This window comes from Colias philodice, chromosome 7, assembly GCF_061535455.1.
Source record: "Colias philodice isolate Cphi_HAF_F1 chromosome 7, ilColPhil1 Martin Lab GWU primary, whole genome shotgun sequence".
NCBI classification, from domain to species: domain Eukaryota; kingdom Metazoa; phylum Arthropoda; class Insecta; order Lepidoptera; family Pieridae; genus Colias; species Colias philodice.
Window position 1 is genome coordinate 7,661,103 of NC_143092.1, and position 72,089 is coordinate 7,733,191.

At 32.3% G+C, this 72,089-nt stretch overlaps 4 protein-coding genes and 2 long non-coding RNA genes across 7 annotated transcripts; 2 read left to right on the forward strand and 4 right to left on the reverse strand.

Annotated features, from left to right (window-relative positions):
• Positions 1-14,746: 14,746 nt before the first annotated feature.
• Positions 14,747-18,562, forward strand: LOC149487200 (upstream stimulatory factor 1-like). Its single transcript, XM_089697490.1, has 7 exons — positions 14,747-14,894; positions 15,082-15,125; positions 15,278-15,373; positions 15,575-15,652; positions 16,417-16,538; positions 16,865-17,049; positions 17,610-18,562. The coding sequence occupies exons 1-7, from the start codon at positions 14,836-14,838 to the stop codon at positions 17,773-17,775; spliced, it is 750 nt and encodes a 249-aa protein (XP_089553616.1). The 5' UTR covers positions 14,747-14,835; the 3' UTR covers positions 17,776-18,562.
• Positions 18,563-22,239: 3,677 nt separating this feature from the next.
• Positions 22,240-23,952, reverse strand: LOC149487201 (uncharacterized). Of its 2 annotated transcripts, none has more exons than XR_016315885.1 (5): positions 23,496-23,952; positions 22,969-23,203; positions 22,770-22,841; positions 22,572-22,651; positions 22,240-22,467 (listed from the first exon to the last, which is right to left on the reverse strand). It is a non-coding gene; the product is annotated as an uncharacterized LOC149487201 (long non-coding RNA). The 2 variants fall into 2 exon arrangements; XR_016315886.1 differs by lacking the exon at positions 23,496-23,952 and adding an exon at positions 23,292-23,474.
• Positions 23,953-25,088: 1,136 nt separating this feature from the next.
• Positions 25,089-26,433, reverse strand: LOC149487202 (uncharacterized). Its single transcript, XR_016315887.1, has 2 exons — positions 25,621-26,433; positions 25,089-25,370 (listed from the first exon to the last, which is right to left on the reverse strand). It is a non-coding gene; the product is annotated as an uncharacterized LOC149487202 (long non-coding RNA).
• Positions 26,434-26,886: 453 nt separating this feature from the next.
• LOC149487203 (uncharacterized) lies at positions 26,887-27,783 on the reverse strand. The gene has a single exon (XM_089697363.1). It carries the CDS (start codon positions 27,781-27,783, stop codon positions 26,887-26,889), a length of 897 nt encoding a protein of 298 aa, XP_089553489.1.
• Positions 27,784-30,163: 2,380 nt separating this feature from the next.
• LOC149487204 (uncharacterized) lies at positions 30,164-35,532 on the reverse strand. Its single transcript, XM_089697470.1, has 10 exons — positions 35,234-35,532; positions 34,924-35,117; positions 34,418-34,479; positions 34,030-34,216; positions 33,188-33,483; positions 32,226-32,812; positions 31,535-31,648; positions 31,084-31,232; positions 30,656-30,750; positions 30,164-30,365 (listed from the first exon to the last, which is right to left on the reverse strand). The coding sequence occupies exons 1-10, from the start codon at positions 35,336-35,338 to the stop codon at positions 30,226-30,228; spliced, it is 1,929 nt and encodes a 642-aa protein (XP_089553596.1). The 5' UTR covers positions 35,339-35,532; the 3' UTR covers positions 30,164-30,225.
• A 3,100-nt stretch (positions 35,533-38,632) lies between these two features.
• Positions 38,633-40,320, forward strand: LOC149487205 (protein FAM177A). The gene is made up of 2 exons (XM_089697471.1): positions 38,633-38,891; positions 39,339-40,320. Exons 1-2 carry the CDS (start codon positions 38,748-38,750, stop codon positions 39,612-39,614), a joined length of 420 nt encoding a protein of 139 aa, XP_089553597.1. The 5' UTR covers positions 38,633-38,747; the 3' UTR covers positions 39,615-40,320.
• The last annotated feature ends 31,769 nt before the right edge of the window (positions 40,321-72,089 follow it).

Consider the following 72,089-nt stretch of genomic DNA (forward strand, 5'->3'; position numbering starts at 1 on the left):
AAAAATGAAAAAAAAATACTAACATATTATATAACTGCAGTTCCGTTTTAATTACAACCTTATCTGGTGTAAAGAATTAATATAAGTACATTAGAAACTAGGTTACAAGTCAAGATTAATTTGCGATAGAAGTATCACACTTCGTAGCACTTAACTATAGCGTGACTGTTTCATGGTAAGAAATTATTAAGTTATATTAATGAAAAAAAAATTAATATTTTTTTGAACTTTTAATAATAAAAAAGTCACATGAAAAGCTTTATTTATCGTATATTTCAGATTTTTATTAGCAGTGGCGCGTCGTAGGCTCACGCGTCGTCGTCGTAGCAAATTCCGTAGCACTCAATAGATGGCTGGTTCAAATTTTATTTTGTTGAATTGTCTGAAATAAAGTAAGCAAAATTTATATTTAGAGGGCTTTGACCACAAAAAAACTCGAAGTATTGATTAATAAAAACAATAGATACAGACTACTATAGTAAACTGGCTAATTCAAGGAATTCACCTCGATAGCGAATTTTCCAGACGTCGTAACTCTTAAGTAAAGTTTAATAAATACTCATTCAACTTTTTGGTAAAGCAATAACTAATACATCACATTGTTTATTCATTAATCAGATTTTATCTCAGTTATTATTCATATTCTTCTACAATCTACAAAGTAATGTTTATGACCTGAAGGTTAAAAATACAACGGCATATTATGTTTCAATTCTTTGTCCTTTCTATTTCATTTTATAACTAAAACATTTGCGGTAGCTATCTTAAAAACCCTGAACACCAAGTCTATAAAGTATGCTATGGATATTCAAATTAGCTACTATATATTCATACTCGTGTCTTGCAAATTTGACTTATTCAGTTAGAATGTGCTAACTGCTAACAAGACTAGATTAAGCGCTTAATTACGTTGACACTATCTGCCTCGTCAGGTATTATGTGGATCTATTAATATTGCATTATGTATATAAATAGACTTTACATTAAGCTTAAGTTTATTAGGATAGTGTTTTTATCAATAAACAAAAAACAAGACTAGATTCGTTAAGAATTTTGCTTCTTTTAAAATAAATCATTAATTTCCATGCTATTGAATATCTTAAGCTGCAACTACTTTTCTGATAAAGCCTCTTTATTTACGAAACAAGTTGCAGAAACCCAATTAAAGAACCATAGTTAAAATTAAATTTCAGATACTTCACATCCTCGTGTATTCAGCTCGAACACTGCAAAAACAAGGCCATTTTCGGCGGACCAATTAACCGACTATCTAGTCGAAATGTAGTTTATTAACGCAATGACAATTACGCAGAGCACCGCAAACTCGTATCAGATAATAGTCAATTTCATTAACAAGGGACAGCACTTGTGTGCCAAATTAATACAATCATCTAATGTATGATTAAAAGTTCAAAATAACATGTAATTTCATACTTACCGACTAACGTTAATTCTAAGTATTATAAGGAGTATAATAATAGGCTTTTGAGGATGTAAAAAATAAATACTTATTACAGACTAGCTTTCCGCCGAAAGCTTCGCTCGCGTTTGATACAAGTTTTAATACCCTGACAAAGTGACTTGTAACAATGTGTTTAATAGAGACGAAAAATCACTACAAACATCCCGATTTAAAGTATGTATATCGTATGTATATAGTAAAATAAGACCATAACAAGAACAAGAATATAAAGTGCTTTTAAACTTGATATTCTTTAACCTTGAGAGGTTTCTGTCATGAACATTTTTCTTTGATATTCTCCAGTCTTACATATAATTAGGACTTGTCAAAATGATTACGTTAGAGTCGTCTTGTCCATAAATGTCTTATTATATTCATCTTTCAACTTCCAACATGTTTAGGTTAATATTAATAAGTTTGAAGATGAACTTTGAATTATATTTAGATTGTGAGGAAGCTTTATAGCTACTTAATCGAGTTTGCGAACTCTTGATGTTATATGTATAATGTGTCTACGAAATCTAAAGACATCATAATATTACTTATTTCAGTTTTTCTTCTATATCGTAGCGGGCATCTGAGCTGGTGGTTCTCCTGTAAGTGCTTCCCATGAATATTGGTAGACGAAAAGCCTCTGCAAATGCGTTGTGTGCTTTTAAAAGCTAGGGGATAAGAAAAGGATTGACGACGGTAACAAAGAAGGGGATTGAGAAAGGTTAGGAAAAGGATACGGACCTCCGGCTGAAATATAATATAGGTTTACAGATTTTGTGAAATTTCAAAAAATATTTATCAAATACCCAACAAAATCTAAATATGTAGTATAAGCTTATATTTCATGGCACAACTTTCAGTTTAAGTAATAAATTTAAACCAAATGTATAATAGGAACTGGGTTAAGCACTATTTGTCGTACACCACAGGTTATATTAAGCATAAAGACCGAAAAGTTCTATACTAAATTCCATCAGTCGCTTTTGTGAGATAAGGAATCAACATTCAATTTTTCACATTTATGTCATTTTTGGGTTAACGTTGCAGATATCGTTTTATAGATTACGTTAAAAACGTAAAAAATATGCCGAATCATGTTTTCTTTCTTCGTTTACAACATTAATTTTCTAGGTATCAAAAGATGGTCTTCTTTCCCCCGAGACTATTTAACTTAATTATGATCATTATTCAGAAAATTCGCCTTTTCTTAAAATATGACGAAAATCGGGACGTTTAAAATGTTGAATAGTCTAATTAGGTATAATTTACGTTACTGAATTATTACAATCTTGTTAATTATGTAACTGAATGTGTATTTAAATTACTTATTATTTAATTACATTGAATGAATGAATGAATGAAAAATACTTTATTGTACACCTTATAGAATACATTTTACAAACTTAAAAATGTAATATAACAATGTACAGTAGGCGGCCTTATCGCTGGCAGCGATCTCTACCAAGCAACCCAGAAAAGATGAGGAAAATAAATGAGTCAATAACATGGTGGTGCAAACATACATTGTATATACGTACATTGTATTGGATAATTAGATAACATAGGTACTTAATATAATTATAACTACTATGATACAGATACAATATTCCTGTTTTAAAACAAGAGACAACCCACTTGTAGCTCGATCGTATTGATTGATTGATCGTAACTAAAATAATACCGGCAAAAATGTACCAAAAAGTCAACAAATTAGTTGTCAATAGTATTTTAAAATGATATGGTGCCCGTTAGAATATAAAATATAAACGTACGAATTCAGTCTTCATCTAATAAAAGAGACTTACCTTATATCTATATCATTCACAACACAAATAGGGTAAACAGAACCAGATCCTGAATCGCGAAGGAGACACCATTGTACATATATTGAATAACAGTGACATACTTATGATAATTTTTCTACATCTTTGCGTCCTCACGTCTGAAAAGCGATCGCTTTATCTGCCGCCGTCGGCTTCAATCAATTCAATTGAATTCTGATAGAATAACGTTAACCTACGTCAGAGGGAACTTAATATACAACGTGTTATTTTTTGATCGCGTATCCAACATAAAAATTGCTGTTTCACAACATAGCCAATAGTTCAACTTTCTTCTACATATTAAATTCCTATCGGCTATCTCAATTTGTCTCAGAGTAATACGAGTAATAATAGTTAACGAGGGTTGCTTTTCATTAATATACTAATATACGAAATGGATACTACGTCTATAAATATAAAGCTTCTTCTCTTTGTTCAAAAGAATCTTGTATTTATTCAGTTGATCGAACATTACGATTTAAAGGAACACGATGTATAAGACATCGAATCTAATTTAATCTCGTGACGTACGGTTTGGGTGTGTTTATTTTTAGATTTATTCATTTTCGTATTAGGGCTATGTAGGAAGAATTTCCTTTGTAGATCCCTCTCCAATTTACTTTCTTAAGTTTTCCGTGAATGACGTATGTATGACTAAGTATAGAAAAGTAATTCTACACTAGCGTATTTTGTCTACGCAAATCTTCTTTTATAAGAAGATGAAATATATAAAAATTATAGTTAAAACGTAAAATATGTTTTCTTCTTTTCTTTTGAGCATTAAGTTTAAGATCATAAATAACAATGTTTATTGCTTCACAGTTATATTACCTGCTTACAAGATTAATGGCGATTATAATCTGTGCTGTTTCCATAGATATACAGAGTCAATAAAATCTTTGGCCGACTCTTTGGCGCCAACAAACACTGAAGGACAAATGGGCGCCAGTCTGTCTGAACTTGAATAGATCTTTTATTGGCTAAATCATTTGAGATGAAAATGAAATTGCGGTCATATTTATACTCAGGTATGCTGAATAGGATTTTCTTGATTTATTTATGCGTTCAAGAATTTTCTAGAGCGAAATATTGTCAGTTTAATAGTATATCCCAACTGATATATTTTTTTAATAATTACTAGTTAAATTAGGATTTATAAATACTAATTTTACATCAGTCTTATTTCGGAAAATTTACATAATTTTGTGCAAACTAAATGTAAGTTCACAATCAATAAAAAAGCACTACATATTTTATTTAAAACTTTGCAACAATATCTATTTAAAAGGAGTGAAACAAAGAGAAGTTCGACTGATGAAGATAAACGGTAAAACATTCCTTTATTCTTTAAGATGAACTGTTTTGCTTTCACTCATTTTCCTCAATTAGCGCTGCCTTTGTAAAGAAGTACTTACAGCTTAGATAAATTATAAATAAAAAGCTTCGAAATGACTCTATAAATTAATATTAAGATACCATTTTCCGCATAAAAAAATGTTACAGACTTTAATATTTTTAATTCATTTGTTAAAGTATTATTGCCAATTATATTATATATAGAAACTGCACATGCCATCTTTAATGCATGCGGACTTTAATTTAGCAACAACAATTATTGATAGACTTTTTACGGTAGAAATTAATAAATTATTATTGTGTGTCAAATATACAAACTCGTCAAAAAGATTTCTATGAAATATGGCTTTACAGTCACAAGATTTAACATACAGTAAATATCCAAAACAATGTATTTTGAAAGGATAAAAAAAAATTTGCGATGATGGATTTACGGAGTCAGACGTATTTCTGGTAACATTAATTTATACCTAGCAGGTTAGACAAAAGGTATAATTTACACGCGCAAGTACTAACTACATACTATGTATGTATTTACCGAGCTAATCTATAAAGAAAGTTACGCAGCCCCACAATCATGAAAGTTAATAATCAGTAACTCTATTACAAACAATCTCAACGGATATTAAAGTTGTTCGTAATTTTAAACTTGGTGAAATAGCCTGAAGGTAAATTAACGAGGCAACTGTAATGGCTTTTGTGAGAGCATCTTAAAATTAGATATTTTGAGTAATTTTTCCTTTACAGTTTTAAAAAATTACTCATTTTTATCGACGACGATCTATTTGATGTTGAATAACTAATTACACACTGAAGATTTGTAATCTTCAGTGTGTAATTAGTTAATTCAACCTAAATACCTATTTATTTAAACTTTGATGTGTGTATTTTTATAATTCTCAGATTGCTGAATTCTCAAGAACATGATGAGAAAAAAAATATTCCTAATATTCAGCACAGGTCAAAAACAATGTGAAATATTATCGCATGACCAAAGGCCTTTCCAAAATATATTTTACGGCGGTTCTGGAACCTACAATAAATTATATTTTTATTACATCAGACCTCAGTTTCCAAAAAATACACGAGCATTTCATTTGAATTTCAAATATTGCATTTATATTCGCAAGGTTTTTGTAGTAAAGGATGATGTAGACATATTCAGTATTTTGGATATAGGATCAGCATAAATATTATGCTTAGACTTACGAACTTGAGGCATAAAAAGTTATGTTTCACATAAGTTACATTCTTGTTATTGTATTCCATCCTACTTATAAATAAAGTATCAATAGTGAGCTTTTCAAGTTTTTCATTGATCTCGTTGGTGTCGCCGTAGCTTTTTGTGTACTACATATTTTGACCACGGCGCATTCAATCAAATGCACACATACCTAGTCCTTAATTTTAACACGTATACATTCCAAATGCATGTATGAACAAATATGAGTTAGAAAAGGAAAGGAGTTGCACTTTTAGAATCGATTAATTTTTGTCATAATCAAATATTATAACCTGCACGGGTTTGCAGGCAGAGTTTCCATGCATTAATTACAAGGTTATTTTACGGTAAAGTACCAGGGGAGGTCTACCCGACTCCCGAAGTAATGAAAACCGTTCAAGACCGAAGAAATTTCCCTCATCAATCAAACAAGCTTGCCTGCGATTTATTTCCCACCTTCAACAGATTTATCACTCGTTCAGGGCATCTTATATAGGATGGTAATGTTGATGATTATTTCATAGTTAAATGTCTAGACATCTTGGCGATTTGAGCCTGTTATAAAATCGCTGTTTGTTGAATGATGGGTTCGCTTTAAAATCCTAAAATGCTGGTGTCGATTTGAAGAAAACTTTTTACCAACTAGTCAAGGCTCAAGATATGCCAAAGTATATACAGCAACTTCTTCTAATTAGCATAAAATATAATAAAATTAATCAAGACACAATCTTATATTATATTGTGTGAGTAGAATAACAGTATAGTGCATTGTTAGTTTGACTTAATTATTTATTCAATGAAATATAATGCGCATTGTTCTTAACCATAGCGCATAGAGTTTAAGTAAATATTTCCACTGCAGACAAATTTCCAGCACAACTGTTTTGAGCGTTTGAACAAAAGCTTAAGAAATATTAATTAATCACGCAAGAGACGACCGTTGATAATATGGTTCTCTTGTAAATAACCAGCGGACGGCAGATGAAGGAAACCGTCCATTGTCAAGTGACGTTGACTAATTACTGGACAAGTTCATGAACTACCTCCAGTGCAGATTAATATTATATTTATTTCGAACAAGCTCTTCGAAACGTTTAAGAAAGTTTAAATTTGAGTGATTTTTTTAAAATACCTAGTATATTTTGTTGCGGCGAATTTTATTTTAAACTTTTATATGTATAAGTATATAAAGTAAATTAACTACTATTTTCAAACACACAAGGAAACGTATCTTTTAATTTGCTTATCCTCCAAACGCTAATGCTAAGCCAATATCTAATATGCAATTTACCTACTAATATGTTTTATAATAATATGTACATTGAACACCATAAACTAAAATGTTTCATGCATGAAGATATCATAAACAACGCAGCGAACTGGAGACGGCAAACTGCAGAAGTCTTTTTGTTTTTTTTTTTTTGAAAGCACATGATACAAAAACAAAAACTTGCACACGTTTTTGTAATGTTTTCACACTTCGCACTTTTATGCCAAGAAATAAAGCTGCAGTCTCATCACTTAATGATAATTGATAAGCGCGTGGACGCTTATTATTTGCAGTTATGATAATACTTAAATTTAAAATGGATTGGAAATTAAATTCATTTGTAATACATCTGGATTCGCCTTGATAGAAAATGGAAGGAGTGTGTGAATCGCTGTTCTTCCTATAAGCGTTCTTTAAAGACGTTTTTCTATTAAATTGGTAACTAACGAGATGCAAATATGCATATTGACATTGCTGAAGCACACTCGCATTAAAAACATTGCGATGTGTACAAACATTGTATTAATTTCTATCCTAACTGAAGCGGGAACTTAACTACGTCACAATTAAGATTTAAGAGCATTGCTCCTAATTTAAATACTAAAAGGGACACGTTTAAAAATGCACTTGCCTTATCTAGTTCAAACTATGATAAACACAGATTATAACAGTGTAAAAGATATACGGTGTATGTTTTGAGCGGGACGCCATTAAGTTTTGTGGGTCACTCTAATGACTTTTTGATGGGTATGCGAAAATGCTGGCGTATTTACGACCTATAAAATGATTGGGCCATTTTACTGTATCGGGATTTCATTATGTTTGTTACTTGCTTTGTAATTAAGCGCTCTAATTGATTTAAATTTAAAATGTGCTCTATATTTTAACGTACATGTACTCAATATGTATCATATTTATCATAGAGGCACTATAACTCCTTACTAGTTTTAGTATGGTTTTATTGTGAAATATAATATTTACCTAATTTTCTAATGCATGAATTTAGAATTGTGATTTAATTTTACATCAGGTCTGCTTTTTTATTTTTATTCTAAATATGACTCAACGAATTTTTTGATGGAGTGTTTAATAATTTAAGGATAGATATTTTTTTAAACTTTGAAACACTTTTAAATGTACGTTACATCATAAGCTCAGCATACACTCGGCTAATAGATAAAACATTGGAAGCTCTACCATTAGCTACTATTAAGTATTTTGTGGCTCTACATTAAAACTTAAACTCGAAAAATGCAAGTAGTTGAAGTCTATCGAAGCGAAGGAATAGGTAGTGTAAAAATGTTGGGTCAATCGATCACGAAATCATTCTCTATACGAGTAACTTACTAATGTGCTTAACCAGAATCTGATTGATTGCTTGATTTTCCACGAACTTCTTAGTATAATTGATTTCGTCATGCAGTGAATTTGGATTACATAGACTTTATTAAAATATATAAAAACTATTTTTTAATGGAATTAAAGTTATATGAAATAATTTGTAGGTATAAGTTTTTATTAGATCGATAATGACTGACTGATTAATAACTAATCTAGCGTATTTAAAATTTAAAATTTGGTGTACATACCTAATTTGCATTAAAAAATACACACTAAATTTTAAATTTATTGTAAAATGTCTACTTTCTCAAAGATGAAAATTAAATATCATGATGTAAGTAGGTAGTACATATCTGTTGTTTTGCTACAGTGATGTATTTTGTAGTTTGTTGATTTCCACCACCATAACATTAACGGAAATTCTTTTTTAACATTGAATTATAACAAAAGGTCTGAAAACTCACAGATAATCTATAAATAGAAATGGAAATTAATACAGGAACATTTACTATGTAGATACCGGCGAAACTTGAGAATAACGGGGACCCCAATATGTCACCCTTTTCTTCGTCATATCGTTAAATCTAAGCCAATTATTTATCTGCTCTGTATTATCTGGTAATTTACGCATGTATGCTTCTTTAACGTCTGAGAATAATTCATAAACATCCTTCCCGAAGAGATTTTTTGTTAGTTTGCTTGCTTGAAAGTGCTAATCTCAGGTCTAGGTCCGATTTGAAAATTTATTTCAGTGTTAGATAACACACTTATCAGAGAAGGCTAGGCTTGGGATATGATGTCATCACGCTAAAACCAATAGGAGTGGATCAATGCGGGCAAAACCGAGACACAGCTTGTTCAGAATAGAATTTATACGGTGTACAAGTAAAATGTAATTTCATGAAAATATTTTTAAATCCTTTAAAATCAATTCCGGCACATAATAAAATAAAATAAAAATACCATCACAGCTTGTCAACTTAGAAAAATAATAATACCAGGTAATTTCCCACACGATTAAATAATAAATGAATTCGCTCCTTCATGATTTGCATAAACAGTTTTACGAGGCGTATTTACATTTTTATACTATTAGTTGTTCTCTTGGAATTAATTAATTACGCAGTTAAAACCGCAAAAAAATATGAATGCGAAGGCAATGCATCGGGTCTGGATTTGTATTTTTCATTTTCATAAAAGTAGATAATTATCTAAATTTGTAAGAGTACTTAGGTAATTAATGATAGTGACCCAAAATTAAAATACGATATTCTTCTTTTTAGGTGTGGTAAAAAAATATTAATTAAAAGAGAAGGCTCTGAGTAAACAATGCATGCGTTTGTTGTTTATTATTTAGATTGATGACTCAAGTTAGAAGTAGGTAACCTAGCTTGCTTAATTGAACTAAATTACTTCTGACACTTGATAAACTTTAGGTAAGATATTAATCAGTCAGAAGTCTCTAAATTCTGCTTTATAGACATTTTAATTAAAATAGATACAGACATCTTTCGTAATATGGCTTGTGTTAGTGAAATAATTAAACTGCCTTTTCACACACACCCTAAATATTTAATATTATGTAAAATTCCAGATAATAAGTAAATTAACCAGAGGTAATAAAAGAGGTAATAAAGATTAGGTAATTACTTGGTTTTTTTTTTTTTATATTATAACAAAAAAAAACAATATTCCGATATATCGCTAAACCAAACTATTATTATGTTCCGCAGTTAGTTTATTCCCACACCAGCCACAACATAACAAAAGCCAACCTGCACTTCCCTTTTACATCCCGAGGGCTTCTAAAGGGTCTGAAAAGGTTTGTTTGTGGTTGCCTTCCGGCTAAACGTCGGCTTACGTGAGGTCTGTTTTACATTTCACTACAATAAGTACATAGATATAGTCACGCAAATATTTGCAAAATCAAAAGCGACATTATTTTAGAAGCTGGGCATCTGGCCGGAATTTTGTTTTCATCTGAAGAGTAAAAATTTTCTACGATAGCTTGCATAGGTCAGGGTCTGCATGTAAAAATGTACATGTTTCTTGTAAATAAAGTTTTTTTTTTATATCATTCAAGAATATACTTAGGAACTAAGACTAACTTGGATTCTTCGATTAATTTGGATGACTGAAGATGCAAGGTAGGTAGGTACTTACTAGAGTTAATTTATAGTAAACGCGGATGTAATTAATAAGTAGAAAGAAAGAAAGAAACTACTTTAATTCAACACACATGAAAAAGTATAATAATCTTATATATAAAAATGAATCGCAAAATGTGTTGGTAAGCGCATAACTCGAGAACGGCTGAACCGATTTCGATAATTCTTTTTTTATTATATTCCTTGAAGTACGAGGATGGTTTTTACGTAGAGAAAACGTAAATATGTACCACGGGCGAAGCCGGGGCGGACCGCTAGTTTATAATAAAGTTCCTCGGTAAAAAAATTCTATTCCAGTTCGGTATATTGATTTAATATTCATCTTAATAATATCATTGACCGCCTCCTCGGTACAGTGGTTGACGCGTGAGCGTAACACCGAGGGGTCCTGGGTTCGATTCCCGGTGGAGACGAAAAAAAAATGTCTTGGTCTGGTAGGACACAGAAAGCTGATCACCTACTTGTCCCTAAAGAAAATCGATCAGTGAAACAGATGTATAATGCATCTGCCCCATCTGCCCCTTACCCCACTAGGGGACATGGGACTTCACTTTTAATAATAGACTACAAGCCCACATAGGACAAAAATATGGGTCAAATGAACCACCAGGGGTCATATCTAGAACGATAGCAGAGCAAAAAATAATAAGATTCATCACTATGCCGTCACTTGTAAGCTGTCCAACTGAGTGCAGATGAGAATTGAAAAGTACAGGTAGACTCGGTAAATTTTGGTCATATATTTTTGTACGGCATTCTTAACCATCGATAGATCCATTAAAAATAATAAGAAACCGCTCAGTGCCGTACAAAAATGGTGGTCCACCAAGTCGGAATTTTTATTTAATTTCCGAGAGTTACCGGGGGTAAATTTGGTCATTTGACCATGTACGGCATCTGTGTCATACTATTGCTATACTGCTTTTAATCCATTATTCCGCAACGCCGTACAAAAATCATGGGGACAAGGGGAAAAAATCGAGAGTTGCAATCCCCTCTCTATCCCCACTCCACGGGGTCATTTGACTAAGTACGGCTTCGGTTCCAAAACATTATCTAGCACTCAAAAGTACTATTTAAAGCAATGCCGTCAAAAAATAATTGTTCTTTTAAATGTATACCAATAATCATCTTAATTTCATCGAATTCTTGATATAAAGAGCTGTAAGGTCATTTGACCCTGTACGGGAACTTTTTTTTTAACATGATATTGTAAAATTCAATTGTTGTATAGTATTGCCGTTCAAAAGAAACCGTTCTAAAAAAAGTTATAGAGAAATGCAAAACCAGAAATTTTGTTAAAGTTTAAACATCGTAGATTAATGAAATATAATAGTTTTCTACACTTTATCCGTTGTTTTAAATAGTATTAACATAGATAAATTAGGAAAAAACGATGCCGTACATTTTTGTGCAGACCACATCTTTAAGGGCGCGTTCCCACTATATCGTAACGACTAATTTATCGTTCGACGACTGTCGTCTCTACCTGTTCCCATTATAACGATTGTTTGTCGTCAACATTTTTTTATCGTGTAGCGACTGTCGTATCTAGCTGTTCCCATTGGATGGCGATGACATTTTATCGTTTCCTGGCAGTCGCTTTGTCGTTTACACATCATCAGCAAGCTACAAATCTAGTCGCCTCTGCGTTCGCTTGGTGATTACCAGTGCGTTTACTCTCCTGAGTTCAATGGACGCCATAGAGTTGCCGTCCACAATTTTTTTATCGTTTTACGACTGTCGTGCTTGCCGTTCCCACTGTCACGACAAAGTGTCGTCACTGCAAAAACTGTCGTAGACGACAGTAAATTGTGTCGTTCTAAATGTGAACACCTCCATTTAAACATATAAGCCACGACACTTAAAACTACACGATTATCTGTCGTCACGACACGGTGGGAACGCGCCCGGCTGATGAAAGCGACGAAAGCTACAATTTTAAGGGTGCTTTATGGCCATTTGATACAGTACGGCATTAACATATTTTTACCCAACTACGGCAAAGCAAAAGAAGGGTTATGGTTGTTTACAGGTCATGTATGTATGTTAATCTATTCCCTCGTAACTTCTAAACTACTTATCAGAATTCGACAAATGACATATCATTAGAAGCATCTGAATTGTTCACTGGAAAACCAGCGACCAGCTAGCTAAAGGCCATATGGGGTTTCACAAAATCTAATGTGGCGCCCTCTAGCGGACAAAACATACAGAGTAAAAAAATAAAGTTAAGATAAATATGCAGTATTTGGTATCATTTGAAAGCGCTTTACTTGTACATTTTGAATATGTATATATTACTAGCATTTGCTTGTGACTTTACCTGTATTCATGGACTGATTGCATATAATTCACATCTTTTCGTTCATAGCTTTTTTATTAGTTCATCAATTTAACGGAGTCCATTCCACCTGACTCCGACTTTCCAAGGTGATAATTTACCACCTCGAGCTTCTTAATATTAATGTATATTTATATTTTATTATAAAAATATAAAGCAAACATTTCGTTATATGGATTTTTTTCTTTTTCAGATTTTTCCCCTTTGAACCAACGAAAATGTACGGCACATGAAAAAATATTATCTATGCATAAAATACTTTAAAAATAAATTTATTTCGTGTTGTGTCAAATGACCCCCTGGAGTGGGGAAAGAGAGGGGATTATAACTCTCGATTTTTTCCCCTTGTCCCCATGATTTTTGTACGGCGTTGCGGAATAATGGATTAAAAGCAGTATAGCAATAGTATGACACAGATGCCGTACATGGTCAAATGACCAAATTTACCCCCGGTAACTCTCGGAAATTAAATAAAAATTCCGACTTGGTGGACCACCATTTTTGTACGGCACTGAGCGGTTTCTTATTATTTTTAATGGATCTATCGATAGTTAAGAATGCCGTACAAAAATATATGACCAAAATTTACCGAGTCTACCTGTACTTTTCAATTCTCATCTGCACTCAGTTGGACAGCTTACAAGTGACGGCATAGTGATGAATCTTATTATTTTTTGCTCTGCTATCGTTCTAGATATGTCCCCTGGTGGTTCATTTGACCCATATTTTTGTCCTATGCGGGCTTGTAGTCTATAATATCATACTTGTCGGTTGAAACATTCCTAAACCAAAATATTCTAATGCTATAATAATAGTGTGCACACGAAGCCATGAAAGAAGAACTTCGCAAGATTTTCATCTTTTGCTGTTGCAAATTGCAAACTGAAACATACCTACCTTTTTCGTGAACTGAAGAGCCGCTATTGAATAATCAATTAAAATACTATTTCTATCGACTTAGTGCCATAACGTCTTTATAACACCCCTTTAGGCTTTATTAAATACATCGAATAGGGCGCGGTAATAAGTAGGTAATTATAATACAAGTGTGTCGTGATTTTTTTTATCTATTTCTTTATTGCTAGATATTGATCTAGCCTATTTTAAGATTGGAATATTGGAATACTTTATCAAGCAAATGAAAGTTAATAGTTTGCATCTGAATTCTTAACAATGCCAAAAAAATTAAAATAGCAATATAACAATAAAGAGCATTTCACCACGAAAGAAGTCTCGTAAACGCGGCGCTGTGAGCGCCTAAAATATTGTTGCCAGTTTTATTCAATTAAAATTCCCCTAAAATTTGGGGATAATAGTTATGAAAAGAGTTTTAAATAATCCACTTCATAGTTTTTGTAGAGTATGATGTTCTAAACGTTTATTTCACGTTAAGATAAATATCAATAATAACATGTTTTTATTGATATTTATCTAACACTCAGATATCATCTACATATTTAACATTAACGTTATTTAGAACCTGTGTTTAGAACGCATAGGAGGTAGTCCAGTTGGCAATGGCGATGTGTGATTTGTGAAGACGTCTATAAACTCATTTATTTAAGTACATACTTCAATGTATATAATCCTTCGTTTCATTAAAATCTATGTTTTTCCTAAGGTTTCAAATAGAAGAGATATGAGGGCAACCACATTGTTTGATTTGGATTAAATATATATTTAACTTTCTGTATATATATAAGGCATATTGTGTCTACGCACCTTAAAGTATCTAAGTTATCTGTAGTACAAAGCGGTATTGATCATCTGTCCTATTTTATCTATGGCTGCATCACATGACCCTCTATTTTGTCCCCGTGATCAAATTGAGAAAATTCAAAAATAATTACGCGCAATGGCCAAAGTGGAAGTTGATGTAGACATCCATGAAAATTCTCTTGATATAGATGACAGGTACATTTATTCGATAGAGTTGCATTTATGAACAAATATTATCGTATTACATAACTGTAGTCGTGTTTTAAGTGCCATTGAAGGTCAACTTTTTACTTTTGCGATTTGGCAAACATCTAGCCAATATTATTGTATTAGATTTTGTGTTATTGCTATACATTTTAAAAATATGCGTATAATATTGCAGTGATGAAAAGGAGTACTTGGGAATGGTAGAAGGCGGTCCTTTCGGTGAGTTTTACTAAAAAAATGTAAACAGTTTTATACATGTGTGTTTGTTTACTAATACATACTTCGTGCAGGACAATTTAATTATCTTAGTGTACAATCAAGTGATTTTTATTGAATTAACGCATAACAAAGTAAATTCAATTACGTTCCAGGAAGCGGCAACTGTGAAAGGTCCCACCTAGTTACACATACGTTTCTTGATGGTAATGACGACGATAATAGTTCATCTTATAACTTCAGAGACCTGTGTAAGTAGTACTAATTCATACTCATGCTATGTACCTTCAATAGACTCATGCTATGTACCTTCAATAGACTCATGTACCTTCAATAGACTCATAAAAGTGATTAGTGAAATAATCTCATTATTCTCCTGATCTATAAGTTATTCATGTATCCATGGATATTGTATGAACTAACTCTTAATAATTATAATTTATTATTCATAGCTGGAGCTGTGACTTATAAATTGGTACAGATGACTGGAGAAGAATCTTCAAACATGGCATCTAATTCACCTACCCATGGTAAGTGTCCATTTATAAAGTGTTATTCAAATTCCGTCAAAATATTTGTTTGTTATTTATTGTACATCTAACATGAGTGCTTCACACATTATACTTTGTTATATGGGATCTGTAGGTCTACCATGAGTTTACGCACACGATACTCGCTAGCGATTGTAGTAAGCGGTTTGTATGAAATTTGGTACAGCGCCCCCTAGTGTGCCGTATTAGAACTAAAAAGCCTACCATGAGGTGCATTATAGTATACTACAGTAGATAACGTATAGTAAACTATACTACACTCGCTGTAGTAACCATACAATTTTTGCACCATGAGTTCTAATTTTGACATATGTCATAGTTTATAACTATTCGATGATAGATACGTCATTCACGGAAAATAATCTCGTGAACTATTCACGTTTACTATTGTAGTTACGTCAGACGATTTAACTATGTCAACTCATGGTAGGGGTACTGTACACAATAAAGACCAGGCATCTATATTTTGCTTGCAAGTTTCTTTACACTTACTAATGATAGATAGCACTTGTAGATTAACTAACAATTACATAGTTGAACCCAGTAACTTCTAAAATCCAGTATTTTAGTAAATAAAAAACTGTGATTAACATAAGTGACACTAACATACCAATACTTTAATATTATAAAGCTGAAGAGTTTGTTTGAACGCGCTAATCTCAGGGTCTACTGGTCCCATTTGAAAAATTGTATTATCATTTAAAGAATAAAGTACGAGATAACATGTAATAATACTATTTCAGTTATTCCTAGTGGAGAGTTCTTTGTAATAAGTGATCCAGTAGAAGTATTTGGTGCGTCTGCTCAAAAGAAGGTTATTACGAGGCGACAACCAATACAAGCTAAAGCTGTGACAGCCAGAAAGGTATTTTAATTTTAGCAAGCACTTATCAAGTTATCAGGTTCAGTTTAAAGAATGTATAGTTTTTTGAACGCTATTCATCTAAACGCGTATCCTATTTGTGTGTAAAACTTAAAAAGATTGGTTTTCATTACGTTTTTATCAATTATCACACGGTTCTTCAGGTAGGTTTCAGTACCATTTGTTAAGTTTTCTACAACAACGTGCAGGTGGAAACTGTTGACGATTAAAATTATTAACTTAACATTTTGTTATAATACCAAATATTATGTTAGGAACTTACTTAGCCATCAAAATTTTATAATTACTAATGTAATTAATTCCCGCAGCGTGACGACAAACGACGAGCCACTCATAACGAAGTTGAAAGGAGACGGAGAGACAAAATAAACAGCTGGATAACAAAGATAGCTGCAATGGTGCCTAACTCTGGTCAACCAGATAGTGCAAGCAAAGGAGGCATTCTTGCTAAGGCGTGCGATCACATCGCGGAGCTTACGGAAAAACAGAAGAAGTAAGCAGTTTTTTTTTATATATTTTGCATATCCTACTACTATTATAAAGGCGAAATTTTGTAAGTATGGATGTTTGTTACTCTTTCACGTAAAAACTACTGAATGGATTTGAATGAAACTTTACCACAATATAGCTTATACATCAGAATAACACATAGGTTTTATCCCGGAAATCCCACGGGAACGGGAACTATGCGGGTTTTCTTTTGAAATCTAGTGTAATCATAAAATTACAAACACCGTTAGTTTATAATATAACTCGCTAGGTTCTAAACTGTTGAACTGTGAACTGTACCAAACTAGTTACAATTTAACTGATTATTTTTCGGTAATTTATAAGCTGGCTACCATAATATATCAGTAACTTATTGTTTTGCAATGTTGCCTTGTACAAACATAATTATGTTAACAATATTTATCTGTTTGAGAACAATTACCGAATTAATTGTATCATAGGTATATAAGAAAATTATATTCTTAGATATGTTTGTTTTTATTTGATTGTAGACTACTTTGACTTGGACAGCAGTCAACTTACATTAAACTCCATTATTTTCAGATTAGAAAAGCTAGAGATTGATAATGACAAACTGGTATTAGAAGTGTTGAGGCTGAACCAAGAATTATCTGAACTAAGGAAAGAAAACTCTTCCATGCGATTGCAATTGGCGGACAATTGTATTGTCGCAAACTTACAACAACGAGCGAAAGGACAAAAATCTTAGGAGTTAATAAAGACAATTAAATTTGGTGCTGAAGCAATAGTGTTAGTGGCATTGACTAGATTGTGTTGAACTAGTGCATTGTTTGTGGCTATCTATGAATAGAATGGTGGGTATTTCATTCGATAACATTGTCATAGTACATGTGAATTCATAGCGTTTTAATATGAACTGTGTAGTGTCACTTAATTCAACAAAGGTAATAATTATTGTCTTTTATAGCAAAATTGTTATAAGCAAGTCTAGAATGGATTTATTCATAATATTCTATGATAATAGAAAGTTTAGAGAAAGTGAAAAAGTTAAGTAAGTTCAACAATTATATAATGTCAAAACACCAATTAGTGTAAGGGAAAATATTCCAGAGTAGATAATGAAATGGTCATTGATATTTCTTTATTATTGTAAAATGCATTAATCCACAAGCTATTTTTAGTATAGACACTCGAGTTTTACAGGGCATCTAACCTAACTTAGTCACTACTTCATGAATTAGAAACATGGTATATGTAATAGATATATGTATTTTTTTAGTGACCACTATTATTTCACTAAGCGGTTAAGACTTAAAAGCCAAGAGCTTCATGTTGTGTTCATTAATAAATATGAACGCAATTATATTTATAGCATTCTTATAAATCGTAGGTTGATTGAATGTAGAAATAAAATTCCATAACCATATGTCATGAATGATGGCCATGGTCTTTAATTTATTTTTGTGAATCAAATCTAGGAATCCATGCTTTTTTCGTTCTTATTTTTTTTGTAAAACGACCATAATATTAGGTAATCAGTAGACATCGGATTATATGCACTAACAAAATGCCAAAATATGCATGCAAATATGCACTAAAAAAGGCCGAAATATGCACTAAAAACGACTGATATGTCTAAAATATGCACAATACAAAATCAAAAAACCTTTATTAATTTTAAATTTAAATCAAAGATTGTACAAAAACAGTGAAATTTTCTTGAAATTAAGTATAGTTTTTGTGCCAATATACAATTTAGCATTTTAACCAAATTTTCGAGCGCAAATTTGTGACTTTTGTCACCTGCGAGCCCTGTGTTGACCTTAGACCTTTCCGGGCTAAATCTTAAGCCCTTTTTTGGAATTCAACCCGTGTTTTAAGTTTTTAGCCCCAAAAGGGTAATCTAGCCCTATTTTTAATGGCTCAAAATTTACTTAAAATGGAGCCCATTTTGTAATTTTTTGCCATTTTACCATGGCAAAATAGGGTTGGTTTACTCGCTGAGCGTTCTGATTGGCTAATAAAGGTTAGTCGACCAATCAAAACTCCCGCTACTTAACGAAATATGCACGATTGGGGAAAAAGGCTATAATATGCACGAACGCCGTAATTAGAGAGTTTTATGCATTTGCATATGCAAATATGCAAATGCATATAATCCGATGTCTAGTAATCAGTATTTGTTGTAAATTAGTTATATTTTTATACCTGTTATTAAGATTATTGTTTTTTTAAGTATATTATTGATTTCTCATGTCAAAATTTTTAAGCCAAGTCTAACCAGCAGGTCTGATTAGATGACAAATAGCTTCTGAAAGTTGAAATGCCTTCATGTTTCTGTGATTGAATACTAAATGAGGCACTAATGTTATTTATATTTAAGAACTTAGTTAATGTTACTTTTGTACATATTATTATAAAATCTATCGATTGTTCCATATCACACGATAGCCCAAAAGCACGCGAATGAATAGAAGGAGAGAATCATATACAAAGTACATTAGTGCTCTTGGGTCCAAACGTTCAATAAAAATTATATGACGTTGTAGAATTATGGTGTTTCATTTGTCCTATTAATCCAAAATATATTCAATACATTAAATTTTTATTAAGAACTAGCTACACGCCCCGGTTGCTTGACATTTTTTTTATACCTTCGAAATCTTATTTGTGGCAAGCAAATATATCTCTGCGCAAATGGCAGTTGCACTTTGCAGTTAAAATATAAATTATAGATGTGGCCACGCCCCACCTAATTCGCGCGCATAGATCAAATTAAATACATAATATATTGAGAAGTAATTACTGTGTATGCACTATGCAACTTAAAAATATGGTTTGCAAGAAATAACCGCTAATAAATCATTTTGTCAGAATACACAGATTTTGTTAGCAATAATTAAAATCAGGTTGCAATTATTCGTGTTCTGTAAACACATCTGTAATTATTTGGTAATTATTAATAATCATGACAATGGTCAGCAAACCCACAGAGCAAACACGGAGCAAACCCAATGCCATTTCTTAAATTTTTAGTCTATGACAATTAATGACACAAAATGGCGCCCGCCAAAAATTTACCTCGAGGCTCGAACCAAGTTTCAAAAATAATTTTAGTTAATTACCGATGAAAAGTTATTTCTTTGCACTTTGCCGCATTACTTGAATTTTTTTTTTTTTTTTTTTTCTGTTATGGCAAGAAGATATAACTATTTGCCAGTGTCAAGTATGTATGTAATAAAAAGGTAAGGAAACTGATCGCGGTAAGTAATATGGTGAGGAGATTAGGATTTGGATTTTAAGTCAGAGGAGACCAGTGCAAACTTAGCACCCCATCAATGGAATTTTGGGTCGAAAATGACCTTGATCGTTAGGTCCCCGTTAGGTCCTTTAAGGTCCCACAATTTTTTCGTTAGGTCCCCTTTAGTTTTTTTTTAAATAATTTTTTAAATTTTAGGTATAAAAAAAAATGCACTTTAGCACCCCATCCATAGAATTTTGGGTCAAAAATGACCTCAATCGATAGGTCTCCGTTAGGTCCTATAAGGTCCCACAATTTTTTCGTTAGGTCCCCTTTAGTTTTTTTTTAAATAATTTTTTTTTAATTTTAGGTATAAAAAAGTTACACTTTAGCACCCCATCCATAGCAAAATTGGCAAATTTTATCAAAATCGTATTCTTTACCGTTAGGTCCGTATGGGCTCATCATTGAAATTGTTGAATTATTTATTTTATTAAAATTATAAAATAATAAAAACCTGCGCATGCGCCTTAGAGCATTAAGGCATGCGCACATCATACATAAACAGCGCGAAATTTAAAATGGTATCGTTTCATTTATTAAATAAATCTATTGTTCTGAGAGTGCTTATTTATTAAAAACCTACTTTTCAACCTAGAATTAAAATAACCTGGTATTAGTGTCAATCTATGGTGTCAATATATTTTTTGTAGCGGCCACAGGGCCACACTACGGTCGAGGTATAGATTCGGAAAGAATAACATGCAACAAATCATTAATTTGATTCGGGATGACCTTCGCGTGGACACTCGAGGGGGCGGTATTCCAGTGGAACTGCAAGTGATGGCAGTTATTCGATATTGGGGCCGGCATGAGGTAGATGTGACTTGTGCTCTAGTTTTGGATATATACAATAGAAAAGCCTGTATAACGATCTATTACATTACAGATCCAAGAAGATTGTGCTGACATTCACAGAATGAGTCAACAGACACTTTCCCGTTTGTCCCGAAATGTTGCTATTGCGTTAGCTTCTAAAAGTTCGCGTTATATTAATATGCCGTCGAACTCAACCGAGGAAGCCAAAGCAATTAGGAAATTTGAGGCCATAATATGCGGGATGAAGCGTATCATTGGTGCAATAGATTGCACTCATATTAAGATACGCAAAGTGAGTGGAGAGGCTGGACAGTACTATGTTAATAGGAAGGGACATTACTCCATTAACACTCAAGTATGAACATTGTACAATAACATTTTAGTTTGATCATAGTGTATTTAAAGTAATAAATTTTCATTGTTATGTGTGCTATTATGTGTTTCTAATTTATAATAATATTGATGACAATAATTACAGGTAGTATGTGACTCTGACCTTAAAATCTGCGATATTGTGTGTCACTGGAGAGGAAGTACACATGATTCCCGCATATATAGAGAAAGCTCAATAAAGCGGAGGTTTGAGGAGAATGAATTTCATGGGAAGCTGATTGGAGATAGCGGGTATCCTTGTACTTCGCATCTTCTAACACCAATATTAAGACCAAGGACACAGGTAGAAGAAAGGTACAACCTGAGTCACATACGAACGAGGAATACTGTAGAGCGTTGCTTTGGGGTGTGGAAGCAAAGATTCCGCATACTCAACGAAACAATGCGAGGGTCTCTGCAAGTGATCAAGACCACTATTGTTGCTTGTGCAGTTTTGCACAATTTAGCAATACTCTTTAATGAGTCTATTTTAAATCAAGGTATTTGTGCAAACTAATATGTAAACAAAGTATATTTAATAATGCCAATACATAAAAAATAAGCATATTTTAATTCTTTATTTTGTATTTTTCTAGATCCTTCAGGCCTTGAAAATCAATTATTAATCGATCCAACTATCCCTGATAATATAGAAGATGAAGACGAAAATATAAACAGGGCCATTTATATTGAAACTTATTTTAATCAATAAAAACCATATTTTATTATTTTTCAAAATTTATTTTTTTTAAATATTCCTCCTCTAATGCAAGTATTTGGAGCTTCTTCTCGTGAAGCTCCCTCTCTTGTTCTATTCTTAATAGGTGAAGCTCCCTCTCTTGCTCTATTCTTAATAGATGCAACTCTTGTTGTTGCTTCATTAATTCCTCCCTGCTTTTTTTTGCAAGGAGGAATAATTGATGCTCGTAATTGGAATTTGATTTCCCACTGTAAAAATAACATAAACATTAAACATTATTTCACATAAATCACAGCTGAACAATAAGCACAGGAAATTTCATGAAATTCTATTTTCAACATTACATACTTACGTTTTTTTTGGTTTAGCTTTGAAAATATGATGTGTAGGATTTATACGTGGCAATTCAGTGGAGAAATTTGGCAATTCAGGCTAAAAATAAAAAAATAATAATTATTTTAAAATAATATAAATTTTATTTATAATACTGATATTTTTGTATAACATAACTGATAAAAATATTATACAAATTATTATATAATATGATTACCTATGCATGTGCAGTGCTTTCATCATTTTCATTCAATTTCAATGTATCATCAGCAGACTCCTTAGTAACTTCCTATAAATATATAAAATATAATTACTCAATCTCACAATAAAAAACTATATATGCATAGCGCTATTATCCCTTAATGGATATTCCAAATTAAGGAATAATAGCAGTAGAAAATGTAAAAAATATAAACCTGTTGGCCATGTGTTGCATCGCTATCGAAAGGATTGTTATCAACCACAAACTCATTAGGAAGAGCTGCTATAAGCTCTTGATCTTCAGGCGGAGGACTTGGTGGCGGAGGTCCCCCGCCTGTCATGTTTCTTGCCGTTCTAAATTTGTGTTCCGAAGCCTTAGCTTTCTTCAAATTCCTCCACTGATTTTGTATTTGGCTTAAGTCCCTTTTATGGAGTGAAATGATATTATAACTGAAATATAAATACAATAATAATGTTATTACACTGTAACAATTTATTAAATACAAGAAACTGTTAGAATAAGTAAAACTAAAATAACCAAGACAAAACATCTTCCCATGCAAGTTTTTTTGCTGTATTTGTATTAGTCGACGTATCCTTATTCTCTAATATAATATGTGCTCGCTCGAGCACTAATTATTTTCGAAGCACTTTCTAAAGAGCAATATATATTTATTAATAAGCATTAAAACATGTAAGGAAATAAGTACATTCTATTAGATTTCTTGTGTACATTACGTACCTTATCCTCCTCACTCCAATTCGTCGAACGAGAACGTTTATTGATCATTGAACTCATTTTAAATTAAAACTGAATTTGAATTTATCAAAAATCTCAAATCTGTACAAATGTTTGAAATTTGAAAGTTATCAATATCCTGTCAGTTAAACGTCATACAAAATAAAGTCTACCATTCATATTTGTCAAAAAGTACATTTTTAGTCAAGTTTTACGTGAATAGCGGGTTTTATTTCGATAATGTTACTAGAAAAAAATACATATATTGACGTAACTTAGTTGAGAGACTGCTGAGATAGGTTTATAAGTACCTAAGATTATTTTAATCATTGTTTAAGGAGTTGAGAGTTATTTAACTGAGAGGTGTTTATGCAACAGATCAGTCAGTTTTTATAAGTAAGGCTGGTAATTTTTTACGACATCACATTAGAAACCTCAAAAATAGCAGTACTTCTCCACTATTTAATGGATGTTATTATACATATAAACCTTCCTCTTGAATCACTCTATCTATTAAAAGAAACTGCATCAAAATCCGTTGCGTAGTTTCAAAGATTTAAGCGTACAAAGGGACATAGGGACAGAGAAAGCGACTTTGTTTTATACTATGTATAATATAATAATGATAGTGATAGCACAGTATTACAATATTATTTCCTACAGTAAGGAAACGCCTTTGATGTCGCGCGATGCCGCCGCCAGCGTAGGTACTTACGCTGCCACACGAAAATACGCTAGGGTTGCAACAAATGGGAAATAAAACAATTGTGATTATTAATATTATGATGAAATCATTTATTCATATGTACATTCAAAATAATTGCGATTATTAAATCTGATGTAATCATTTGTTCATAAATATATAATTACAGATATTGCACTGCTAAATATTATTTACGTGGACACTTTATTTTTGGATGTTCTTAATTGTATATTATACCATTTAAGAAGTAATGCATTCGCATTGGGATGTACAATCTGATTAGAAAATAATGAGGACAACATATACATAGCTTTGATTTTAATTCAACAGATACAATTATTAATACAATCTTTCTGAAATATTGTTTCCTTCTGGGATTTCAATGTAGATTTACATCCGTAAACGGAACAGTTTTTGCGCGCCATAATAGAATATGTAAGTACCTATGTATAATAAAATTATTACACAAAAAATACGACTGCGTCGTCCTTTCGCGATAGTTAATGCAAACTCAGCGTGATTGCATTAAGCGGCCCGCGTCGCCCGACCCCCCGCCAGTTCCCCTCCGTTTCTCTGCACAAGTACATTCGTCGCCATACTGTAGGAAATATGGTGATACTGTGGTGATAGTCCGGCTAACGAAAGATAAGACTGGAAAAGGCGGCAAATTCAAAAAATCATCATATTAAGGTAACCTAATGGTAACTTAGGTTATAGTTGGAAATAAAGTTTTGATACTTTAATTTATTATTACGAGCTTTGTTTTTTTGAGAGATTAACAACCTCTACAAACTCTTCATCTATATAATATTATATATATGTAATCTGGTACAGTTATCTGATACAGATAAAAAAAAGAACAGCTAGTGAAAGTAATAAAAAACATAATAAAATACAATTAAATTTTGTTTAATCAATATAATCATATTAAATCTAAAAGCCGCGTTCAGCCGCGAATAAAGAATAAGAATCACTATCATTATCTCTGACATCATTAACTCTTCCATTTCTGCAGTTATTCCATCTTGTTTTTTTTGTACTGCTCTTCAACATGAATAACATGGTTCGGTCATAGAAGAAATCTCGTTGAGATACTGATTTTGTGTCTTTAAACATTTTGAACGGACAGATCGTTCAATTTTATATTGTTGCTTTAATAGTTTATAACTGGATTACTGGTATCATCCATGCAAAATAATAATAATAATATTAAACAAATCATATAATGTGCAATGCAATCAAGATGAAAAGTATCAAAATATCAAGTCACACTGTGTGTTTTTCCTTGAAAACTACATCTCTTTCAAATTGTTTCTTTTTAAATTTATTAATCATAGTTTAAAGTTTTCGTCATGTTTTCAACTCAGTTTTCAATTATTAGAAATCACTAAAATCCTAAGCTAAAATCGCAGAAAATAAAATCACTTTGACAAGCTTTGACACATCAACAACTCAGGTTTTAATGACAGTTAACTGTTAAGTGTTGCCAAATAAATTTTCGAAATAAAAAGCCAGTCTCATCTTTCGAACCAGACGTGACTAGTATAGATTTATTTATTGATTTAATAAATGAAACGATACCAATTTAAATTTCGCGCTGTTTATGTATGATGTGCGCATGTCTTAATGCTCTAAGGCGCATGCGCAGGTTTCAATTATTTTATAACTAGTGCCCCGGCTTCGCCCGTGGTACATATTTAGTATCCTATATCCTTCTCCTGGCTCTAAACTACCTCCCTGCCAATTTTCAGCTAAATCGGTTCAGCCGTTCTTGAGTTATAAGTGGAGTAACTAACACGACTTTCTTATAAATATATAGATTTTAATAAAATAAATAATTTAACAATTTCAATGATGGACCTATACGGACCTAACGGTAAAGAATACGATTTTGATAAAATTCGCCAATTTTGATATGGATGAGGTGCTAAAGTGTAATTTTTTTATACCCAAAATTAAAAAAAAAATATTTAAAAAAAAACTAAAGGGGACCTAACGAAAAAATTGTGGGACCTTATAGGACCTAACGAAGACCTATAGATTAAGGTCATTTTTGACCCAAAATTCTATGGATGGGGTGCTAAAGTGTAATTTTTTTATACCTAAAATTTAAAAAATTATTTAAAAAAAAACTAAAGGGGACCTAACGAAAAAATTGGTGGACCTTAAAGGACCTAACGGGGACCTAACGATCAAGGTCATTTTCGACCCAAAATTCCATAGATGGGGTGCTAAGTTTGCACTGGTTCAGAGGAGTTAGGAAATATTTATATTATATAATTAGATTAGGTACTAACTTATTTATTTATTTACATATATTATATACATACGTTTAATGTTATTACTTACTAGATACAAATATATATTATTATAGCTATAAATTATTACATACTAATATACGAAGTTTAACATACGAACTCCAACAACGTATTTAGATATTCCAAGAATAATGATTATGCAAGAAAGTGTATTTTTTATATTGCAATAAATTTTTACTCTGTGCATCACAGACAATCACAGATCACGTAAACAGTGACAGTGACAGCCACAGGTGCACAGGTGACAGCCAGGAGCCCAGAAATGCGAAATAACTTCGAATTATTGAATTTTGATTTTTGTGTTTTGATAAATCCATACAATATACCCATGTTTCATAAAATTAAATCTGTTTTTAATCTAGCAATGACACTTCTACACTGGATTATATTTTAATCTATTACTATTACCGAAATTTTTAAGAACACTATTTAACTGAGCAACGTTGGTCGGTTTTAATATGTTATTTTGATGTAAAGCTTCTATTAAGGTCGATAATAAATCTAGAATGACATTATTCGTAGGCTGATCACAACTTGGCTGTATTGCGCAACCATTATCAGGAGCTGGGATCTGATATTCCTTAATGAGAGCCTCATGAGAAGCTTTATCATATCCCACACTTGATTTAGGTGGAGATCGTGGTTTAAGGGCCACTGTCTTTTTATATGATGACCTCATAGTGTCAGCATGTAATACATTTGCTTGATTTGATGCGAGATGTACAGTTGGGGTTGACTGTAATATGTCTGCAAAAGATTTCGAAATTTGTGGATGAAATTTACTTGCTTCAGCGTATGATATATTCTGCTGAGCCATTGAAATTTTAATGTTCCTTTGTCTATTAAATTCAGGACAGTCTTTATTTGTAGCATAGTGAGAGCCAGAACATACAATACACTGAGCACAATCTTCCTCAACTGTACATGTCTCACCAGAATGATCTAGACCACATTTGTAACAACGAGGTTTTGATCTACATATGTTTTTTGTATGGCCATATCGGCAACAGTTGAAACATTGAATTGTTGGGAAAATATACAAGTCAACTGGTAAAGCATTGTAACACATAAATATTTTTTGAGGTAGAACTTGACCATCAAATGTTAATATAACAGATTGCGATGGCTTCCAAATATTTGAACCATCAATGTTTACTTTATAATTTATACGCCTAATTTTAATAATTTTCCCACAGCCAGAAGGTACAGTTATATTATCTATAACTTCTTCTGGAGACCAGTCACTAGGAACACCCCTAACTAAACCCATTCTTGTTATATGAAATGTTGGGATTTTAGCTTTAAGTTTATATGTTATAAGATTACTATTATTTAAAAATGCATTAGCATCATAGAAGGTTGAAAACGCAACAGAACATCTATTTCTCCCTATTCTCTTAACACTGCCAGGAACAATGTTTTGAATTTTATTTTTCTTTAAAAAATTCCCAAAAGTTATTGGATGCAATGTGGAGCCATCTCCCACAAAACCTTCAATTCTCTGTACATGGACGATATATGGATATGCATCTGTTTGAATATAATTGGCACGGAAAATATCTGTAGGAGTAGGTGGAATCGAGTTTGATGATTCTGCTACATTATTTAATATAGAGGAAGAAGCATCATTAGCAATGTTTATTTCATTATCAATCATATTCTTTTTACGTCGCCGTTTTCTACTTAATTCAGGATCTATTAGCAAACTATCATTGTTAGTTTCTAAAGTGATATAACTTGCCACAAGAGGACCTGACCGTAAATCTGACTCCTCTGCAAAAGGATCGGGAGGGTCATTCATATTCCCGCCCGAAACTTCTACGAGGATTATTACATACTTACCAAAAATATAAAAGAAAACTTACCAATATATACACAAAACTATATGAATTTACAAATATATACAATAAATACAAGTAATATTTACAAAATAAACACCTCTGACTACGAAAAAAATAATTAAAATTAAATAAGCTTTAGAAACACTCCCTCCAACTTCGAAGTTTCCCGCGCTTTTTTTTTTCAATTACTTGAATTATTAGTGCAATATCGTAACATATTTGATGAGTTTCATGGTTTTTTGCTTTAAAACAAACAAGACATGAACGCGACCATCGCGCTTAAGCGACTGCGTGCAGTGTGGCCGGTTGACCTATGTTGAGCCGTGAGCGGAACATAAGTGATGTAGACGGTGTCTTAGATTATAAAATAAAATACAGATGGAGCATGTCAATCATTCATCGTCCTTGTCAAAGAAAATACGAAATCAAAAACGAATACGTTCCTCCGCTAGTGCTATAGCGATTCTAGTGTCATGCAATACGTCAAAAGGGGTTTGATATTTTAGTAAAAAAATGCTGTCTTGTGATATTAAAACGCTGTAAAACTTGTTCCCGAAAACAAACAAAAAGATAAAACATCGTTTTACAGATTTTCTGTAGATTATTTGGCTTATTTAATTTTGTATACAAATAATAATTTTACAAATACGAAGGAATTCAAAACTTCAACGTATGCTGCCAGTATTTTGAAAATGAATTTGCCATTTTTAGGGGTAAAATGGTTAAAACTTAAAAGATATTCGGGGTAGTGCTGTTGGATTTTTCGATCGTGAATGTGATTATTTGTATAGTGCAATAAAAGTTCATGGTCATTATTAGATTATTTTAAAAAGCATTACACATTTTTTTGTTACTTTTATAAAAAGCGTCGTTTTCGCTTGCGATTTAATTCATGTGAACACATGATGGATATGATGAAAATAAAATGTCCCGCATTCTCGACTAAAAACTACCGCTATTCGCATTCATATGTTTTGAAAAATAAAAACTTTTTTTAATGTAATTTATTTAATAAATTTAATGTAATTTATTTAATAAATTTAATGTAATTTATTTAATAAAAATTGAATAAAATTATTTTGTCCATGTATAACTTTAGTAGATACTAGATAGGTGATAAAATAATTTTTACAATATTATAAAATAATATCAAAAACCCGAATTTATATTAAAATAAAAATTAAAACATGACTGCTAATAATTTATGTAGCCTACGTCACTACCACCACAGCTACCTTCATAATTCAGATGATTGCAATGACCAATGACACCTCACAAGTCACAACTCAAAATCGATCCAACAGTTTATACTGCAGGGCGTGTCAAAGAAATATTATACATACATACCTACACTCGAAAAACATAACCCTCTTTCTTCCGTAGTCGGGCAAAAATTTGGGAAATTTTTCATTATCTGGTAACATAACACGCACACAGAAGCACCGTGTACGTACAGTGCAACGGCGAAATGACAGCACACATAGCTTTATGGAAATGACGATAAATTATTCGGTTTAGTTCGGCAACGCTCCATCTGTCTTTTATTTTGTAATCTAAGGACGGTGTCTTCTCCATACGTAGTAATAGTATCTCAATGTTGCAGACTGATTTATAAATATTTGCTTTAACACAAGTTGCTGTCCAACTATCAATTATTTTAGCTTACCAACTACATATATCTGCACACAAATATACCAATACTTTGCTTACCGTTTAAATAACACCCATAGACCCAAAGACTTCTTAGTTCTGTTAAATAATGAAATTATAATATTTAAGGACTAAGGTACAATAAAGTAAACCAATGCATGATCAATAATCATTTATTTTCTTAGTTTTCTAATATCACAATAAAAAAATCTGAGTAATAGTCAGTTTTCCACCGGGACGTCGGGAAATGCCAGCTTTTCTTGTATCTGCAGACATTCTACTGATCTCATTTGATGTACATTTAAATTGTACGAAGTTGTAAATTTTTTACCGCAAAACTTACACGCGAAAGGCTTCTCCCCTGAAACAAATATAGGTAAAATATAGGCTTATACAAAACTAAACAAAGTCTAAGAAAATATGTAGTAGTAAGTATTCTGATATAATAAAAATAAAAGAAAGCTCATGGGCAATGTTGGCCCAACAAGTGATCGTCGATGTTTGCCGCCATTATGAATAAACATCTACAATGACGGCCGATCATAGACATACCCACTATCGTGATTGCCTCTACTCTCCCAACGCTGCCCAGTGTAAAGAGGGCCCATCAAGTTATATATTTTAATATTCACATATAAAAATACAACAAACCTGTATGAAGTTTCATATGTTTATTGAGCAAGGAATGTATTGCAAAATCTTTAACACAATATTTACATTTGAAGGGCTTTTCTCCTGTGTGAGTTCTGTAACAATATAAACTGGTTATTTAGCTCATAAAAAAGCCTGTGTCTCAAAGTTAATACATATTTGTACCAAATTTCAAGTAAATGCTATTTTAACGTGAAACTAACATCCTTATAAACTTTTACATCAATTTATAATCATAGGAAGGGTCAACGAAATAAATTAGTATATTTGTTTATCTTGTGTGGAAATTACTCATTATATTGATACATATTTATTTTACCACATTTTCATATATAAAAATTATCCACCTTTTCCCCTCAATAAATTGTCTTTTTAAATAACTTTATTTGTATTTTGGTTTGTTTATTATGCTTATTATTACCATTTACCTCATATGTACAGTAAGGTCACCCCTCCTGTAGAAGCCGGCGCCGCACTCTTCGCACTTGCATAGATAATTGCCGCTATGTCTCCGCAAATGCATTACATAATTGGAATTTGTTGAACAACACGCTCCGCAAATTGAACATATGAATTTCTGAAAATAATATATTCAAGATATTATGAGTAATAATAAAATTAAAATGAAATCAAACGCCACTTGTTCTATTTAACTTATCTACAGATAAGTTTTACTTACAAGTAAAAGCGAATAATTATAAAAATATTAAATAGGCTATGAGTAATATTATTATTCATCATATTTTTGGAAAATACAAAAAGCGGGATTAATGTTCGAATGTATAGGTATCTCAGTATGTTTCCTTGACAGAAAAAAAAAGTTGAGATTAAATGGTCATATATAATATTGAATATAACCAATCTGAATAATATACATGCCTTTTCTACTGGTTTCTTAGATACAACTCCAGTGTGTGTTGATTGATGCATTCTAAGCCGTCCTTCCGTACTGAATGTTAATGAACATATATTGCAACGATACAAATCAGGATTCTGTAAAATATAAATAATTTTTACATTTATATCTTTTTGGCTATTATTAACTAACCGAAAAGATTATTCTCAAATAGTATCTGTTATTCACCTAACAATAATATCAATCTTTAGCCTACTATTTTACCACATTATAAATAAATAAAATAAAATATCAATCTTAGAAGTTAAATATTTCTTAATTGTTCATTGGACCGCCTCCTCGGTACAGTGGTTGACGCGTGAGCGTAGAACCGAGGGGTCCTGGGTTCGATTCCCGGTGGAGACGAAAAAAAAAATGTCTCGGTCTGGCAGGACACAGAAGGCTGATTACCTACTTGTCCCTAAAGAAAAATCGATCAGTGAAACAGATGTATGAATAATGCATCTGCCCCCTACCCCACTATGGGGACACGGGACTTCACTTTTTAATTGTTCATACTAATAATAGGTGAAACAACTTAGTGTAAAGTACTCAGCAGTTATTGCTTGTTATTAAGACTTATAAATTATAAGGTCTTGTAAGTATTTTACAATTAATGAAATTAAATTAAATAATCCATACAACACTTTAGGATATAACAATCAAATTACTCACCATGTGTAACGCAATGTGTTTTATGAAGAACTCTTTTTTTGAAAAAAATGTTTTCCCACAGTAATCACAGATCATGATTTCCTTCTTAAACTGAGACTTTACGAGGACTTTTAACTTATGCGTTTTACTCATATGTAACTGAAGACCTCTAACGGTTTTAAATTTCAAATCACACATTTTACAATACTTTTCATCTATAGAACACTTATTTTCTATAGGCGATAATGGTTTTTTAAAAACTACATTTGATTCTTGTATATCTTCAGCTTCTCTATTTACACTTATTTCTATTTGATTAGATAGAATTTGATTTTCAGTTGATTCTTGATTTGATTTGACACTTTCTATAATATTATCTTGTACTAAATTAATATCTTCTGGAGTTTCTTGGCTTGATATTTCAATTTCTTGATTATAATCATTTGTAAAATCTTTAAATGTTATAAATTCATCCAAAACATTGATTGTGCCTTCCACTTCTTCAAATTTCTCTATATTATGTCCTGATTTGTGAACATCCTCAAGTTTTTCACCAAACAGTATATTGTTTATAGTAGGTGTTGGTGGTGCCCATGCATTTGGTATCACTAAAATATGTTAATTTGTTTGAAAATCGTGATTATTTTTACAAAAATATATTATTCAAATTATTTTTAAAATTAAATTATTAAAATATATTATATTTTTATGTTTATGGACAATTATTTTAAATAACAGCTTCTGACTAAGTGTTATTTTGTTTAAATATGGTGTTATTTCCACATAACATTAACAAATATACCCTTTTTTGCCATATATCTCCGGACTATTACTTTAACCCATTGACCACCGAGCGGCCCGATCGGGCCGAGACACAATAGATTTTCTATTGTGTCTGTGATCCGAGGACTGACGGATTAATTAATAAAAATATTTTATAGTGTTGTATACTTCAAGTAAATATAAATCTACTTACTACTTACTTGGAGGAGTAGCCAATATAGCATCCAATGAAAAATTATCTGTCCCGTCATTTTTCAAAGCATTTTTCAAATTTTTATCAATAACACACCTATTTTGTACATTGTTTACAAAATTCACATCATCTTCTCTATTTTTGTCATTTTCTATGTTAAATTCATTTTGTTCTGTGCAAATGGCGTCAGGGGAAGTTGATTTTCCTTTGGAATAAGTTTGTTCATTATCTTCATGATTTGTTTGCTGTGACGTGTAGCAATGATCGTTTATAATTGACCGAGGGGTTGAAAGTGGACTGAAGCTGCGAACAAAGATATATATATAGGACAAGGCATATAAGACACAAGATCCCAGTTGATTTTATAAAATCATCCTTTTTCTTATTATAAATTTAAAAGTAACACTCACAACACACCATCTGCCTCTTATCTAAGATTTCACAGTGTAACTGTGGAACCAATTCTGGTGAGTTTTGAAACACAGATAGATTTAGACATGGAAAAAGAATATTTTGCATTAGGAAATGAAATAGTTAGCCTTTCACACACTACAACTAAGCTAGCTAATATAAACATTATAAAATAAGTAAACATCAAAATGAAATGACCGCCTCCTTGGTACAGTGGTTGACGCGTGAGCGTAGAACCGAGGGGTCCTGGGTTTGATTCCCGGTGGAGACGAAGAAAAAAAAATGTCTCGGTCTGGCAGGACACAGAAGGCTGATCACCTACTTGTCCCTAAAGAAAATCGATCAGTGAAACAGATGTATGAATAATGCATCTGCCCCTTACCCCACTAGGGGACACGGGACTTCACTTTTTAATATGAAATAATATTCTGTTCTCACCTAAAATCCAATCTAAATTCCGTATCTACCGAAACATCATCCTGCAGCCAATGCGAGTCTAGTGAATTATCAGATATATCGGCTTCTTCCTTTATAACCTCACTTATGATACGAGCCTCATTGTCTGGAATCTCATCGCCTTGGAGAATATCCTTCAAGAAATTACGAATGCTTGTTGATGTTGATACTGAAAGGCAATTTAAAGTTTTTTCATATAATATTTTGTATTTATGTGGTGTGGTGTGGTGTGGTGTGGTGTGGCGTGGCGTGGCGTGGCGTGGCGTGGCGTGGCGTGGCGTGGCGTGGCGTGGCGTGGCGAGGCGTGGCGTGGTGTGGTGTGGTTAAAATCTGTCTTCGCAGAAGTAATTACTATGTATGATATAATTACCATTGTCATCATCTTTGTTTTTATTAAAGTTTTGTGTTTCATACTGATCATTTATTGGGTACCTGACAACAGAGTAAAATAATAATTATGATTATCTTACAATTAAAAAATTTAAATCAATGAAATTATATATTACATAATTTTATCCTAATCAGTTTGAGCACAAACATAATATGCAATCTTCTAAAGTAGGCAAACAACATTAATAGACTAGTCTTTTAATGTTGTTAGAAAATTATTATTTATATTATTAATAATTTTCGATGGAATCTCCTCTTTCTGTCATGAAGATATTTCAAGATTTTCCATAGGAGAATCTTTCTTTCCAATACCATAGAAAATTATTAATAATATAATCATTTTCTCCTCTCTCCTCTAATGCATTATTCAACTCATACTTGTCTGAAGTTTTGCTCCTTGGCTTTTATCACAAGCTTTTTAGAAAGCTGGAATTGTACCTACCTTGTGGTTAGATATTAAAATAAGAAATGTAATTTTATATTTACCTGAGTTTGGAAGAATCGTCATTAACTTTAAGGAATGTACTGAAATCAACACTGTCACCACTTTCTTTCAAATACAAAAAGTTTTTCAACTTCTTATCAGAAGTTCTACATGATTTCTTAAAATTACATGATATTTTCATACTAGAATAGCATGTTTTACAGAGCTGAAATGTGAAAGCATCATTTCTCTTCACCTGGAAATGTTCGTAAAAGATAATCAATAGTATTACATTATTTCTATAATAGAATTTTAATTAATCTTTAATAATAGGTTTAGGAAAATTAAAAATGTTAACAAAATAGTTGATACCTGGATGCCGGTTGAATAAACAAAGAGTCTCCTGTTCCTTTCAGAATATGTGTTAAACTCCGAATCATTGTATTTAAGTAAACAGCCCCTGCAAATGCCTTCCATACTGTTAAAACTGAAATATTTTTTATGGTTTATTGGTAAATCTATTTTGTTGTAAATTGTATGTATGTATTTCTATACTGTAAAGTTGTAAACTCACATGTAAAGTTGTAAACTGTAAAATAACAATTTCAATTTATTCAGTCTCAAATCTCAATGTCAATTGTCAAACTCGAATATTCCCACCACAGCCACAGTATTACCACCTCAGAGGAATAAGTGTATTAGATATAAGCTTCTTGGATTTAAACAATACTGGCAGCCACAGAGCAAGCTGGCAAGTGGCAGGCTGCCACTTGCGCGCCGCGGCGCGTAAAATAATGCTGCCACTTTTTACGCGCCGCGGCCGACCACCTTTGATCTAAGGCCGCGTTTCCATCTGCAAGAAAACTTCTGCAAGAAATGTCCGACAGTCTGTCTGACAGCAAATTGCAAGTCTACTTGCAGGTGGAAACGCGGAATTAGAGCGTATACGCACTATGCGGGTAGCCGTCCGGCTGACCACAAGCACAATTATGTACGTAATATTCATTTCTATGCGCACTGCGATGCGGCTACCGCAGACCGCACAGTGCGCATAGAAATGAATATTCCGTACATAATTGTGCTTGCGGTCAGCCGGACGGCTACCCGCAATGCGGCTACCCGCATAGTGCGTATACGCTCTTAGACTTGCAAGCTGCTGTCAGACAGACTGAATTTCTTGCGGAAGTTTTCTTGCAGATGGACAGGCGGCGACAGGCGGCCAGCCGACTGCGCCATGTCTACGGGACTTCTTTCATGGCAAATCGAGATTCAATATAGAGCACAGAGTTGCAAACTGTGCAATGTATCGTGTTAATAATAATAATTAATACGTTATTGCTGGACGTTGTCGGTTGTGGGCTTAGAGTATAGATAGTATCTATAGAGTGCGAACAACCAAGTGGGAACAGTAGGCACAGGTGGGAACAACACGACGTTCCCGCCGCGCGCGCTCGTAGTCGTGGTTGAGAAGTGGTTGAGTGCTGACGAAGTGCGTTGCTCTGGATTTTTATTCATATCTAGGAGTAAACATGGTGAAATGTGCAGTTATATCTTGCAAAAACGATACTAGAAAATACACAAAATTGAAATCCAGTATCACATTTCATCAGTAAGTCGATTGTTATACTTATTTTTATGAAAATAAATCTAGCATCGCGGGGGTGAAGGGGAGGTGGAAGGTGGACACGCGCAGGCTCGCTCGCGCGCCTCACTGCCGCCACGTGATCTTAGTGATGTGACCTGACCAACGCTGTACTCGATATAAAGTTTACTAGAAGAACTATATTTTAACAAATTATTTATTTAACTTTAAAATTAAAACTCTTTTAAAAATGTATTATAAATAAATTTGTGGTGTGTTTTGTATGTTAGACTTTCTAATATTATGAATGCAAATGTATTATAGTGTAAATATAAAGTATGTAATGTTACGATATATTTTCTGAAATATCGCTAAATTGATTTTGAACATTTTATAGTAGAACGGATAAAATTAAATAAAAAAAATATTTATATGATTTATTATATTATCATTTTAAATTACTAATTATTTCTTATTTTTATTTACTTAACATTTTTAAAACATTATTATTATTGTTTCATTTATTATTAAAGAAATAGCACCAAACCCGAATTTTTATTTTATTAACTTTAATATCGAACTCGTTTTTCTGATATTCATAAACATATTTTTTTTAAGTACTTAAAATTCATACAAGAAATATTCAAATGGAATAAACACTTTATTCTCTTGGCAAACAAATTTAAAATGACATATTTATACTTTATTCATACATTTCTCCTTTAATAACATATTGAACATAAAATTTACATATGATACATATTTATTTACATAACTTATCGATAGCTCATCACGCAATTGATATCTATCCATCCCTATTTGTCACACACACATCTATATAGTATCTATAGCTCATCTGCCTACGATGTGCACAAAGCAATTTGTGCAATACACGCGCTCTATACTATAATATCTATACTCTAAGGTTGTGGGCATTATCGGCATTATCCTTAGAGCGAGCGCCCACGAGAAACTTTGTCTCCGCAACAATTTTGTCTCCGCAACTATTTTGTCTCTCCAGCCATGGGCTAGTATGAAAGTGCGCGTACGTAGCGACGCAACTCCCGGGAGACTTTTTTGTCCGCGGGTTCGGAGACAAGCCCGCGACGCAACTGTCGCCCTATCTATTGGTTTCAATGCAAGTGCGCGCACGGCGACAAAAATGTTGCCAGGCGACGGCCGCCGGCCAGTTGCCGCGTAACCGGCGTAGCGATAATACCTATTTATGTCAACGTATTTATTCTCGTACACTGTAGTTTTAACCGACTTGAAAAAAAGGAGGAGGTTATCAATTCGGCCGGTATATTTTTTGTATGTATGTATACCAATTACTCCAAGGTTTCTGACCGGTTTACGTGATTCTTTTTTTTTTTTTTTGATGCGGAATGGTGTGGAATTGGTCCCATAAATTTTATTCGGATAAGCCCAGTAGTTTTTATTTTATGAGCATTTTTGTCTGGTCTCGATGACTTAATTGAAATGTAGCAAGTAACTTTGATTCATTTCCAGGTAACCGATTGAGCTGAAATTTTGTATACGCATGTAAATTGGATAGCGATGAAACATTATTATGACATAGAGCTGATTTGATGATGGAGTCGGAAGGTGGATCATAGGAACTTAGTAATATATTGACTCAACTTTATCGAGTTTGGGCTCGTTTGATTCGTGTTGAAAAATACACTAAAAAGTATTAAATAAAAACTAATTTACTTTTTACAATTACGATTACATATCTATACTAATATTATAAAGAGGAAAGGTTTGTAGGTATGTATGGTTTTCAGTTTTCACGCATAAACTACTGAACCGATTACAATGAAATTTAGCACACATATAGAGAGTAACTTGGATTAACACATAGGATAGGTTTTATCCCGGAAATCTCACGGGAATGGGAACTATGCGGGACAAGAGCACAGACCACAACCGTCTCTTCTAAAACCATGTTGATAAATGAAGAAAATTTTAAAGAAAAAGTTGCGTTGCTGTCGCTTTCGTGAGCGCATCGTTCAAAACTTTGCGAGGAGACAGCGACAGAGACAAAATAGTTGCCGGGCAACTAAGTTGCTCGTGGGCGCTCGCTCTTATTTAATCTGATTTGTAATCAAATATTTTCTAATACTAAAAAAAAAAAAAAAAAAAAAAAAATAGTACATATCATAAAGTAGAACTTGACGTTTTAAAACTAGACCCTGTATCTGTGAGTCATGTCATGCAATTGATTATTGAAATCATAATAAACAATGACAAATCTTTAAAATTATAATTTTATCCCATTTTCAATATATTAAAATTACTACAATGGGTGATATTGAAAACAGTCAAGTCGAATTGACTATAAACAGACCGATTAGAATTATACATTTTAGTGATGGCACTCAGGAAGAAATTGAAGAAGACACCGTAGACGAAGTAAGCAGTCCACCTGAAGATAATGTCGATCCAGTGAGTAAAAGCATAATAAGGGTTTCACAGCTATAGAAAAACCTGATGCTAATCTATCGATCGATCTAGCTAATCAACTTTATTTCATATCCAAATTGACTAATTCCTAAGTCAAAAGTCATATTATTACCTATGTTCTTTCTTCTAAGTATCAGATTTTAATTTACTGATAATGTAATATACTGATAGGCAAAATAGTGATAGGATATAGCATAGCATGATAAAATAAAACATAATTTATCCACATTGTTACAAATTTACATCAATGGAATACATTTAAAATTATTTGTTTACAAATTATATGGTATTAGATAGAAAGTATCAACATTTGACCACATTTTATTGTGGAATGTTTTATTGTACTGTGTACAATGGAATATAGATTACTTTAATGTTATAGATGATTAATTCACATTAATTATTTTTCAATAATAAATTTAATTTCAGAAATCATTAGCATGGGCACCATGGTTCTCATATTACGCTTGGAAATCAGGCACAAAAATGTTAGATGCAGTGGACTATGCAGGGGAAAGCTTAGCTAATTTTTTCGGTATCACCACACCCAAATACCAAATAGAAATAAATGAATATGAAAGAATGCAGGAAGAAAAGAAAAGGTTAGAGGAAGAGTCTGTCGGTTGGGTTCCGAGGAATGCGGGTGGCGATATACCTTTAGTATTAAATGAGCCTGGTAAAGGGAATCAACCTCAGAGTCTGTAAGAGATTATGCTGAGCTTTTACTGTATAGAAAAAACTGCATTTTGGATATGTCATAATTTTTTAATACTGTCTTAGAATTAATTTAATAATTGCTTATATAAACACTAATGTTGAGCTTGGAAACTGCTTGAGTGTTAAAAATTATTAATGTGTATGGCTATTGCTTAGTACTATTTATTATTTTAAAAATTAAAAATTTAACAGTGAATGAAATGTATGATTGATACACAACTACTTATATACTTAGATATATAACTTTTTTATCAAATATTTTGTCCTTGCTATGAAATGTATGTTTTGGTGTCACATTTTAAGGAAATTGCTTCATTAAATTATTGTTTATTATGTCATGCATAAATTAATGTGAATCTAGGATTTTGCACTGACTATTATTAAAATATCAGTGCATTTCTTAATATTCCTTGGTGAAAATTCAAAAGATGGTATGGTGCTACATTATGAAATATGATTATTTTTTTTGTCAACAAAGCATCAAAATTTTAAAATGCAAATTTTGCATCATGTATTTTGAGCGATAAATACTTGAAAGTATTACTCATTCTAAGGAAGGAAAACAATAAAACACATGTTTTATTATAATATGGTATAATTATAATTATAAATAATTGTTGATAATTTGATATATAACATCAATACATTTTTTTCTAAATACATTTTTTTAATAACATACTTTTTATACAAATTTAATAAACTTGTACAAATTATTAAAAATATATTAGTTTTATTGAAGAATAATCTAATACCCATTTGCCTGCTTGATATCTATAATCACACTAATATTATAAAGCTGAAGAGTTTTTGTTTGTTTGTTTGAACGCGCCAATCTCGGGAACTACTGGTCCGATGAAAAATTCTTTCGGTGTTAGATAGCCCATTTATCGAGGAAGGTTATAGGCTATATATCATCGCGCTACGACCAACAGGGGTGGAGCCACGGGGGTGAAACCGCGCGTAGCTAGTAAATTATACATAGAGAGAGTAACTATTTGTTTCTAAAAACAACAGTAATAATCGTTATTTGATGAATGATACAATTTTCTCTCCCTTTTTTTAAATTTATTCAAGGTTTTAACATAATTTTATCACAGAAATATTATCGATACAACCTGAGATCAATACAAAATTTATACAATATGGAAATGGAATCAAAATAATTAAAGAAATAATATTTATCAACGCCATCTAGTAGGTGGTAGCAAAACTATTTGTAATGACGTTTTTGTAGTTCGGTTAAAATCCGATAGATGGCCATATAATTCTAATAAGAGACTATCTAACTGATCTCGGTATAATAATAATGGTTTTATTTTCTTTTTGAATATTTTTGACTCACCAAATTAATTATCTGTTGCTAATTAAAATAAACAATTAATATCAATTTCGTATATTTTTATCTAGAACTGATAAATTGTAATACTAAATTTCTGGATGTGCTATTCTAGATTATGTTTCTTATTTTGTAATGTAGAAAGTTGATAAATACCTACAGATAGTTTCCTTAGTTTCCGTTTTTTTATACGTCATTAAATAATTGTAATATAGTCCGTATTCTGTACAGGTTAAGATTTAATTTCGTTAACACGGCATAGAGTAATAAATTATAAATTTTCACAAGAAGAAAACGTCGTATACGGCCCAGTTTTAACCAAATGATTTTGAGCCTTATATAATTGAGATAAAGCTTATATTGGCGTACCGAATGTTCACATATTATTGTTTGTCGGTGTTTAGCATGTGATATGTCGAAATGTAAACGGTTCGAGCTGTGTCCGCAGATCAATATGCGTGTTGCGCGAGGGTGTTTAGAGTCGTGCGATTGGCCGCCGTGTGTGGGGCGGGGCTCGTGTGTGAGGCGCGGTCTGTATGTGATGCCGAATTTTGGCGCCAAATCGCGCGTTTCAAATCTCGAAGCTTAGGTTGATCATAGTTCTATTGATTGATGGGAATGGCTTTGTTTTAAGAACAAAAGGCTGGTATTAAGTTTAATCTTGCTATCGTCTTACTTTATTATATTATAATTACCTCATATCAATTTAAAATTAGACAAACTACCTACACACCTACAAATGATCTTGAATTCCTTAAATTACCTATATTGGCTATAACCTAATACCGTTAAAAAGCAGGAAAGTACGTAGGTACCTACACCTACGTACTTTCCTGCTTTTTAAAGGTTTAGAAATGTTGGGTTTATTGATTATTCTTTTAAAATTAGGTTACTTATTACAAGTAGGTATTCTCACAATAGCCTAATATAGTACCTAGGTAATAGGTAGGGTAAAAGTGGGATAGATGCCGCACGGGGATAGATGCCTCATTTTCAAAAAACCTCACTTCCCAGAGTCGTGACTACGAATTAATGATTTAAATAGGAGCTCCTATCATCCCGCACCTCGGGTACGCATGAGCTGTTGTTTGGTGAAGACGTGTTTCGCTAGTGTGTGTTATAATATCCGCGGCGAACTTCACGAACACGTTAAAATTTAAAAAGGTTGATATTTGCCTTTGCATAACTTTATAAGTATTAATAAATTTCACTATATTTCTTATTATGTCTATACACTGGTTCATTAAGTACAAATCTAAGTGAAAATAGTGGCTCATTTGTTTTTATTTAATAAAAAAAATACTGGGGCAGCTATCCTTATCAAAAAGGATAGTTGCCCCTTTTTTTTCGAGGGATAGATGCCCTTAGGGGCCTCTAAGGGCATCTAACCCTCAATACATATGTACATGTTATTATCGATAATCACAAGTACTGTTTATATTTTTACCTGATTGCGTCAGAGGTTTTCTCTATATTAACCGATTTTACTCGTTTAATTTGCTTTTTTTGTTATGTATACTTACTTATTAATGATCTGTCCTTATACTGATTGTAGGAAAACCACGCCACGAAATTACAAAAGAAAAGAAGGAGTGCGAGCGCAAGTATATTCTTGGACAACAGAACAACTATGTTAACATGACATTTGCTGGTTTATCATATTAATTTTATTAGATTTCGCGTTTATAGAGTATGTAAGGCATCTATCCCACTCTGCAGGCATCTATCCTCCTTAGTATTTTCATGGTGGGGCAACTATCCGACTAGGTAGGCATCTATCCTCAAAAAAGGTGTTCTACAAAAATATTTATTACACATTATCTATAAATGATAGGATAAAAAATATATATAGTAATTCAAAACAGATAATTAACCTAGCTATATTCATACAAAGTGTTCGTATAAGATTCATGTATTTAAAATTATGAGGCTATTTCAAAAAGTAGGGCATCTATCCCACTTTTACCCTATCTAATACAGGCTTGCCTTATTTTTTTCACAATGGATATGTCAAAATAACTCTATTACCTATCTACATATTATATTATAAGATTTATAAGTATACAACATAAACCAAACACTATTTTGGTATCTACCTATACCTACCTAGGTATGAATATAGCTAATAAATTCAATTTACACACTAATTACCTATTTATTAAATTAAATTTTCATAAAACATTAAGATTCAAGTAGGTAGGTACCTATTTATACCTACCTAAGACCAAAAAGGGACCTAGGTCTCTACATAAGTACCTACCTACCGTTTTACAGAAATAGATATAGGTACCTACCTAGTCTAAATTGTGTCATTTTTAGTTTTATACTGAAGGTTCCTATGTAAACATACCCTATAGGTAAGTAGGTAGATAATATCTACCTATAGGTATTATGTACAATATACAAATCAAATCATTTTTACTCGATAAATCTCTATCACCAGTTGCGAATTAGGCACGCGCTTTGATTATGAATCAATAGACCAAATTGTAAACATTTATTCGCAATCAAACAATACATTTAAACTGGATCGAACAATATATCACGCAATTCGCCAAAACCAGTAAATCTAGTTCATTTGCTTACAAACCAGTTACACCACGCGCCATACATTCGCGATTTTTTTTATTTCTTTTTTTTTTAATTTTAAACTGGCAACACCGGTATTGTAAAGGTGCGGTACCTTTACACGATGTTTTGTAAATATATTGTCTGGAATGACCTGCAATGTTAACGAATTATTGAATTAGTTAATAATTATAGCATCCGTTGTAAATTATAACTGGAATGTGGAATTTGATTTATGAACGTTTTGCGGTTGATACCTAATTGTTACTTTATCCTTTTTATACTTTTCGAAAAATACATTTAGGGAAAATATACCTACCAACAGATACTTATTGTATAGAAAATTATCGAAGTTCCTGAACACTGACTTAGGTACCTATGAATTTTTACTCTCTACTTTATTCATTCGTGCATACCTATATTTTGTATGCTTTAAAAGCAGATAATCTTTCTATATGCACCTACAATAAACCTTTATAATAAGGTGAGTAGGTATACTGAGTACTTAAAACGAATAAGTTTTCAATGCATTCTCTCATATATCTCCTACCTACTTGTATGTATCTAAGTAAAACCCTATATGAGTACCTAGGAAGGGAAATTGTAGAAATTAGATTACCTGATGTAAAACACATCAAAATATACCTAAGCAGATTTTCTACCTATAGGTAGATACCTAACATTAATATCTGCTTAGGTATATTTTGATGTGGTTTTTATAAACATCCTTTATTCTTTGAAAATAGCTAGCAAAATGAAAAAGATTCTCATTGAAAACTTAAATAAAATCAACAAACTAAAAAACAGTTATGATTAATACTTAATAGGTAGATAGATACTTAAAACTTATCTGCTGCTCAACTCTAATTTTCAATTTAATTTTTGCACAAAAACTTAATTTTAATAATAGAACAAGTAGGTAGATACCTACATAATGTCTCTTTGAATTTAGGTTTAAAATTCTTTTAAAAGAAAATTTTGCAACCCAATCGTATAATGATTCAAAAAATCTATTATCTATGGGCGAGTGCAATATTCAAATTTCGAATTCGCGTTCGATAACGCTCCTGCGGCAGATGTTCTATTTTCAACTTTGCAATGTTGTTTATTAAAAAAATCTTTTGTGGCCATTTTAAAAGTAAAACCTTTACAATGCGCCATGCAAATTAGATAGAATTCGAAATAGAAATGGTCTAAGCACAAACGGTATACGCCAATCTAATCGTTGTAATGAAGGTATAGTTGTTAAATTCGCTTGGTGAAATTTCTAATGCAAATATTTTTATTATGTGTGTTGTTTATTGTAGTTTCAACTCTATCACAAGGAGGTAGCGTATGAAATTGAAATGTGATGGAAAAAATTTGCATAAGCGCACACCTTTCGTTGATCCGATGGTTTGAGTGACAGGGTTTAGCTTGAATGAAATTTAAATCTTGGTGTAGATACTTCCGTTATGTACCAACAGCTTTTGTTATACTATCCCCTGAGGAACATTATAATATTTGTACATACTCTAATAGAATTCTACATTTCCTTCTAAAGTATACCTATTGCCAATTTTTTAAAATAAATGTTCTATTTGTTAGTTGCCTTAAAACGGAGACTATCTACCTATTTCAAGACTGTACCAGTTATTTTATTTTATTCTTCATAGCCATGAAGAAGGTAGACACCTACATACTACGAAATCCAAAGGAAAATTTAACAATTTGATTGTGTTAGGTAGGTACGAATAAAATAAATTGATTTAAAAAATTCTCAAAACATTAGTATAATAGCAAGGTACCTACTTGTTATTATTCTGTGGTAATAGATATCTTCATTGCGTAGTATAAAATACCTAGATAACCATATATTATCTTATCAATCAATCTGGGTGGATCCAGGATAAAAAGCAGAAATAAGTTAACTCTATCTCTCATATTCTACGAATAAATCGAACACGAACCTATAATCCTAGACCCTTATAGTTCTATAATACAAGTTTATGCTAATTTTGATGATTTATATTCGGTAACAGTTGAATGGGGAATGCTTCCGGTGCAATAGATTTCCTATTATTAATAACTGTTGTTATATTTAAAAGGGTACGTATGCAAAACAGCTATACTGTACTTGCATGCTAAATTCTTTTGTATGCAATACCAATAGGTAATATTTAAATCAATAAGTATTGATCAAAGGATTTTGTAACATCTGTCGCTGTTATTTTTTAGATGTTTTTTGTAAAGATTTCTATTTTATAAGAGAGTTTTTTTAAATTGCAACATTAAAAAATATTCGTTTAGTTAAACGAATATTTTTTAACGTATAAAATGTGCCTATCATCAACACATTTAAAAGATTAGAAAATAATAATATTCAATTTTAAAATTAGAATTTAGAACACAAACAAATTTAAAAACAGAACGGAAATAATAATAAATCACATATGCATATGCGTCATCCAAACGTGAGTTGCCGTTGCGAAAAATTTGCGAACCGGTTTCTGCCCTACACTTAAGGTCTAATACGAACACAATAGTGATGGGCAGTGGCCAGCACAATGGCGTACGAACCGATTAATTCGCTACACAATGCTGGGGGCTTGGGGTCCGAGAGGTCATATTTAGGTAGATGGGTCAAGGGTCAGTGCGTTGGTAAATAGCGGCGATTCTGAGGGAGTGACGGCGGTAGGAAGTTTTGAAACATTTCAACATTGATGAGCTGAGGAAATTTATGGTCTATTCGTGTTTGGGTTTTATTTTGAATTTTTTTGGTTGGTTTGACAAAAATATTGCAATAGAATTTCAAACGTACTTATTGTTTTATGTTTGAACTCAGATTTAAAACTCTCCATTATCTGTTATTTTAATTACAAAATATTTAGCCATTTTTTTAATATTTCAAAAATATCTACTAGGTGAAGTGATTATTTTTCCAATTTAACAAAAGTATCTTAATTTATTTATAACTCTCACACTTACAAAACATTTCATTAAATCTTTAACATGTTATCTAAATTAAACCCTTCGATCCCTTATAACAATGTCAAGATCAGCGATGGAAAGCGAGATATCAAATAATACAAGTCAATGAGACCAAATAGAAGCAAGGACCATAATGTCATTTGATAGCATCTCAAAGCATAGAGAATGTAGAGCACTCGAATAGCGACGTGTGAAGTGTGAAATTGTTGATATTATCTATTGTCTATGTATCTGATCTATTTTTGTCTATGGCAACGCTTGTGAATGGAATGGATCGGATGTTTAATACTAGTAAAATGCAGCGGGTTCACCTGCGTAGATTTATTAATTTTTAAAAACGGTTTCTGCCTAACAAAACTTTTATGATTTAGTAGCTAGTAGATGAAAAAAAATTCTTTTTTTTATTTTTAGTCATATTAATATAGCTACTTAAATGCGGTAGTTAAGTTTGTGCGATTTTAGCCTAGATTTTTTGTGTGAATTTTTTTCACTTTTTTTCATTGAATTTATAAATTAGATTATGTTTTTTTGTTAGTAGATGCAAATTTACAGTATTTTGAAACTCGTTATAGGTAATAAAAATGTAAGTAGGTAAGGTAGGTAAGTAGGTAAGGCGCAGAATTTGCGATGTGATAATAATAATTTCTCATATTATTTTTTTAACAAAGGTATATAATTTTCTCATTAAAATTTCTGACGAACTGTTAAGTCCAATATTACGGCATTACGAGATACAAAAACCACAATCCAATAAACGCACGGTAGTGCAGGCATATTGCATAGGCATCATAAAAAAAACCGTGAACCCTTTCTATGCACCGGTGTCTCATTTCAATATAATATAAAAAGATAAAATTTACCCACGACTGTTTGGGGTCACGTTTTTTTAGGGTTGAATCCTTAATTTGCAACAAGGTGCATCAAGGCATTTAAATGAGTGTAGTGAAAAAAGTCAGGGGTTAGAGGTCTATTGATAATTCTTTCCCATAGATATTATAAAGGATGTTTGACACTGACGTGTTGGGAATAACGAATCGATTTTATCGTACCGGCTTTTGCACTGGACTGTGTCATCTTGATTGTGTGAGCAGTGAGATGTCTTTATTTGAAGTGAGACTTGGTTGGTGTTTGGCTTTATAATATATCTTAGATTAAAAAATATTTAAAAGTAACGACGTTTAGAAGATATTAAGCGTTCAATTGTTTATTGAAATAAATAAACTGGGGGTCTACTTTGTACTTGCTCATAGGTAACTAACTAGGTAACTAAATAATGATGAAGTTGGTAGAGCATAAATAATTATTATATTAAAAAACAAAAATTACCAATCTTCTAATAATCGAATATTTTATTGAACTTTAAAGCAAAGTAACATAAATACGTATACAATACCATACGTTAATAGCCAAGGAACAGAAAACGCTAGCGTACACCTAATTACCATGAAGGAAAGATAAGCACGATACAGGAGTGGTATTACGATCCTCTAACTTCTAAGAGAAAGATAAACAAGCCAAGGCTCTGCAATCAGGGGCTCGAGATGGGTGTGTGTGCGTTGTTTACTATGGTGTACTTCGCGTAATCTGAGTTTGAATTTCGAATGTTGTGTTTTTTTTTTAATTCGTGACCATAGAGGTTTTAGGAACTCGACAAAATTTTAACTAAATATAGCTTGTGATATAAGCTCTGTATTTTTTTTAAGTTTTTACAACTAGCCTGCTAAATATTTTCTGTTGGAAATTAGATAATATTTTTCTTATACAGCTAGGAGCTATTAATTAGGCCATTAGAGACAATTAGTCATGACCGACTATTTTAAAAATGAAATAAAGAGACCATAAAAACAAGTTTGAAAATTAATTTTTTACATTAGGCATACTTTTAATCTTAGAATTCTCAATACAATTTTGTAATTCACATTCTAAAAAACAAATATATCAGCTATAAAACATAATCTGTGGAATAAATAGCTAGGCACATATCGCGAACGGGCAATTTTATCGTTCTGTCCTGTACAGGATTTCCCTTTGCAACGTGTGCCTTCAAACAGGAAAGTTACCCCCCCCGCGCCTCCATGTTTAGATGTTAGTGGTACAAGTGATGGGAAATGGGATACATAACATGTATTGTGTGGTGTTGCAACTTCTTATTTAGATTTTTGATACATATAGCTAATATTTTCAAATGTAGAGTTCCAAATATTTTTTGACGTGACAACGTCTTATAATTCGATAGAGCCGGCTGCACGCGAAAAAACATGACTCATGCGGCGTTACCTCGCTCTGAGGCGTTCCATGTAATTGAAGTGCAAGCGAGAGCGCGGAACGAGCGACAAAGAAGCACAATCGGACGTTGTCACGTTCAACTATCGTCAATAAACCGACTTTACAGACAACCAATTTTTTATTTTGATTTTGGATAATGAATCCAAATTGATACATAGAGCTATAATAATATCTTTTCAAATGTAGAGCTCCAAATATTTTTTTATTTTGATTTTGGAGAATGAGTCTAAATTAATACATAGAGCTATAATAGATAATATATTTTCATATGTAGAGTTCCAAATAATTTAAAGTTTTATCGTAATTATTTGTTGAAATCCAATGAGATTAAATATCTACTTAGGTATGTAGGTTTTGTTCATACAAATGCATGGAGGTTCTTACGTGATTAATTAATAAACTACTCTACACCTAAGTTAAACACATAATGTAAACATAATATTAGTTCTATAATTACCAAAAACCTCGACCACAATCTACTAAAACTAAAAGTGGAACACAAAACCTCAACCGCTCATAACCTAGACCAGCATCGCTGCCTCCCTGCTTAGACCAAACAGGGTGATCTATGTACCGTCATGATATATAGTGCCCCTTAAACTTAAACGGATTACCTTTGATATATTACGCGAACGCAATCCAATCTTCGATACTCGATCCTTGCTTTGATTGCTTTTTGTTGCTTTAATAGGTAGTGCATGTTGCAAGAAGATAAGTAAATATAAATAGAGTTTATTTTGGTGATAAAGTTTGTGCTACGATTTCTATATTTCGAAGGGACAGTGTTTGTTATTAATAAGGTGATGTGACCCATGCCTATGTTGTGACCTAGCCTTCATCAACCCAATTCTTTCATATGCTTTAAAATATGTTTACCTATATTAAATATTAATACTGACCCCGAAAATGATCTGCTAGAACTCTTTTATCACGTAGGCGGTAGGGATATAAAAACGACAGATTAAATATGCATAATTTATTTATAGAAATCGGTCAAGCAGTATCGGAGAACCTGGTTACAAATTCTGTGGCACAAGATTACACTATATAGGTGTATAACTGATAGCTCAAAAGCTTTTTTTTCAATTTTAATTTATTTTTTACACAGTAGGTGTGACTTTTCCACGGCTTGGAGGCTTAGTACAATCATTTTAAAACCCCTACTACATTTAGTTTCCCATTAATGATTACCACATCTCTAAAAACACGCACGTAAGAATTTAAAAGATTGCCATCTCACAAAGCGAGCGTGATAGCAGCGTGTACAATGATCAGAAAGGTACATTTCACCGTTAACAAGGGGGTGGAAACCACAATAGGGGTACATCACACGTCCTTTCATGAGGTAAGAGAAGGGCAGACCATGGAGGCATGTTTGGTGGATGCGCTGGGAAATTCTTGCGAGGAGGAAAAGTTTTTGTTGTGAATGTGTTACATTTTGGCAAGATATAGTAATGGTAGAGACAGAAATAATACAATTAACAATTTAATAATGTTTCACAAAATAAATGATTGGGAGGCTTGTAACTGACACGAAGTTTGGTATGAGTTTGGACAAATGGATTATGGAATTAATATTACGTTAAGGTTCTGAATAAGGTATTAGGTAATAGCTAATTTATTATGAACCAATTAATTAATCGAATAATTAAATTACATACTGCCATCGGCCATCGCATCTTTTTATGCCATAGCAACATGATTAAGGTTATCCTTCTCCAAAATACATACATTTCCAACTACCTCATCCACGATTTAATCCTCCCAGTCCCTCCGAGCCTCAATACAGGGTGTATACGGGAGGAGCGTGGACAGGCATTCGAAATGAAGTGCACTGTACAGTGTACTCCGTCCTCTCGCTCTTTGTCATGGCCGGTTTATATGTGTATGTGATCCAACTAAGAATAGGATTTACTTAGCGCCATGTTGTGACGTCAGAGCTTATAATCTAGGTTAAAAAATAACTGTAAATTAACCGTTATTGAAACTTTATTGACATGCAATAATGGACTAATTTCAGTTCTACCAAATGCAAAAATATTTAAACTACAAGAAATTATATCGAAAATAATGCAGTTTTTCATGTTAGACCTACTTACGACTTCTGAATATGTATGTTTAGTTTCTTCTAATTTTATTTTTTTCAAGAATAATGATTTATAAATTAATTGAAACTTTACCTACATCTAAACAAGAATGACAAAATTGCCAGTTTAAATATATTACAATCGTCGCATGTAGAATAAAAATATGCGAGTCAGTATAAATTATTTCTAGGGTTCATACTGAAGGACAATATTAAAATACTCCGACGAATGGCTGCTCAAGAATTTTGTAATGAAAATGTCCTGTACACGTTTAAAATTAAAGTTTGAAGTTGGAATATATACAGAAAATAAACTCTGTAATCTGGTATATATATGTCTTTACTTGTGCGTTTGCGCGTTTTAATATACCTATGATTTTTTAGGACGATATTTTTAATGAATTATAAAATGTGTGGGTTATGTAACATAGGTACGTACCTACGTTAGCCACATTACGAATATAATATAGGTAAATAATACTAGGTATGAATAAAATGATTATATACCATTTTGTTTTCTTTTTATAATTATTCACAGTACTTCAGTTTTTCTTATTTTTTATAAACCTAGATTTAATTTGAAATGTAGGTTGTCCCTAAACATATTTCGTTTGTGTGTATAAGTATGATATTAGAAGAACGGCGTGCCGCGTATTGACATAAAAAGAAAATTAGCAAGTCTGTAAACGAAACCTTCCATAAAAACTTGTATATGTATAGTAAGTATCACCCGAGTTAACCAGCAAGTGATCTAAAGATATGTCCCAAATCTAGTTCCGAACGAGCAACACTCGTAAACAAAACCTGAAGCTATTTACATTTCAGGTGGAACAGACAATTCGTGGTCCGTTACCATGGTAACGGCAAGATGGCCGTCGTCTGCGGTTCCCAACTTCGCATCTAGTTCCAAATTGTTTGGCGAGTGTTTTGGAGCTATGTATGTAAGTAGGAGCGTGCATAATTACATTATGTATGTAGCTATGTACGGCCCCACTAATTACTGGTACCGTCAGCAGCGGTGTTTGTCAAACGAAAATATATTGTAGATATTTCAATTGAAATATTTATGAAAATAAATAAAATAATCGTATTTCTACATTACTAACTACTCAGTCGCAATTCTTAACTATCTGAGTTTTTTTGGGCATATACATTTTAGTTGGTTAAGGTCTAAGGAGCCCTGTTCTAAATTAAATTGCCCTTCTAAAACTAAGTTTTAAAATCGGGTCTTGAGATTCAATTATAGTTACAATATCTTGTTTTGTTGTTAAATATAATATAAGTAGATACTTACTTCTACGATTTAGAAAATGTGCGATGCACAAATCGTTGAGCATCAGGAAGAAACTAAATATAGAAAACATAAAAGCTAAGACTGATCAATGAGTTAGAAAAGAAATATGCGACAAGTGCATTTGAACTTCTTGTTAAAACCCGTAATTTATGTTTGTATTAATGATAATTAAGAAACAATAGGTACATCGTATCACTTAAGTTTCTTCATCATCACAAATCTTAGTAAGAAACAAAAAAATTGTAGATCGTAATAAAATAATTTATCTGCTATCCGTACCACTGAAGGATTAGTTGAGGAGGATTTAATAAGAGTTCCTTGGATAAGTGTAGCGGGAGGCAGCGTCTAATACTCTTCAATTTAAACACGTCGAGGGCCTCCACAGATAATCTTTGACCCTCATACGTCCTTATGTCAATTACGAAATTAAGTTTTATTACGTTAATTTGCCTGGCAATACTTGAAGGCGGTGTTTTTGCGTTTGGTTACGCAAAAACAGGTTAGGTAGAGACGAAGGGTTAGATGAGATATATTTTAAGCATGTAATTATGATTTGAAGCATTTTTGTTTTTATAAAAAATATTTGATTCTAGATATTTTTATTTTTGGTGACAGAAGAAACGTAGCTGTGTCAAGGTCATAATCCCCATCTATTCTTATTGTTCAGATATTATTGTTAGATATGTATAAAAAGCTCTACCTCATGAAATATGTTCTTTATATAATTATTTTAATAGCAGTACTATTGCTATATTAATAGATTTAAATTCGTAAAGGTACGTAATTAATAATATTATGTACCTTCTTTAAATTATTGACAAAAATTCTCGAAGCTTCTCTATTCTAGAACACTGACAATACTAAATATACTTTGACATATTACGATCGAGAAAAAGTAAAATATATATTTTTCATTGACCGGAGGATATTTTAGTGGCAAGAATACAGCCACATTGTATTGTGATTGCGCTAGTGTAAGTGTAGAGTAAATGTAGTCATAAAAGTTTTATGTCGAACTTTGATGTGCTGCGCGTCACAAATGGTCTGATATACATATTGTTATATAATGGCTAGATGCTTTATATGCATGAAATAATTATTAGATATATGCTATAATCAATGCTTTTGATATAATAACAATTGCTTAAAATATAAAATTATAATGCAAATATTTCTCTCCCAGATAAGAAGAAATATTCATAATATGTACATAAATATTATCTTATACACACCTGTAAAGGACCTTTTATGAATAAAATGAAAAACAAAGTATTTTTATATACCCTACCTAAGTGAAATAAAAAATGAAGTATTTTTTTTTATATAGTTGATATTGAAATATTTTATTAAAGTTATCTTAATTTTAATAAAATAGCTATAGAACCTACATTATTCGTTTTGAACGTAAAATCTCGATATAGGGCTTCTAAATTTAAAGGAAAATATTTAATGCATATCCCAATTCATTAAAATTACAAGTAAACTACAATAATACATTCATAAATAATTTAAAGACCCATCCATAACATATGCTTAATTTAAATTCAAAATCAATTTAAATGTTCCAGATCCTCATACACAAAATACTTAATCAGAACCAAGAAGCGAAATGAAGGTTTTATATGAAATAGGAGGCTGCCGGATATTACAATCCGGATTATCCGGTGATCGAAGTTTGTATATGACAATGTGACGACACATTGGATTTTTATCGTATGTTTGAATAGTCCAGGAGGAATCGGCGCATGAGTACCGAAAACTATTCCACCTCAATTTTTTTACGTGATCCTCTTCAAATTGCCCTACTGATGATATAAATGCATGTTGCCATGGGGCAACCCGGTGCCATATTGTTTAAACCGAAATTGTTTAAACAATTGCAAGGAATTGTTATTTTTCAACCGGACAAATTTTTTTTATATTTTTTATCGAAATACCAATAAAAAAGGTCCAATTACTTTTCACGATAAAGTTAATATTTTCAAAGATATGAATTTTTTAAGGTTTGAAAAATCTCAAATTTGGGTACTTTCGACCCATGAAAAATATATTTAAAAAAAAAATAATATATAAGTAATATTTTTTTTTCAATTCTCTATACAATAGTTAATAATATTGTTAATAGAGATTTAAGAAAATTTCATTGTTTATATCTGTTTTTTAATTGTTAACTTCGCGCGCTCACAAATAATATAAGTTGCATACTTCTATGTGGTTGTGATTCAGAAGACTGTAAGAATATAATATATAAAAATAATATTGATAATAAATAAATACTTATTTTTAAATCTTGTTTTATTATTTCATACTTCTCCATCTATAACTTTCGTTTGAAGAAGTTATTCAATGTAATTAATAAGGTAAAAGACCTAGTTATTGACACTTTAAATTTTATTTTAGTTAAAAAAAAAACAAATCAATTCTAATAAATTAATAAATATAATTTTTGAATTAAAAATTTTAAGATCTTTGGTTTTTTGAGAACATTTCATTCTTTTAATTAAAATCAAATTGCGAGTGTCAAACAACTAGGCCAGTGTCAATAACTGGGTCTTTTACCTTACTTGCTGTTTCAATAACAAAAAAGTAATATAAACTGACAAAAAAGTAATTTTAATTACATGTTTCAATTTATGCTTAAATAACTTTAAAAAAATTGATTTCAGAAAAAAATATATAAGAAACAAATTGTAGACAATTTAATTATTAATAAGATTGCTCTCTTTAGAAATCTTGATAAAGTTGATAGTTTTTAAGATAAATGATAAATAATGATTCAAGACACAGAGAGGCCGATGCAGCGCATGAGTAAGAGAGAGACGGCGATACTTAAAGGTAAGCGGCGCGTACTTGTGAGCGCGCGAAGTTAACAATTAAAAAACAGATATAAACAATGAAATTTTCTTAAATCTCTATTAACAATATTATTAACTATTGTATAGAGAATTGAAAAAAAAATATTACTTATATATTATTTTTTTTTTAAATATATTTTTCATGGGTCGAAAGTACCCAAATTTGAGATTTTTCAAACCTTAAAAAATTCATATCTTTGAAAATATTAACTTTATCGTGAAAAGTAATTGGACCTTTTTTATTGGTATTTCGATAAAAAATATAAAAAAAATTTGTCCGGTTGAAAAATAACAATTCCTTGCAATTGTTTAAACAATTTCGGTTTAAACAATATGGCACCGGGTTGCCCCATGGCAACATGCATTTATATCATCAGTAGGGCAATTTGAAGAGGATCACGTAAAAAAATTGAGGTGGAATAGTTTTCGGTACTCATGCGCCGATTCCTCCTGGACTAGAAGGTTGTTCTTAATTATTTTATAATATAGCTTTTTCCTATGACGTCACAACTCACAATGTTGTAGATGTTGACGTCATGTTAACCTCGATTATACAACTTAATTAAACTCGTAATTATTTTACTAACTGTATATAATAAGGCTACAATATCACACCTAGCTCAAAATCGATAGCAACAAAGGCGTAGCGCGGGTAAACGTTAATTATAATTCCAGTCAACTACAAACGTAATGGAACTTACGAAACCCTTACACGTTTCGCTACACAATTACTCCTAAGCAGCGCCGGCCTCGCCGCAAAGGTTTGCCTAAACGCCGAATTTAGTCGACACACGGCGCCCGACCCCCCTAGGAGGCAACCCCCTTTCGCGGGGCTCACGTCTATCCATTTGCCAGCTAGTTCCGAGCTAAATTAATTTCAAAGCTCCTTATGTTACGTGCCTTGCGGCTTTATTCTGTATGTGTGCGTGTTCTCGTGTGTGTAGATCTACTTTCGGAAGGCTTAACTCACATACACGTATATGTTTAAATACGGACAACGCCTTGTTAAGGGTTGAATTAGACGGGATAAATTAGTCTGCGAGTAAATGAGCGTTCCTTGTATATCGGTTTTGGGATCTTGTGTTTGGGATAGTTTGAAATTGGAATCGCAAGACATGTATATTATATAGAGGTATATACTGCGAGGAAAGATTTATTCCTTCATCCAATGTGAACCAATAAGCTGACAGAATTCAATTGGGAGAAAAGTCTTGGAAAATCTAGAGTATTGTTTTATGTCACTGACGTGTGATGCAGTTCTTGTTATTGCATTTTTATGACTTGGTTTACTAATATTTCGAAAAAATAAGAAGTATAAGCTTTTATGAATCAAATGATTTACAATTCTTATACCTAGTCTTCAATGAACAATGATTCAATATGCTGTAAAAATATCAATTCGGCCGAGATTAGTATTTAGATTTCTTCACTTTTTTTCTAGATATTAATTATTGTATCGGATTCGGATAAAAAGACCTACCTAGACTAAGACCAGACCTACTTCCATATAAAATCGTACAGGTAGAGCTATATTGGTTATACTCTATGTGCTATATAAGAGTGATATACCAGCCTTACCTATTCATACACTATATATCTGATAGATCAAGTATTCGTCTAACTTCAAGTATAAACTTTCATCTATAAGGGGAGGATCTTATCACTAACTTATTTGCCGTGACTCCCCTCACTCCATGCTTTCGCATAAATAAACTGACGATAGGTGTACAGCAAAACGGATATTATTCTAGCGTAATGTAAGGCATTTTATATCTTTTATGTCTGGTTGAATGACAGATTCTGTATTGGAAAAAAATCCCACGTAAATACGCTTTGTGATATTTCAGGATGTTTCAGGCATATAACAGATGACTTTTTATCAATCGTGTACTCACTTTTATAAAATAGTGTGAAAATGCGAGTACCTATGGCGACGATTCTGGTATCTTTAAATCTTGCCAAAGAAGTTTCACTTCTGACACGTGCGCTCGGCAAACACGCTCTTCTTATATTTAAGGTGTGCTAAGAAACAGATCTTATTTAACGTAACTCAAAATTGGCTCCTTATTATTTTAAAACGTTATTTTGCAGTCTATACGGGAACACGTTTATCGCTCTATTATATACCTAAAGTAAGTAGATATATGGAATTCATTAAGTTTATCCTAAACTTCTAACCTTCAAATTCATTTAGTTCCCACAAAAAAGGGAATTTCCCACAAACAATTCTGACAACATCACCATAAACAAAAACTTATTGAATTTACATATCCGTCACTTCCTAGCTGTCAGCCGTGGCCCTTTATCCAAACAATCACGATCAAAGAAATAAACTGAGATTAATTTGCGCCCCAAACAATAAAGGAACAGAAAGGGTTATACAAAAGCCAATACAAGCAAAACTCTGCATGTGACTTTGCTTTGTTTTAGCGATTGTGATTATACAATGCTGGACTGGATCGGGTTTCGTTTGTTATTGCGTTGTTTTTAAATCGCATAGCAATGACCGTTGTTAATTAATTGAGTTTTTGTTTTTTATAGTGCGAAATTCGGGAGCTAACTGCTAAAGTAGTTTGTTGGTTTTTGAATTGATAAAAAAATAATTTCATTAGATGGTAAAGCTTCTGCAACCAAAATACAGCGTTTAGGAACTTCTAAGCATAAATCTTTTAATAAGATTTTCAAAAATTATTTTTAGTAGGTACGATGTGGTTTCCTACATCAAATGAAATGAGATACGAAAACATGAGAAAATAAAATCAATTTTTACACTTTTGATGGAACCAAAATATCTTGCAATTAATTCAAGCTGTGGTACGTATATTCAAAATTCACAAGAAACTCATCATTCCAAAAGCCCTAGGTAACAGAGAAAAAGAAAAACGATTTTAATTACACTTGAAAGGCCGCTTTAAAATTTAAAACATTTTCATTTATTCCAATCCTAATACAAATCTAAGACGTTTCAATACCAAAGGCAAAAGCAACAAAAAGAGAAATATATATAAGCATGATGTCAATTGCGGGGCTTTTTTCTGCGTTTCAAAAAATTCAACAGAGCGTAACGTCTCGTCAAATGTTAATCAGCAAGCCATTTATACATTATGCTTCGAATATCAAAAGCGAACTTATTTATTGCTTATCAAACGAAATGTGTGCGGATTTATATCGGTTGATGGTTGATGGTTGAGAATGGTTGATGATGTCTGGGTAGGTAAGTATAGTTTGAGGATTCAAACCATTTTTGTGGGGAGTTAACTACTAAATTGAACTGATTTTATGCATTCAAGCATGTGATTGACAACAATTGTTGAATTCTAGGAAAACATAAAAATAGGGAAATTTCTAGGAAAATTCTAGGAAAACATAATTTAAGGTACAACAAAACAGTTTATCAATTTTGTTTATTGTTAAGGCCTACATGATTGTGTGGTGGGTATGAAATTAACTAGGTACAATCTGATTTGATACCTAACAATTATTATGTACAGATAATTTTAAAGCTTTATCGATGTTTTATAAAGCTTCACAAAAATATTGACAAATCCATACTAATATTATAAATACGAAAGTAACTCTGTCTGTCTGTCTGTTACTCAATCACGCCTAAACTACTGAACCAATTTGCATGAAATTTGGTATGGAGATATTTTGATACCCGAGAAAGGACATAGGCTACCTTTTATTGCGAAATATGTACCACGGGCGAAGCCGGGGCGGACCTCTAGTGAGAAATAAAATAATATCCAAATGTATACCTAATGTCCTCTACATACAAAATATCAACGACACATGAACGGCATAGCAAAAAGTTTAATAGAAAACTGATCAAAGAAATGCTCTCAAAGAGATCAATGCTCTGGGGTAATAGCAGGTTTGAGGATAATAACACACTTTAATCATATCTTATTTTTATAACTACGTAGGATATGTAAAATAATCAGATTAATATACCTGATTGATAGAAACGCAGTATTGATTTGAGGTTAGGATATTAAATAAGTTTTGGGCTTATTCAGAAATAAATATCTTTTATGTCTTTATTTTGTTTAAAAAAGGATGGCTTAGTAAGTCTTGTTTAAACATCTTTATTCTTATTAACATGCAGAGGTTTTAAAATCGTGTATAAAGCGTATTGATGACAGCCATGTGTTTAAAAGTCGTTTATAAAGACTTACTTAATTGATATTTTTTACACAATAATATGTTTTGCCATAATTTACTTCATCAAAATTTAATTTAATTTCATATTCATTGCGTAATATAGTTTCTTTCCCGTTCTCCATAACCTTAAGTCACTCGATATGATGGTAAAACTATCTCTACTTGCGTGAAATCAATTGAAACGTAACAAAATGAAAATTGAAAGAAGTTTTTCAAAGCAAACGTGACTGGAGTGAGATGTGACGTTCTAATACTTGAGGGGAGGTCGAGGTAGCCTGGGGATATAAGAGCTTTTAAATTGTATGGGACCTGATAGTTAGTATAGTGTTACGGCATTGTTTACGAATTAGTAGAGAACATAAATGCTTTCTGTAAAAAAGTTGTGAAATATCGTGTAGGTACTTATACGTAAAAGATATTTAAAGATACCGTGTAATGTACGAGTACTTGTCTGTTGTAAAAGTTACTTTTTTGTACGTTTATAACAGTACGTTTAAGCTATTCGTGGCACGTTTTAGGTCGCATAGGTTATCGGTTTTTGAGTAATTCTTTTACCATATTATCGTGAATGAATCTTGAAATAAGTGTTGCGTCTGGACAACTTGAAACAACCATCAACCTGCAAAAAAAAAGAAACAAATAAATCTAGAAGCTTTAATATTGATTATCGATTTGTAACATTTGTTTGTGTGTTTTCAGGTGGTTTCGAATGGTGCATTGGAATAGTGTAATTTAACAATACGAAAGCGAGTGAAGTCGCGGGTATAGGCAAACACGTGACGGTTTAGTCTCCAGTCCCCCCATAGTCAGTTTCGATAGTGCGGCAGTATTATCTCGCTATAGGCACATGTAGATGTTTCACGCCGTGAAAAAGAGTAATTGCGACCGGTGGAACAGGGCTTGAACTTTTCAACTTTTAAGATAATTAAAATAAACTCAAAAATCTAGTTTCAACACCCAAAAACATTTCACGCCTTGTGGTTGCTCCCTCATATAAGCTCTCCTTAAGGAAATTTCTGCGTTTGGCCTCCTAATATCTGTAAATGGTGACAGTTTAAATAGTCCCCAGTCCCCCCATAGTCAGTTTCGATAGTGCGGCAGTATTATCTCGCTATAGGCACATGTAGATGTTTCACGCCATGACAAAGAGTGATTGCGACCGGTGGAACAGGGCTTTTACTTTGTGTTTATGTGTGTATCCATGTATACCTTTATGTACAATTAATGTTGGATTGCTAGTGGTGGAAATGCGTAAATCGTCCTGAGAATTATTAATGTAGCATGAGTGGCACATATACAGTATAAGTACTGTATAGTGTATATGTGCCACTCATTGAATAAAAATGTATGTGCATTTTCTCAGGTAACATGACTTGAGAGATGATAATCATTTAACCATGAATATAGGATATTGTAATGTTTAAAATAGTAAAGTAGATAATATTCATTACCTGCAGTTATCAATTTATCTCTATGCCCAAAAGTTTTCCTCGTCATTGAAAGATGGATCAACCTGAAAACAACACTATCGATAAAACGTCTGTAAAACGTCTTTAAATCATCTATTGCAAATATATGGAACATCACAACGAAATATATTACTCGATAGTGAACTAGCAAATGAAGCGGCGAATTGTTGGCTCGGAACGGAGCAAATGTATAGCGAATGTGTATAAAACTCAATTTTTCATACTGGAGTAACAGTTAGATAGTTCGTGTGTTCTGCTTACAAAACACAGGGAATGCCGTATTGATGAATTTGTTTTGATTTTTTTGTATACATTAGTAAATGAGAATAGAATTAGTCTCTTCGTTCGTTTGTTAGGATATAAGTGATTAGGTACTATTTGAATTGAAATGAATTGGTTACCTACGTGTAGGTACATACTTTGATGATGTATCCGTGACTAACTCATCCAATGCGTACAATATCTCCATAAAATTAAATCTTAATCTCTATTTCATAAACCAACTCGACAAGGAAATCGCCGACAGCCACAAAAAGCTTTTAAACGCATTGGTATACTGTTAAAAAGCGTATGAAATTCAATTTTAATAAAACGTACGTGCGTAGCCTTTTTATTTAAAGAGACCTAATTTAGAGGCTTCGAAGCAAAGAGCCCGTATTTCACATCCCAGCGTAACGCACGTTATATATTATATGTTATATAATACAGAGCGCCGGAGGGCCCGTCAAATACTCTGAAAGTCACGTATGGTCTCACAATGTTATTACCACACTTACGCACGCCTGTGTCTGTGTGTGTGGAATATATTTAGGTATAGCCGAGCCCGGGCATCACGGCCTATACGACCCTGAGCGAAGGGACAAAGCAAAACGGGTTTGTCCCAAGGGAAATTCAATATTCGGGACTAAACCTTAACTCCCCTTAAGACACCCCAGACTGCCTCCCTCTGAATGCTTATATGGCCACGGTGTGTATCGATTTTCTTGCCAAATGGAAGATTGGTGTTGAACCGTTCTCTGCGGACGAATGAATGATGTATAGGAGTGGTGAGTGAATATTTTACGTGCACCTTAGGGTTTGTTAGCCGCCCGGAATATGCGAAGGGAATTTATTATTACGGGTAATGTGTTGATGTCTTCTAATGTTGATGCTGTTTTAGTATCTACTAGCAATGCCCTGCGGTTTCACCCGCATAGATAGCGATATCGTTACAGTGAAAAGTCTACTATAGGTCGGACTATAGGTTTAATTTTTAATCACATGAAAATCACCTTTACCCCGTCCCGCACTACGGCCTTTTTCTTTTTTTTTTTGTTTTAGTGGGGAAATCTTTCATAGATACCCACAGCCTCCGGGGGAGGGGCCGTGGGTTATGTCGGATTCCTACCGACCAAAACCCCACTGTGTTCCGTCAAGACGCATATTGGTAGAATTCCTCCGTGACCCCCGCACTACGGCCTGCTCGAACAGTATACGTACTATTTTCTGTAGATTGACACTTTCAAATTCGTTATATCTTTTGAATGGAATATCCAATTCTTTTCATTTAAAAAGTATTTTGCTGGTATTGAAACAGTCTGTAATAAAACATCATTTAATGGGATAAGGATTAATATATGTGTATGGATAACATGGTTTGATTACTGTCGGCACTTCTATTTACTTTGAAAACGTAAAAAAGTTATTGTAGTAACATAACTACTGAAGATGGACATATGGTATCGCGGACTTTCTTGTAGATATTGATCCATTCTATAATACTGTAGAACATTTTTTTGTTCTATCTTCAATAGATTCCGCAGCGCACGCGATGACAGAAGTTTTATTGAGGATTTTTTTACACCTTGGGTTACATTATTGCATTTTTGGTAAGGATCTCTAATTTTTTTGAAAATGCAATATAGCCTATGTTGCTCAGTAAAGATGCAGCTTTCTAATGGTGAAAGAATTTTTGAAATCGGTCCAGTAGTTTTTGCGTGAAAACCATACATACATACATACATACTTACATACATACTTACAAACTTTTCCTCTTTATAATATTAGTATAGATAACGAGCTCAATTGTATTAAAGGCCTAAGATTCATACGGACAGTTATAATACTAGAAATTAAAGACTTTTAAAAGTGTTTTAAAAAAATTACAAATGAATGATAAAGAACGTCATATAAAATTACGAATGAACGTACAAATGGTTCAAAATAACCCACACAATCATATACACTCGTCATAATCATATTATATTGGATCAATCAAGAAGGTCAACAATGAATCCAAATGTTATAGCTACTAACACTAATTAGAGAAGTTATATCAAATTAATAAACATTATTTAGTAAGAAATAACAACGTCGACTCTGATTTGATTAATCCCGTTTTATTAAAACAACGTAGGTATCAATAAAATTGTTTGAATGATAATACCTACTTTGACCTACAAAGTCAAACAGAGGCTGTTAACATGAAATCTTCACTTTATGCCTTAACATGTCATAAACCGACCGTAAAGGGCACCGTAAAATAACGTAATAACTATATTATTATAAATATTCATTTTACTGCCGCTCTGAACACCTATAACCACTGTACTGAATATAAAAGATATCGCTGACGATACTATTGGTTTTTATTTTGTGTGAAGTTTTGGTTGATCATTATTTTAATCTATTATAGCTATATATAACATATCACTTTTGTATCCTTGTTAAAGAAATTGTGAGTAACTATTATTTTTAATTATGGCGTGTACAAATTTCTTTATTTCAATATTCTGATTAGGTTAATACTCCTTTGCTCATATCCTTTATCTTCACCAAACAAATTAAGTTTCTTTTATTGATTCGATAGTTTTAAAAAATCTTAAATTTACGTTAGAGCAAGAATAAAAGATCGATAGAGTCACATTCGTAATAGGTCATTAAAAGTTTTCATAACTTTCAGATAAATTTATTTATTGTTCAACTAAATTAGATTCCAATCACTTTTACTTCTTCACGTTTTTGCTTAAAGTACCTACAATCTACATATTATACCTATACCTACTGAATAATATTCGTCGAAAAGTTTTACTTTTGGCCACTTATGACTTTAAACATTTTCATTGTTCTTATATTTTAGACTTTTAATAGAGCTCGTTACGCTTTTATTAATACTACTCATAATAATTTTTATTCGACACAAACAAGTTTTTATTTGTATGAATAATAATTACGAATAATTAAGCGTCAATGAAACAAAAAACTGCGTTCCAAAACATCTCAATCATTCAAACTAATTTTATATCGCGTTCCATTTTGATAGAATGATTGTCTAAAATACAAAATTCAAATGTAGCGCAAACAATTTGAAATGCGAGCCTATGTGTGTGACACACACACGTATACGTAGAGGACATTAGTATTAGTAGGTTTCGGCCTTTCAAAAGCCCCTTAGATCGTAGGGGGCATGTTTGGGGTAAGATTGAGCGTGGGCGGTGGGGGAGGGGTGTTCCAAGATGGCGGACCGAACCGGCCATACGGGTAAAATAGACGTTTATATTTATGTATGTACTTTGGTCAGGCGGCCAGTCGCTTTATCGATTTTCTTTGTATTGCCTTGTTTATGTATTTCTGAGTTATGCTACGGTTCGGATTCAAACTTTGTGGAAATTGTATGTTTTATTTTTTCATGTTTGTGCAGTTTTGATTTGTGTTTTTACTTAGAGAAAATTTTATAGTCATGTCGTTTCTAGCCATTTCATTTTAAGGTATTTTTATTCAGCAAAGGAAGTTTCCTCCTAATCTCCTAATCCTAACTCAAGGGAGAGAAAACATAGAATGTAGAGTTCTTTATAATTAAGTTGTTTACGTTATTTAGGAGTTAGTTATTATAACTATTTTTTTAAATATGTACCTTATTTTTATAGGTCAGGCATTTATTTAAAAAAATACAAAAATAGTACCTATCTATAGAATATCTTTGACTCATCTTTGCATAAAACAAAATAGACTGACTAAATACGGAAGCGAAGAATCCTTTATTTAGTGAAGATATATACGTTATAAGTCCGGCTAGGGCGCTAGGTGCCATAAATTACTCTGTTTATCAGGGAGGGGTGTGGTTTTGCAGTTTATCGAGCCCTCCAGGGCGAAGGGTGAATGGTACAGAGGGTCCTCTGGCCAGCGTTGCTAGGATACGGCTTAGGGTATCACGACAGTTTCAAATGGCTGCATGTTTAGATCCTCTCTATGTTGCTAGTATCAAGACTGTTTGATAAAGTATCAAGATATTCTAACAAGACTAAGATTAGGACTTTAGTAATGTGTATTTACGACGGTATTACACTTTTGTAAAGTTCAGGCTGTTTACTCTTTAAAGAAAATATTTTTTCAAATAAAACTCTTTAAAAGCTTTATCAATGCTAATGACTAAGATTTAAATAGGTATATTTTTTCTATTTTTTTTTAAATTATGTAAGTAATGTTTTAAGGTACGTACCTACCATGAAAATCTCTGCAGTAGGTATTATTCGATATTGCAGGTAGGTAATTATAATTATATTTATTCACGTTTTTCATTATTTATGTACTTATAAAAAAAATGCACCTATAAAAAATTTGAAACATAATTACTAAATACAGCAATAAATATTTTGCTCTCTATAATACTAGAAAATAGAAATAATATTATCATTCATCACTATTCATACTCAAATCGAAATAAGTACAAAGAAAAGTCGACGAAAGAATCTTGATACTTGTATCTCGTGTTCCTTTTAAAAAGTTAGCGAAGTATCAAGTTTCCTCGCTCCGAGTTTCGTTGCGTTTTCCATACGCGGTCAAGCGGATTTTTCATAGACTAACGAAGAAAAAGACGGGGCGCTATTTTTTTACTTTTCAAAGATTTTTTTTTCATTGTGGATTGGCATCACATATTTTGTTGTTTATTATGAACAACATATTTAAAAAGTATTATTAATATGAAGTTGATTTGTAATTTAAAAAAAGTTGAAAATTGGATATTGATTTGTTGAACAACGCTTTGTAATTTGTATATTTGCATTTTAGTATGTTATTGGCTTTAATGCAAGTCACATATGAATGTAATGTAATAACTTCAACATTTTCACTATTCTTCAGTTAAAGAATAAATATTTTAATTTATAAATATTTTTAGGTTTCAGGCTTCATTCATAATAGACGCAGGCGTAAATATGCCCTACCTGCGTTATACATAATAGATATTGATAAAGGAAAATATTGAAAGTGATTGCCTACGAACATTGCTCTATGACAGTTGACAATGTAGGTGGAGGCGTGCGGTCGGGGGGAGGGGTAGTGACACAGGCTACCGGTCACCACCGCTCGTATTGATTTGTTGTATCGCTCGTCCTGCAACAACCGTCCCTCTCACACGGCCCCCGACACCGTACACCCGTCTCGCCCACACGTGTGCCGCACACGTGAACACATACGATGATACGGCCCGTATGTGGTACGCTGTATACAACGCGCGTGTGTGCGTTCGGTCCGAATATGTACTACGCATTTTCGTGACGGTTTTCGTACAGACAGGTGTATGGGGAAGCTTGACTTTTTGTAGCGAACTTTAAGTCCTCCTTTGTTTTCGTTTTATTCTTTTCTCTGGAACAATGGTTATTTGCATGTCGCGTAGTTATGAGTGCTTAAGTTTTTTGTTTTACTCATTAGTATGACAGGCTCTAGTATTGTAGATAATGGTTGCGCTTGTTTGATGTTTAACTGCTTTTTATAAATAATTCTTTAGTCTACATTTTAGGCACATTAAAGATAATGAAAGGATAAAAATGTTAGAATAAAGCTGCGAAGTCTACCTTAATGACACTTTAACATAATGATATTATAATGCATACATTTTATAATACCCACGATATTATAATGTTGATTAGGTACCTAAGCACGTTATTTTACTAAGAATATAGTCTTAGCTGGAGAGGTTTGGCAGTAAAAGCAATAATTATCAGTAATTAGGGAATATAATATGATATAAGTATCTAACGTTTCAATTTAATTCTTCAGTCAATGGAATCACTAAAAAATCTCTATATACGTCATTGAGATAATATTACTACGTATGGAGGAGACACCACGAACAAAATCTGTGCGCCATTTTTTTGCTCTAACTAAGTTTTAAAAATTATTATTTAGTTAGGTACCTACTTAACGATGAAAGTTATTCCTTTGCACTTTTCCGTATTATTTGTATTATTTGTGCAATATCGTAACACACACGAAGGCATGTTTGATGCGTTTCACTTTAAAACCATTAAAAAATACCGCTCAACATACGTCACATGACGTATGTTGAGTGGAACATAAGTGATGTAGGCGGTGTCGTCTCCTATTAATATTATCTCAATGATATACGTACGGAATGTTAGATTCAAGTATTATTCATATTTCTAACCTCGAGAACTGGAATCAGAAACAAACTAAATATTATTTGCACACGATTAAATAATTATTTCAAAAAAACATACTTACGTCGAAATTTAGAAAGGCAGATCAACAGCAAAGCTAGGAACTAAAATTTTTTATTCGATTTCACGTTTAACGGATTATACATTTCGAAGGTAAATTTTTCGAAGTTTTTGGTTTATTTCGCGAGCGTTTTCACGTGCATTCAGCTTTCAATAAACTTCAAAGGCTGGTATTTTTCAATTTTATTTCAACTTGGATTAATTGAACGCCATTTTAAACGTTTCAACGTTCGCTTCTTTTATTTTTATATGTGGCTGTTGAATTATGTTGTTTTATATTATGCCAGAGCTAGAGTTAGTATAACATTTTGAAATAAGTACACGAAATCTGGCTTTCTAATGCTATTTAGGTACCTACTGTGTTGGTTTAGTTAGCGAATATAATTTTTGTAAGTACCTACCAAATATTATAATTTATACTTAGCACGAATTAAGATTTCAATTTCATATTTCAGAAATAAAACAGCTTTCGCCTCAACGAAAAATACATTCAGAGTAAAAGAACAATACAAAAACACGTGAATGTATAGGATAAGAAATTGTTCCGATCCCCACGTTTTTTACATAACTAGTGTAAAAGTAAACACCACAGCTAAGAGGGAAAGTTTCCTCATTTTTCATTCGGAGGGCAAATCGCGGAGGGCCCCAACTTAAATTTCCGACGAAATAATAGCATTTGGATTTCATTTTCATCAGTTTGTGTGTATCTGTGACAGCCTCTATCCATAGATTACAGGGGACTTAGATGTTATCTGTATTAAATGTCGGAATAGGTTGTACGCAATATAAATAAAAGCTTACCTACAATGTTTTTGTGGATGTGTTTGTTTGTAGTTAAATAATAAATGATATTTGTACGTTATTGTACAAATATACCTAAGTAATTTATTTTCTTGCTGGCAATTGACATACTTAGAAAATTAGATTAATTAGAAAACCTACCTACCGTTCACGAAAGATCTAACAATAGACAATTACTATAAATTAACCTGTCTAAGGGCCGATTTTTCAATGCTTGGATAAACTTATTCGTCGAATAATGTATAAAACTACCATTTTAAAAACGTATTCTAATTGCCCGTATTTGACAGTTTACGTGACATTTTAATATTATCGTCTAATACTTTATTGGACGGATAAGTTTTAACCAAGCATTGAAAAATCGGCCCTTAATCATAAATAAATCAAACGCAGTTTCAGTAACAAGTTTAATCATTCAAATAGATATTCAAGAACAAGAAATTAATAAAGAGACATTCTTACCCTAAGACGTCGCGTCGTAACCCCATGTTAACCTTTAAACAAGACGCGCGTGCGTTTACAAAATTACAAATTAAACGTAAAATTTCCGATCAAACCTAACCCTAAGTTCACTAAACCGGTTCAGATGACACAAGCTGCGAAAATATTGTATCGTTTATACATAATGTACACGCGAGGGGTCACGTCCAGCCCCTTCTGACCAACGGCGACCTAACGCCGGTCAACTTCGCATAATCAAATTCCAACAAGGAACGAACAGGCCCGCCAATAAACAAACCGTATATCATTCGTTATTCAAATATATTTTGTGAATGGTTGACCCGAGCCCACGCGACCATTTGATGGTTAAATATTTTTAGTGGGCAACACTGACCGCTGGCTATGATTTATGATTTGTGAATTGGAGGGAAACTTTCTTTTTATCTTTTTCTAATTGACAGAGGCGACGATGAGTTTACAAATACGATAATTACCGTTATAAAAGTAAAGCAATTAGAAAATAAAGGAAAAATAAAAACCGAGAATGCTGTTTAGCGTCTATTAAATGCTATCACCCTAATTGTAACGATCTTCTTTATTAATAAAGTGACTTGTAATTAGGTGGGGGAGAAAAAGGCGGGAAAATTGTATTACTTTGTGTTTTAACACGACTTTGGTGTTTCCCCTAATGTACTTAATTGTATTAATTGTTTGTTTATGATTTTTATTTTCTCTTTTACTAGACTGTTAGATAGGAGGATTGTTTTGATGAATCTCTTTACTTTATTAAGGAACAAGCTTACAAAACTTGTTTATCTTTTTAATAATTAGTATCCCAAATTTAAAAGCTATATAGTAGGTACATACACGATATGCATAAAATAAATAAATGTCTTTTTTTTACAACAACAACAAAATAGTAGGCACAATCGAATTTATGACGCAAGGGACATTCAAATTCAAACATGGGACATAAATTTCTAATATTACCTATATTGAAACAGCTCGGGCTCTAAAATTAAATTTTGCATGCAGAATGCCGTCGCCGAGGGGACGAGGACGTTTTATTTGGTAGGCGTATATAATTTTATTGCTGGGACCGATGGTTTGCGAAACATGTCTGATATTTCTTGTTTTGTAATATTAATATTAGACAATGCGATTCATTGTAGCAATCTATGATGGCAACAATAAGTATAGTAACTATTTTATTTACAGTAACTTTAGTAGGTACTTAAATATTTTAGCAAGATACAAAAACATACTTCGTACCATATTTAGTAAATTAATTGTATTTCCGATTATTAGGATACCTATTCATCTAGGTACACTTAATGTTATTTTTCGATACTATGCAAGATCTTGAAATTATTTAAAGACTAAACTGTAACTATTTTAGACTCTACATTACTTATTATTAGCTCTATGATATATTTCTTAAGTTCATTTATCTCTAGAACGTTCTAATTTCCAAACCATTCCTACTATTATTCTATCCCTACGCGAGCAAGCTAGAAATAGCGAACCTTATAAACATAAGCCTACCGAAAGTAATTTCAAATTCAAACTAAAAGCCACATTGAATATAGCAACATAATATTCTCTGAGATCTCAAGATGCCATTACCCCCTTACCCCACAATAACTTTCCCTCACATGGTCATAACGATAAGGCCCGGGGCCCGGGGCCGGGGGTCTAAATCACCTCGTATCGGGGGAGGCGGCTTATATATCTAAGGGTTTATGTAGGGTCGGACCGGCGACTGCTTTAGACGACAATTTATCTTTCTCTAGTGTATTTGAATTGTTGTCGGAATGAAATAAGACGTTGGAGGTTTCAGAGTATTGAATTGTAAGAAATATGTTTAAATTACGGTGCCTGGATATGTTTCTTAATATAACTAAAGCTTGGTTTAATGTTCATGTGTAGGTATTTTAATTTGTTATATGTGTATCCAGAAATTTGCTTTGTAACAGCCATTGCTTTAAAATAGGCGGAATTACTATAGAAACATAATATGAAAAATAGAATACCTATAGGTAGTTTGTGATATAAGTATAGTACTTTTTAATATAGGTATTGTATATAGAAAAAATGATGTTCAAAATGATAAAACATACAACATTTTTGATGATATTATTGTTAAAATAAGCAAATAGGTATTATATTGAAATGGAAGATTATAATTTAAGAAGATATAATTTATTTACTATTTTCAAATAACACGTACAAATCATAACGTATTTATTAGCATTAGCAATGCACCAAGCAAATCCCAAAACCGTCCTAATATCTAATATAAAATGACTAATGCATTCTGCATGTAAAAATTTCCCTTTTAACTCGCATCGACGGAAAGCCATTTACGTAAACAAAAATCAAAGGAGACGCGCCCTTGCGTGAAAAAAATAAATTCTCCTGAACGATGAGTCTTATATTTCCATGGGGTAATCCATCAAGGGGTGCGGGGGTGATCGATATTCGGGATCATGAAACTATGGATATCTTCTATATTATATTTTGGATAGAAATTGATATTGATACGTGACGGTAATTTGCGAGTTTTGTGGTTTGAATTATTTATGTGGTTTTTCATTGGATAAGGTGTTTTGAGACTAGGTTTAGTATTTTTTATGTATTTATGACAGTTGAAAGAGTGAAGACGATCGTGGGGCCAAATATATACCTATGTAGATGGGCATTACAATATGCACGGTAAGAAGATGAACAATACTCAAACAATATTTGTCTTTTATTTTTTATCTATAATAAACAATAATTACTTCAGTAATTTACTAAATAATTAAATATCTCTTTTTGCATATTAGATTAGATTGGTTGATGTTTAAAAGGCTACATCATATCAAATTAAGAAAACTATAAATATAATAACTCCAATAGTCTACTAACAAGAAAGAATGCACTATTGCCATTGCCAAGTATGCATGTCATTAAGAAACACAATTTAATTTTGAATACCCTGAAATCACATGCAAACAATGTAATATGTATAGTTATTTACGAAGCGTACACACGGGTGGATTTACGGTAACAGGAAGAGCGGAATGGCGCCTAAGCCTGCGATACGGTTTGTAAATACCGCCCGTGTGGTTGAGCTCCAGTTTTAATAACGATCAGAATCGAATTATGGATGTTTATCCTAGTAATCCTACTTTTCATTTTGTGTGTAAGGTGGTTTGATGTGGCAAAACGAATGAAGATATTTGCTTATTTTAAACCTGCGTTTATTAATATGCCTAAGTTAGGGCGGGCGGAATAAGCTCTAGGATAAGATATCCGGTTAATGTAGAACTATGAATTTATATTATTATATTTATGTACTATGTTTATACGTTATTTATAAAAGAAAGGGCTTATATATAAGGTTTATATACAAAAAAGATAAGCCTAGGTATACATAACAATAAAATTCTACTTGTCTACGTATGTTTTTCGTTAGACGTTTCCATTACATTATCTATAATACCTCCTAAAAATAACTTTTAGCCAAATATTATAATCCACACACTTGTCAAAGACATTATACAGATTCTTACGATTCTTCCTCATACAATGTGTTCAACCAAAAATATTCCTTACGAACAGGTATTTCACACAAACAAGCAAAAATATCCCATAAAACACTAAAACCAAAGATTTTGACTAAAACACTCACTTTACCGCCTTCATTTCTCA

What these genes read in the sequence shown, in the direction of transcription:
- LOC149487205 (XM_089697471.1), top strand. Translation starts at nt 38,748, where the DNA reads ATGGGTGATATTGAAAACAGTCAAGTCGAATTGACTATAAACAGACCG. An exon ending in CTGAAGATAATGTCGATCCA is followed by an intron (nt 38,892 to 39,338) that starts GTGAGTAAAAGC and finishes ATTTAATTTCAG; the next exon opens with AAATCATTAGCATGGGCACC.
- LOC149487204 (XM_089697470.1), bottom strand. Translation starts at nt 35,338, where the DNA reads ATGGAAGGCATTTGCAGGGGCTGTTTACTTAAATACAATGATTCGGAG. An exon ending in TTTATTCAACCGGCATCCAG is followed by an intron (nt 35,118 to 35,233) that starts GTATCAACTATT and finishes GAACATTTCCAG; the next exon opens with GTGAAGAGAAATGATGCTTT. An exon ending in AAACAAAGATGATGACAATG is followed by an intron (nt 34,217 to 34,417) that starts GTAATTATATCA and finishes ATTGCCTTTCAG; the next exon opens with TATCAACATCAACAAGCATT.
- LOC149487203 (XM_089697363.1), bottom strand. Translation starts at nt 27,783, where the DNA reads ATGGGTTTAGTTAGGGGTGTTCCTAGTGACTGGTCTCCAGAAGAAGTT.
- LOC149487200 (XM_089697490.1), top strand. Translation starts at nt 14,836, where the DNA reads ATGGCCAAAGTGGAAGTTGATGTAGACATCCATGAAAATTCTCTTGAT. An exon ending in ATCTAATTCACCTACCCATG is followed by an intron (nt 15,653 to 16,416) that starts GTAAGTGTCCAT and finishes ATACTATTTCAG; the next exon opens with TTATTCCTAGTGGAGAGTTC. An exon ending in AAGCTGTGACAGCCAGAAAG is followed by an intron (nt 16,539 to 16,864) that starts GTATTTTAATTT and finishes TAATTCCCGCAG; the next exon opens with CGTGACGACAAACGACGAGC.